The sequence below is a fragment of the Garra rufa genome, chromosome 5, assembly GCF_049309525.1.
Source record: "Garra rufa chromosome 5, GarRuf1.0, whole genome shotgun sequence".
NCBI classification, from domain to species: domain Eukaryota; kingdom Metazoa; phylum Chordata; class Actinopteri; order Cypriniformes; family Cyprinidae; genus Garra; species Garra rufa.
In genome coordinates, this window is record NC_133365.1 from 21,051,799 (window position 1) to 21,123,049 (window position 71,251).

The following is a 71,251-nucleotide window of genomic DNA, read 5'->3' on the forward strand; positions in this document are numbered from 1 at the left end:
TTTATTAATGATCGTAATGATCTCTGAGTTTGAATGTGTGATGGTGTTATTAATGTCTATGATGGTTTGTTAGGCTCAGCCAGTCAGAAGGGAACAGTAATGGGAATCCTTCGGAGTCTTGGAGCTTTAGCTCGAGCACTGGGCCCTATTGTGGCTTCTTCAGGTAAAAAAAATAAAAAATAATATATATATATATATATCCAGTCAAAAGGTTTTGAACAGTAAAATATTTAATGTTTATTAAAGAAGTCTCTTCTGCTCACCTGCATTTATTTGATCCAAAGTACAAAAAAGTAAAATTTAAAACATTTATTTTTGAATATATTTTAAAAATATGTCATTTATTCCTGTGATAAAAAGCAAAAGTGTTAGTGTCACATGGTTCTTCAGAAATCATTCGAATGATTTGTTGCTCAAGAAACATTTATTATTATTGTTATCATTTTTTTCCAGGATTCTTTGATGAAAGATGCAAAGATCAGCATTTATCTGAAATAAAAAAGCTTTTGTAATATTATACACTATACCATTCAAAAGCTTGGAGTCAGTATAATTTTGACTCCAAACAAAAGATTTCTGTTTCAGATAAATGCTGTTCTTCTGAATTTTCTAATCGTCAAAGAAACCTGAAAAACATAATAATATAATTATAATTAATTACATTTTGCTGTACTTCGAATCAAATAAATGCAGGTTTGGTGAGCAGAAGAGACTTCTTTAAAAACAAACAATCTTTTGGAAAAAACATTTGACTGGTAGTGTATATATAAATGCATATATCTAATGGGCAATTACTTACATAAACAACACTTAACAGTAAATTGCAATTGCAAAACTGCAAGAAAATCTTTTATGAATCAGTCTGTACCTTTGTTTATTGTAGTTTACAGGAATTCATAACATTATTTCACTTTTTATTTCAGTGTACTGGTTGGCTGGAGCAGAATTATGTTTTATTATTAGTTCGGCGTTTTTTATAGTCCCTCTGATTTTACTGAACCGGCTGAGGAGACAGAAAGATGAATGAGATTGGGAATTTTACAATTCACAAAGTATTACAGCCCACTCAAATTTCTTTTGAATAAAGTGTTTACAGTAAAACATAATAAACAAACCAAAAAAAAAGTTTATATTTACTTGGGTTTCTGGAAATTTGTTTACTTCACTGTTAAAAATAATAAAGGCTGTAAATAGTCACAATATTTCATGAATGTATTTTTACAACACTTAATCGACAGATATTTTTGTGTTTCTGTGTCAGCGCTACTGTTTTGTATGAATGACATTATATATTTGGGTAATATTGCTACATATGCACAGTGGTATATATATTTTGATGTGTGTTTTTATATCAAAATATGTGGATATTGATTGTATCTTTTTAATCAGATTTAAAAAAATAAAGATTATTGTCTACTAGAATATTTTATTTATTTTTCTTTCTGTATTCATTTGCATGATGATTTGCTAGAGAAAATTCCTACATTCAACTGTCAAGTCAAAATACAATGGAAAGCAATGATATTAGTATTAAATTAAAAAAAATAATGATTAGAAATTAAACTAATAGGAAAAGAATAGCAATGTATACAAACAATGATGAAAACACATTAGGAATAAATGTCAAACATGGTACATGCTCTACACTAAAAAAAACAGTGTAGAAACAATTTCATAATTACAAAGAAACAACATCTAACACATTGAATTAAATATGAAAAACTGCAGCAAAAACAGTATCACTGGAATAAATATTTTATTGTAAAACATACTCCAATAATCTTTGTTTTATTAACTGCTAAAAATATACACTACCAGTTTTCGAACAGTAAGTTTTTTTTAAAAGAAATCTCTTCCGCTCACCAAGCCTGCATTTATTTGATCCAAAATACAGCAAAAATAGTGAAATATTTTTACTATTTAAAATAACTGTTTTCTATTTGAATATATTTTAAAATGTAATTTATTCCTGTGATTTCAAAGCTTCATTACTCCAGTCACATGATCATTCAGAAATCATTCTAATATACTGATTTGTTGCTCAAAAATTATTATGTTGAAAACAGTATGCTTTTATCAGGTTTCTGATGAATAGAAAGTTCAGAAGAACAGGGTTTATCTGAAATAGAAATCTTTTGTAACATAAATGTCTTTCACTTTTGATCAATTTAAAGCATCCTTACTAAATAAACATTAATTTCTTTAGTTTATTAAAAAAAAACATGGTATAGTGAATGGTATAGTATATAATGTTACAAAAGCTTTTTATTTTAGATAAATGTGGATCTTTGGATCTTTATTAAAGAATCCTGAATTTTTTTTTTTTATGTTTTAACTATTAATAATAATAATAAATGTTTCCTGAACTCAAATCAGCATATTAGAATGATTTCTGAAGACTGGAGTAATGCTGAAAATTCTTCAGAAATAAATTAAAAAAAGAAAAAAGAAATCAGTTATTTTAAATAGTTTTTTTTTTTTTCTCACAATAATACTGCTTTTGCTGGATAAAATAAATGCAGGCTTGGTGAGCAGAAGAGACTTAAAAAAAAACATTAAAAATCTCAAAATGTTTTGACTTGTAATGTATATTTCTGGTAAAGTATATGTTTTGAACGTTTTCTTATTAACAGACAATGAAATTGCACCCAAATACAACTATATATTTCCGCAGTATCAGTGTTGAGTAATGTCTTACTAGCAGACCACCCTTCAAAATAAAAGTCCCGCACCGAGTGAGCTTGTTGTCAACTTTGAGCTTAATCTTTAATTATTTGGCCTACCAGTTTTACATCTGAACCGAGCGGAATAGGTCTTTTTAAAATGGAGCTTGTTAAAGACCGGAAGGTATGACATATTTTACTATTTTGCTTTTTTTCTATGTAACGTAAGTTTATCATCATGACTGTTTACACTAGCTCAGATGTCCACGAGCTATCTAGAAATCATATATGGTTTGTTAACCCGACATGGAACAGCTGATGAAAGCTGTCGACAGCTAAACATGCGACACACTTACCCTCTGTCATGTTATATTTGACATGTAAGTTAAGGTTGAATCTCACATGTCTAAGTTTGAATCAAAGAAGTTTGCTTGTCGTAGCTGGCTGCTAACCGATCCAATATCATATCCATTACGAAAGCAGCCCTGCAAAAACCTTATTTAGTTATGAACTATTATTTAAAATAATAAACGTCGTTGTGTTATCCAATATTAAACCGTGTTTTTAACCGTCTGGCCCTGAAAGTGACTTTAGTTGAGTGGATTATGACATAAGACTGTTTACTGAGCGGTGTTTAGTCTGTAATTTGGTTGCTGCGTCATTATTTGTCATTTACACATGGATTCAGCATCGTTTGAATAAACGCAGATTTGTGCACTCCATACAGAGATTGGTTATTTTATTTATTCAACTTCAAATGAGCTAACGCATGTTGTCTTATCACCAGTGTGTTCTTTGAACCTGTCCCTGTGCTCACAGATAATGAAGGCTGGAGTTTTGGATCCTCTGAAGTTGTTTGATTCATAGCCTTCCACAGCAAGACAAAATGGAGGACCATTTAAAAAGGTAAAAATGTGGAATCTGACTTTATTTACCAGTCAGAGCAAGCCAGCATTGAGAAATGTTTAATTTATCTATATAGATTCATGTTAGAGTTAAAGCACATTCAGTGACCCCAAAAAGTGTTGGGTTACTTTAAAATGTATGAATTTCTTTGGATTATATAAACTATCAAACAAATTGTTTTCTGCAGATGTGACAGACCTTTATTCAGAACTAACTTCACTTTCCCAGGGAGGCCCGTATATGACATGCAGGGGAAAAAAGCAAGATATAGTGGGCCCAAATTATAATTTGTTCCCTTGTTTTGGGTAAATCGTTAAAAAAGGGAATGAATTAGTACATTGTGGCCATGATTTACCCAATACATGGCCATAAATTAGTAAATTGTGATATCAAATTTATAAATTGACCACAATATGGCTCCATACTATCCTGAACCATGTTTAAAATAACTCTAAACCAATTGTTCAGGTTCACACACACAAAGGCGTCCTGTTAATGTAATCACAAGCATAGTTAATCAAATTAAAGGGATAGTTCACCCAAAAAAGACAATTGTCATAATTTACTCACCTTTATATTGTTGCAATCCAATCCAATAAGATTTTGGTTAATCATCGAGAATTTTTTTTTTAATGAACCCTGAGAGGTTTCTGTCCCTCCATTGAAAGTCCAGAAAATCTAAAAGGTCATAAAAATTTAGTAAAACGGATAAAACTGCTCAACTCTCAGTCAAATTTTTTTAAAAGTAATATTTTTAATGTAAAGAAGTCTTATCTGCTCACCAAGCATGCATTTATCTGATCCAAGTTACAGCAAAAAATATTTTTAGTATTTAAAAAAACTGTTTTCTATTTGAAATTTATTCCAGTTTTTTCAAAGCTGATTTTTTTTAGCATCATTACTCCAGTCACATGATCCTTCAGAAATCATTCTAATTTTCTGATTTGCTGCTCAAAAAACACATTAGCTTTATGATTATGTTGACAGCTGAGTAGAATGTTTTCAGGTTTCTTTGATGAATAGAAAGAAAGAAATCAGAAGAACAGCATTTATTTTTATCAATTTAAAGCAACTTTGCTAAAAAAAAATATTAATTTCAATAATTTCTTTTCCAAAAAAAATAAAAATAAAAAAGAAGTAAAATTATTCTAAGCTTTTTAATGGTGTAGTAGTGTATAATTTTACAATTTAATTTTATTTCAGATAAATGCTGATCTTTGGATCTTTCTAGTCATCAAAGAATCCTCAACTGTTTTAAACATTGATAATGATAATATTAATAAATGTTTCTTGAACATCAAATCAGCAGAATAATTTTTGAAGGATCATGTGACACTGAAGACTGGAGTAATAATGCTGAAAATTAGCTTTGATCACAGAAATAAATTACATTTTAAAATATATTCAAGTAGAACACAGTTATTCTAAATAGTAAAAATATTTCACAATATTACTGCTCATGCTGTATTTTGGATCAAATAAATGCATGCTTTTGAATGGTAGTGCAGATTCAAGTCTCATCTGCACTTTTATGTTTACCAAATTTGATTTGCTTTATGTATGTCGATCACTGTTTAGATGTGCCTTTTTGAATCTTTTGAGTTTTGGTTCTTTTAAGTCATTGAGGGAACCTAAGGTTTCATTAAAGATACACTACCAGTCAAAAGTTTGGACCCACTTCCCCATCAAAGAGAATGGGGTCCAAAGTGTGTCCAAACTTTTGACTGGTAGTGTATCTTGTGTTTCTAAGATTAACCAGAGTCTTATGTATTTGAAACAACATGAGGGTAGATAATGCTGACAGAATTTTCATTTTTGGATAAACTACATCTTTAACTATGAATATTTTCCACTAGCATTTGACAGCAAAACGTCTCAGGTTACGTATGTAACCCTAGTTCCCTGAGAATAGGGAACGAGACACTGCGTCCTCTAGAGGGCGCTTTTGGGGAACGCTGCAGCGTGCCTCGAGTCTGAAGAATGCATAGAAAAACTACATGAAATGGCCGGCGCCAGCGTATGACGTCACCGCGGCGCGTCAGTCGCTGCCGTTGCGTCACTACCGGGCGACCATAAAAGAGGCGCCCGTGCAACACAATACATCTTCAAAGTCTGAAGCTTTACCGTCCGAAGCATGGCGAGGAAGCCTAGAGGACGCAGTGTCTCGTTCCCTATTCTCAGGGAACTAGGGTTACATACGTAACCTGAGACGTTCCCTTCCGAAGGGAACTCTCACTGCGTCCTCTAGAGGGCGCTTTTGGGGAACGGTATACCAACACTGCCATGCTGAGGGGAGTGCATGCTAAGCCAGCGAGCACTAAGCAACAATTCTGAGAGGAATTGCCCCTACTAGGACGTGGTGACGGCTGTCAAAACGTTATCCCTCCCGGCCAGAGGCCTGACCTGTTACCCACTTACAGACTGGGTAGAACCCAGGGAACAGCTCAGGCTTGGAATTATAGTAATTCCTTCTGAGGGAAACGGCTAAGCTTCGATGGAAACTTAGACTTGTCAGAACCAGAAACTACCGCAACATAGGGCCTAGTTCCCTCAGGAACTGGCTCCCATAAGAGGGCAGAAACCTGTCCTGGGTCCGTTCAAAGGGCCACTAGTAGTGGCGCGCCCCAATAGTGGATGGTCAGCAGACATCAGCTAAGATATCAAAGGAGTCGAACCCAGGGAACCGGGGTTGTAAGCCGACTTCAATAGATGGGAACAAGGCAAAGCGTGTGACCCATACCAAAAAGGACTTAAAAGAGGAACTCAAACTTGGTGGGAACCTACCAACACGTGGATTTTATAAAAGTGCCCCAGGTGTGTGTGCACTTACCACACTTGTGGTTTTAACTGGAAGACGCCCAGGCATAGCGTGGGACGCTTACCGACATGATCGGATTTAAGGGGAGTGTTTTCCCAGGGGGTTTCACTATCAGCTCCATGCCGTCTAAGGAGACAGAAAGGGTATGACCCTGATGGTGAGGGGATTGCCGCACTAACCCTCCCCTGGACAGAAGCTCGCAAGCTATCTGTCAACAGAGATGAACATGGAGCTGAGACCATCCTGAAATAGTGGACGATAGTAGAGGACAAAAATCCTGACCCTGATCAACAGGGAGGATCGCTTCTCCAGAAGGGGGCACTGCTGTCTTTTAGGGAACCCTTAATGAAAAAGGGGGGAAGCGTGCACAGCCCGGTCCACGCGACCTGTATGAAGGTCTGGCAATCTCACGAAGGTGGGTTGGCGCTCATAGAAGACCCTTCCCAGAAGGGGAGCTGCACAACCGAACAGGAGCGAATGCTCTCACTGTTACCCTTCATAGAGGGGAGCATACATCCAGAATAAAGGCTGGAGAGTAGAAACCTGAAGCATGAAGGTCAAGCTCCTACCCTGGGAAACAGGGAGGAGAACTTGGCCACCAAGGAGTGGTGCTCTTATAAGTGAACCCTGGAAAGGGGGCACGCCAACATCCTTGTAGCAGATTCATAACTCTCAAGGGTCTGTCCCTGATAGATTCCTACCCTCAGGAGGGAGGAAACCTTCCGTCCTAGGAAGTTGCTCTGAAGGAAACCCTGAATTAGGGGAGGTCAGGTCCGTTCCAGCAATCCTGCGCACAGGGAGGAACGCGAGCTCTTAACCTTAACAAAACCCATTCCTCAGAAGGGGGAGCACTCAGTCCTGGGAAGTTGCTCTGAAGGAAACCCTGGATTAGGGGAGCTCAGATATGTTCCAGCAATCCTGCGCACAGGGAGGAACGTGAGCTCTTAACCTTAACAAACCCTTTCCTCAGAAAGGGGAGCACTGTTTGCCTTGAAAGTTTCTGGGAAGCTCCGGAATGAATAAGGGCAGCTTCCTAGTTCAGACACTTCGTAAACCTTTCCTCAGAAAGGGAAGTGGAACTAGGCCTGAGGGGCGAGAATTGATCCTAAAGTGACGGCTTTCTAAGGTGTTAAACACCGAAAGATGCTCAAACCCTCTGTAGGGGAGACATTCGTCAGCCTAGGTGTAGATCCTACATCAAGTGCTGCCTCAGCCCTCAGGCTTAGAATGAGGCGACTTGAAGAGAGTCACAAAGTGGCACTCAGATTACATAAAAAACCCCTTCCTCAGAAAGGGGAGCGCACACCAAATGGACCGAGAATCAAGACCCCAGCTGGAAAGCATGTCACCAGGTGGAGCTCAAATAAGAACCTTTTCCGCAGAAAAGGGAGCAACCAAACCTGCTCCGGGTTCGCAGCGAGCACTCCGGTCTGCTGCACTCCTATTCAAGTGAACGCCTGTCTCAACAGGTGTAGACACTCAGTTTCCATGGAAACCGTATTTAGGAAAGGACACGAAGCGGATCCTCGCACGCAGGCCGTCTGCAACAGAGTTAAACATACTAGTGCAATCTTAACCATAAATATCTTAAGATGCTTACCTAGGGAGAAAGGAAAATTTCCTTTTGCTCGTTTAACCACTGAAGGGGGAAGCCTGATGGTGCTGGAACAAGTGTTGTGTAGACGGACACCACCATACAACCGTTTGAAGGGAGGGGTGCTCCGTCGAGATGTTTCCACCTTTTTCTGAGGGAAAAATACAACACGCAACCTAACCCTGCAGGCAACACGCCTATCCAGCCATAAGGGGGGGCGTAACTAGGGAGTTATGCTCCTGTCTCAATAGGGCATAAGTCTACACTAGGCCTGCAGAGGACAGCATAACCATATCAAGGGCAAACCCAAGAAAAACTTAGGGAGCTTACCTTGAAGAGGACAAGGTCCTATGTGTAATGTATGCTGTAAGGGTTGGTTTACCGCACAGCCTGTGGAGTGGAGAGGGCAAAACACTGCCGTAACCTTAATCCATAGGATCAGAGGGGGGCGTCTGCCGTAGACTCGTCGTATTTCTTCTGTGGAGAGAAAAAACATACACAGGCCTGAGACAGTATGAAGTTCCTTCAAAGTAAAAAACGGATCATACTCACCCATTTAAGAGCATCCTGCTTCATAGAAAGAGGCGGGACTCCCCTCAGAGACCGCCTGATTCCAGACCGTCAGTAAATTAGGGTTCTATACAGGTAGAACCACCAAAGAACATCATAGGTCCGGGGAGTGCAGGAAGCTTAAATGGCGACAGGGGAATTAAAATGGCGACCCGACTGGACCGAGGGAAGGAGAGGTTTTATTAGGTATTACTCTGACCCCTGCGAGAATTTTGTCTCGCTTGGATGACTTCCCTTAAATCCTGTCTGCCACCTCTCGATCCGCGTCGCCTCCTAGACCTGCTCGCAGGGGGAGGAGGAGCGCGGGATGCAACACTAGCCTTCTGCACCTGCCTCTGTTCCTCAGAAGGAGGCGGCGCAGGACCCCTGTGGTGTTCGGGCTGAGACCTGGGCCTTCGAGGGATAAAGGACTTGAAGGCAGCTGAGCGCGTCTTCGCTTCTCTGAACTTTTCAACCACCGTCTCGACGGAGGCACCGAAAAGCTCAGATGGCGAAACCGGTGCGTCGAGAAGAAAGCCCTTCTCTTTCCTCCCGACATCAGCTAGGTTCAACCACAGATGTCTCTCCGTAGCCACCATAGCCCCCATGGCCCTGCCCATATGGGTAGCGGCCTGCTTGGTGGCACGGAGAGCGAGATCCGTGGTGCGACGGAGCTCAGCCACCTGGTCAGGGGAAAGACCCTGACCGTTGTCCAGGTCTTTCAGCAGATCGGCTTGGTATGCTTGGAGCACTGCCATGGTGTGCAGTGCGCCCACCGCCTGACCTGCTGCTGCATATGCTCTGCCGTTCAGCCGGGATGTTAATTGCAGGGCCGGAGAAGGCAGAGAGGGAGTCTTGAGAGAGGAGGCCCGCCCTGTGGAGAGATAGCAAGCTAGCGTCTCTTCCACAGGGGGCATCTTCTCATAGCCGTGGTCACGCAATCCCTCGATATTAGCATAGTTCGCCATGGACGAACTATGAATGCGCGCCGAGTACGGCTTTTTCCAGCCCTTCTCGATCTCAGTATGAAGATCGGGAAGGAATGGAAGACTCACCGGAGCTGGGTGGTTATGGCCTGAAAGATACCGCTCGTCGAGGCGACCCCGCGGCGTTATCTTTCTAGCCCGCTTCCACGGCAGGTCGAGCCTGGCCGTGGCGCGGTCCATAACCTCCAGCAGCTCTTCATATGCAGGACAGGAAGGTAGAGAGGATTCAGCCTCAGCGTCTTCATCCATCTCTAGCACTTCCTGTTCTTCTTGGGTGGAACCCAAAAGAGCACTTGCTCCTGGATCTGACGACGTCAGCGATAACGCATCATCATCAGCTAGGAGCCTGTCATCGTCTCCGGCTGGCGAGAGAGAGAGACCCTTCTCAAGTTCGTCAGCCAGTTCCACTTGCGAGCCCCATGAGCTCAGTTTCCTCCGTGCCTCGGCAACGGCAGGACCCGAACCGCGAGGGGCAAGTGAATGCTCATCTTTCCTCAGAAAGAGAGACAGACGAGACCGGAGCTTCTTCATAGGGAAGCGCTCACAATGTACACACAATGCCCCCTCAAGGACATCGCGTGTGTGCTCTTCGCCCAAACAGAATACGCAAAGCTCATGTGTGTCATCAGGTGTCAAATAACGAGGACACGGATGAACACACCGCTTAAACGACTTGCTAGTGCTTGCCATGATAGTAGTTTAAAGAAAGGATTCTTACCGTTTCTTCCAATGCACATCCAAACCGGGAAAGCTGAAGACAGCGAAGATGTATTGTGTTGCACGGGCGCCTCTTTTATGGTCGCCCGGTAGTGACGCAACGGCAGCGACTGACGCGCCGCGGTGACGTCATACGCTGGCGCCGGCCATTTCATGTAGTTTTTCTATGCATTCTTCAGACTCGAGGCACGCTGCAGCGTTCCCCAAAAGCGCCCTCTAGAGGACGCAGTGAGAGTTCCCTTCGGAAGGGAACTAAAGTGTTTTTCTTTGTTTTTTTAAGCACATATATCAATTGCTTTTAATTGTCCAACTGCTTTTGTTTTACTTCACATTGCATTGCAGAAAAACTAATGAAATCTGTACTAGTTTTGACTTGTTTGATTTTCAGTTTTATCTTTATTGTATCTTTACACAGAGCTCCATATAAAAACAAAACAGGCCAGTCGTCACCGGAGGACTGGTTTAAGAGAAGGCAGAGATCAGTAGACAATCACAATGACGTGGCACCAAGGACGCACGTCAACAACAGCAGCTCTCACGCCAACAAGAGTGCTGATCTCAAAAGCCGCAGTGGTCTAAATAATGGGTCAAACAAGAAAACTGGAAAGGTCTGATTCTAGTATGGCCATTAGGATGATTTAAATCTTACTGTCGCAAATTTGAAAGCCTAAAAAAGCTTTTCAATCTTTCAGATATCGAAGGACAACAGAGCTGAGCCTTCCTCTCAGGACAAAAGAATCAGCAGGAGATCAGCAGAGAGAGGTGTTTATTCCTTTTAAGAAGGCTATTAATAATATGATTATAGACATTTTTCCGGAGTGAACAAAGAGCGCCGCCGTCACGAATTTTAACGTCAGATTGGATGCTCTTCTATTCCGGTCTCCATAGGAACCCATTCAAGTAGCGTCCATCTGTTTTTAATGTAGCTAACGTCGGCAGCTTTGTGTCACTCATTAAACTTTGAGGACTGAGGCACTGAGAAATGACGGTCATTGCGACATTGCAAAGAGATGGCGCTATAGAGCCATGTGCTTTTAAAAACAGTTTAATAGGTTTAACATTAGATTATTAGCCACTTTGACTAGAAACACTGGAGACTGGAAATGCAAAGAGTCAGGCGTGACTTCCGCGTTCAGGAAAAAGGTCTTACGGGGTCATTGAATGCTTGAATCTGATTGGCCGATGAACGTGCTAATGATGAGCATTATTTTCAGGGAAACGCATGGCGAAAGTAGTTTCCTGGCAGCTCTTGACCGCATTACATGTCTATATCACTTCGCCACATGATTTCAGTTATTTATTTCAAAGGTCCTTTCAGCCCAAAATAGCCAAACCCCACAACGACACTGGCCAAACAAATTAATAAGTAAACAATAGGATAAAAACGACAGATTATTTCCATGTTTTTGCCACAATATTACGTTTTATTATGTACGGAAAGCACATACTCTCTTTCTCCCGCTCTCTCTCCCTTACAGACGCATACACATACAGTTTGCACACACGTTAGCATACGCACTAATGATGTTAGCACTGTTCTGATGATTAACAACTTAAACTACCTGACATTTCTCAAAAGCGAGGTAACAACAGCATTGTCTTGAAGAAAATGAATTTAAAGTTTAACTGTTAGGAGAGAGGATGCTGCCAATCACTTTTGAGAGACGCACAGACTTGTTGAGAGAGCTAATTCACAAGCTTAATCTCTCTCTCCCTCTCTCTTTCTGTCTGTCTGTCAGTCTGTCTAAACTTCATCATTAACTGCATTAGTTTGCTATCAATGGCTCAAGTGTCATTAATAGGTCTAAAAGGACCTACTTACAATAGCCTTTTAAGGACAAAAACCGGACGAATGTCTTGAAATATATCATCTGATCGATGTCTTGAGGTGTGGGAACCATAGTATAAGTGGAATAATTGACTTCGGTCCATTGAATTCAATGGCCTGTTGTCATTTATTTCTTACTTAAATCATAATTAGATGATTTGTTTCTGCTTTTAGTTTACAGAGGGACCAAACCTTCCCCAAACCCTGCTGATAGAGCCAAATCAGCTATTGCATCTAGTAGCACATTTGAAATGAAACTTGCTGATTTCCCTGAATTGGGTGATGTCACACCCAGCAATCCTACAGCAGTTTCCCTGCACCAGGAACCGTCGGTATGTGCTGGTGCAGTCATGCCAGCAGAGCGTCAGAGTTCACCAGCACCCATTTGTAAGGTAACCTTCATGCATGGTGATCGGGGCCAAAGAACACATTGTTCTGTTATAGCACAAGCTGTTTACTAACATGTGCTGGCTTTACGGCCTCAATGAAACTTGGTGATGTTTGGTTTTTACTCTTATTAGAATGTACCAAAACGAAGAACCAAGTCGGCACAGCAAGTCCCGTCCAGTGGAAAGTGTGACATGACATCAGCTATCACAACAGGTGAAGATGTGTAAACATGATTGAGAAATCAGGTGCTTTAGTTACTTTGTTCAAAACAAGATGTTGATTGTGTGATGTTGAAAATTATTTAAGAAAGAATGCACATCAGGTGTGTTTTGCTTAGTTTTTATTCAATTTGTGAAGGTGCTGTAAATTGAATTGTTATACATTCTGTTGTATTTGTACAATTTTCTTGTATTTTGTGAAAGTGGAATGCATTTTGTATTGTAAATGGCCATGTATTTTCATACTAAAATCTTAAAGACAGTTTCCCACTCATAGTTATGACATTGTGGTGTAATTCATGTGTGTTAAGCTCATAAATAAGATCTTTATGACCTGACAAAGAATGCACCATTTTTTGCACAATTTCCATGTTGTTTTAAGGAAAACACATGTAATTATTCTTATTGAATGTTTAGTTTCACTGGGAAATACCTTATATTACAGAAGTGAAATCTGTTTAAATTAGATTTTAAGTTAAGAATCAATTCTAAAAGAATTAAATGTATCAAATTGTTTAAACCCCAATTTGATTTAGATCAGGACAGTGGAGTTTCCAATCCCACTGGATCTTCTTCTCAGTCCTGGGCAAACATTGCTTCTCAGCCTCCTAGAGTCATCCATAAAAGCCCCAAAGCCAACACATTGTCTCAGGTAAACTGCTGTGGTGTTGGTCAGCATTTTTTAATGTGTACTAAACAAAATGGATAAAATTTGCATCCTATTACTTTGTCTAGGAGGATTTAACTACACAGCCGCGAGAACAGAAAACGGAAAAGAAGAGGAGGAAGAAAAAGAAGAAATCCAAAACAGTATCTGAGAACGCAGAGGAGTCACCAGAGGAATATCTGATACTGCCGGAGCCTCCAAAGTTTGAGGTACAATCCGTCAAATCTGTGTTATTTGATATTTTCTGAAATTAGACTTTAAGAGTTTCTCGTTTAAGTTACTTGGAAATAAATTGCTGTATAAATCAGTTATGGTAGACTAAAATGATTTCAAACCATTTTTGTTTATTGAAATAAATCTGAAATAAAATGTGACCCTGGACCACAAAACCAGTCTTAAGTCGCTGGGGTATATTTGTAGCAATAGCCAAAAATACATTGTATGGGTCAAAATGATTGATTTTTCTTTTATGCCAAAAATCATTAGGAAATTAAGTAAAGATCATGTTCCATGAAGATTTTTTGTAAAATTCCTACTAAAAATATATCAAAATGTAATTGTTGATTAGTAATATGCATTGTTAAGAACTTAATTTGGACAACTTTAAAGGTGATTTTCTCAGTATTTAGATTTTTTTGCACCCTCAGATTCCAGATTTTCAAATGGATGTATCTCGGCCAAATATTGTCCTATCATAACAAACCATACATCAATAGAAAGCTTGAGCTTTCATATGATGTATATATCTCAGTTTGGTGAAATTTAACCTTATGACTGGTTTTGTGGTTCAGGGTCACAAATATTAGATGGAAACACTTAAATGAAGTACTGAGATTACTAAAACGAAAATATAAAGTAGTTGTGTAGATGCAGTGTGTTGCAAAGTATTCAAACGTTTTATGTTGCAGTCTTATGTTAAACTGCTTTAAATAACTTTTCCACATCAATCTACACTCCATACACCATAATAACAAAGTAAAAGCATGTTTATAACAACTTTGCAAATTTATTAGAAAGAAAATAAGTATTCATACCCTTTTCTGGGACACTTGAAATTTTGCTCAGGAGCACTCATATTGCTTGCTGTGTGTTACTACACTTGAAGCAGAGTTAAAATTCTCTGGACTGATGAACCTAAATTCCAAGAATCACATATGGAGGAAACCAGGCACTGCTCATCTCCTGCAGAGTACCATTCCAAAAGTAAAGTATAGAGGTAGCAGCCTCATGTTGTGGGGCTGTTTTTCAGCGGCAGGGACTGAGGGACTCCTCAGAGTAGAAGAAAAGCTCAGTGCACCAAAATATTGAGAGCATTCAGAACCTCAGGCTGGGAAGAAGGTTCACCTTTCAACAGGACAATGGCCCTAAGCACACAGCAAGAGTGGCTTATAGACAACTCTGTGAATCTGTAAATGTCCTTGAGTGTCCCAGCCAGAACCTGGGCTTGAACCCAATCAAACATTTCTGGGGAAACTAAAAATGTGCAGAGGTGAGGGGAAGTATGGCAGATTATTGCCAAATCCTGATGTGCAAAGCTTGTTGCATTATTCTAAAAAAGACTTGAGACTGTAAAGGTGCTTCAACTAAGTGCCCTGTTAAGGGTATGAATACTTATGCAGTGTACTAATTTCATTTTTTTTTTTTTTTAATAAATTTGCAAAGTTGTCACAAATCAGTTTTTGCTTTGTCATTATGTTGTATGGAGTGTTTATTAATGTGGGGAATAAAGTTATTCAAAACAGTTTAACATATGGCTGCAACCTAACAAAATGTGAAAAAAAATGAAGGGATTTGAATACTTTCGCAAGACACTGTATATAAAAGAGTAGAACTAATGAAAATGAAACTACAGTTAAAATAAAAACTGAAAATACTATAGTATATAAATAACATTAAAATAACACTGGCATAAATACATTTTAGAGGCTTATTCACTGTTTAGCACTTTTTTAAAACCTAATGTTGATTTTTTTTTTCTGTGTGTTTTGTAGGATGAAGAGGAGTTTCCAGACCTGTCACTTGCATTTGTGAGTTCATTCTTTTGACCTGAGCACCTCCTCATGCGAGCAGTTTATATAAAATGTTGGTTATGTTTGCACCTGTTAATTTTATCATCTGTAATTATATTGATTCAGGAACTGAAAGGACATTCAGCAGCACAAAAAGAGGGATTGTCCCTACACAAATCCACTACACCCTCCAGTGATACTAAGAAAACACAGGTTAGTATGCGTTTCCAGTGCGATGTTTGAACCCCATCAAATCTAAAAGGGTGTACAGTTGATGTGTAAATCCGAATGTAAAATGAATAACTAAACATTTAGTCTAAAAGACGGTCTAACATTGTAATTACTTCTTATCCAATCTTATCTCAGCAGGCTAGTCAAAAGAAGTCAAAAGTTCCTGTACAGCTTGACCTTGGAAACATGCTGGCCATACTTGAGCAAAAGCAGCAGTCTCAAAAATCCAAACAAGACCAGCGACCACTAACACTTTCAGGTATTTGACTGAATAATTTAAGTGGATGCTATCATGCATTTAAAGACACTATGATGTTCCTTAATATGTGTAATATAACAATTAATATTACTGGTGTGTTAGTTGGAGGAGCTCTGCCTGTGGTCCACAAAGAACCTTCAGTTCAGAAGAAGTCATGGCAGCAAGAGAAGACACCGCACAACCCACTGGACTCCACCTGTCCGTTAGTAAAGAAGGGAAAACAGCGAGAAATTCCCAAGGCGAAAAAACCAACACCTCTCAAAAGAGTGAGTCCAGTGTTTAACTAACTGGAGTGTCATTTATACTATTTGTTGCAAAAATTATACTTTTTTTTTTTTTTTTTTTTCCTTGTGAATTTTGAATCTGTTTTTGACCAGCATTCTTAAACATGTTTTGCTATTTGATCAATTAAGGTCATTCTTCGGGAGAGAGAGGAAAGGAAGCAGAACCGCCTACTGGAGGAGAGAGACCCTGCTCGAGTGGCCACCGAAGCTGGTGAAAAGGAATCTAGTAATAGTGAGAATCCTTCTGAACCAAGCCTCACTGACCTTGACCAACTTCTTCACGCAGGTATGAAACATAAGACTGTGCTATAATCACATGTGATCATTGCACACAATTACTGAGGTTGCTTAGAATAGAAAATGTTTTAGTGTTGTCTAGCTTGGTAGCATCAGTGTTTTTGTAATATGTACAATGAAATTATAATCTGTATCAGACATAGATGAGCAGCCTGGACTCGTTGAAAATGAGGAGTCAGAGAGTGGCCAGCCTGGTTCACCATCTCATCACAAGTTGGATGACAGCGTGTCAGAAAATGCAACACTAAAATCCTGGAATGCCAATTCCAATCCCAATCTTCCCAAAATCCACAGCAGGAAGTTCAGAGAGTAAGACAGTCGTTTGTTTTTGTATCACAAAGATATGCAATTTGTTTTGAAAAAGGTTGAAGATGTGACTAAATAAATGCGTTATTTGCAAGTAATGATAGAAAATAAAATACATTTGCATAGTAAATATAATAATAATAATAATAATAATAATAATAATGACAGTAATATTTTTAAATAATAATGATAATATTGGCATTAATTAACTGATAACATTTATGTTTGCTAATTCTACAGCTACTGCAGCCAACTATTATTATTATTATTATTATTATGGTTTTGTTTTGTTTTTGGCTTTTTCTTTTGTTTTGTTTCTCAAAGATACACAAATTGTTCCTAAAAAGGCCAAAATGATTTTCCAAAATGATAGAAAATACATTTGCGTTATAAAAATAGTAGTAGTAATAATAATAATAATAATAATAATAATTTGAATAATAAAAAAACTAAATAATAATAATAATAATAATGCCATTGTATAAAAATAACATTTTGTTTTTGTTTTGTTTCTTTGTTTCCGACAGGCTGCTATTATTATTATTATTATTATTATTATTATTATTATTATTATTATTATTATGGTTTAGTTTAGTTTTTTTTTTTTTTCTTCTTTTTTGGTGTCTCAAACATATGCAAATTGTTCCCAAAAAGGCCAAAATAATTTTCCAAAATTATAGAAAATAAATTTGCATAATAATAATGAAAAAGATTATAATAATACTTTTGATTAATCATAACAACAGCAAAACAATAATAATAATATTAATATTAATAATAATAATATTGCCATTAATGCTAATTCTACAGCTACTATATAATTATTTTTTATTATGGTAACACTTTACAGTAAGTTTTTTTTTTAGTGTTAATTAGTGCATTAAAATTAATAATAAGCAATACATTTGTTACAGTATTTATTCATCTTTGTTAACGTCAATTAATAAAACTGTTCATTGTTAGTTCATGAACATGAATTAATATTAACAGATATAACTTTGGATTTTAATAATCCATTAGTAGTTAACTAATGTTAACAAATGGAACCTTATTGTGAAGTGTTACGATTATTATTATTATTATTATTATTGTTGTTGTTGTTATTATCATTATTTTTATTATTGTTATTAATTTATTGAATTTTATTTGTTTTTTTGTTTTTGTTTTTGTTTATTCTACAGCTACTGCAACCAAGTGCTTAGAAAAGATGTAGATGAATGTGTGAGCAGCTTACTGAAGGAGCTGGTGAGGTTTCAGGATCGTCTTTATCAGAAAGACCCCATGAAGGCCAGGATGAAGCGGCGGCTGGTCATGGGCCTACGAGAGGTGCTGAAACACCTCAAACTCAGGAAGGTCAAGTGTGTTATCATCTCGCCCAACTGTGAACGGATTCAGTCCAAAGGTAAAATGAATTCATAGCGTAGAACTTACATTTTGATTCACATGTAACTGCTGTAATTGTTACCGATTGAACACCTGTTGTGCTTATGTAGGCGGTCTAGATGAGGCTCTTCACACTATCATCGACACATGTCGGGATCAAGGTGTCCCATTTGTGTTTGCCTTGTCAAGAAAGTCGCTGGGCCGCTGTGTTAATAAAGCTGTCCCCGTCAGCTTAGTGGGCATCTTTAACTACGATGGCGCACAGGTAAATACCAGTAGTTTCTGGTTATCCTTCTTATTTTTCAATGCGGAAGTAAGCTGTCTGGCTGTTTTAGACTTCCGGTTCATAAGCCGCCATAGGGAAATTATGAGAAGAATAACGAGTGCAGTATACAGTAACTGTTTGCACTAAAATCCATTGTGTTCATAATTAAGATAATACATTCAAATATTATGGAAAGACACACCAGTTTGGAATAGCAAGCAGTAAAACGAGCTGTTTTGTACAGCTAAAAACAGCTGGAAGCGAATGAGACCGGGAGCCAGATACGTTTAATTTACAAATGGGCACACCCACTCTTACAGGAAAAATAAGGTGAATAGTTGTGGTAGGTATCTAATTCAGTGCACTTTGCTGATTTCTGTATATTTTGTGGCCACAGGACCACTATCACAAAATGATTGAGTTATCGGCTGAGGCCAGGAAGGCCTATGAGGTGATGATTGCAAATCTGGAGGCCACATCACAGGAAGAGCAGGAGGAGCAGGAGGAGCAGGAGGAGCAACAGGAGCAACAGGAGCAACAGGAGGTGGAGCCGTCAGAAGAACCTTCTGGAACTGTAGAGCCAGAGTACAGTACGTCCTAAATAAAGACCAAAAATAGCATGAATTTATTGCTTTTGCATGCAATACTGCAATTTCATTATGCTTTTAGTTAACTATTCTGTTAAACGACTCCATTAACTGTTAAATATGTAAATGAGTAACTTAGCTCCTTTGTTTATAGGTAGGTTGCCCATGTAAGTATAGACTTGAGAATTTTTTTGCGAAGTTATATCTCTATATGGTGGCTGGTTGATGTGTTACATGAGATATAAGAAAAAAATGAAGAAAAAAGAAGATTAGATTAGTCAATCAGAAAGTGACAGTAAAGACTTTTACAGTGTTACATAATATTTCTATTTTAAAATTCTGTTACTTTAAACAGAATTTTGTTGTTGTTTATCAGTAAAGCCTGAAAAAATTGATCAAAATATTAAGCAGCACAACTGTTTTTAACATTGTCAATAATAAGAAATGTTTGTTGAGCATCAAATCAAAATATTAGAATGATTCCTGAAGAATTTTGTGACACTAAAGACTGGAATAATGATGCTAAAAACTAATAAATTACATTATATCTAAATCAAAAAAATATTTAAAACTATAACAATATTTCACAATATTACTGTCTTTATTTTCTTAATTATAAAATAAATGTCAATCACAAAATAGCTAAACACTGAATAATCGTATCGTTTTCTGGTGAAATAGGCTCATTCTCCAACTCCCGTCGCGTTCAAAAATGACCAACGAGTTTCAATATTTGTTGTATTTAAAACTTGACTCTTCTGTAGTTATATCGTGTACTAAGACCGGTGGAAATGCAAAGCTGCGAGTTTCTAGGCTGATAAGATTAGGAACTACACTCCCATTCCGGCGTAATAGTGTAGTGTAGTTCCTAATCTTATCAGCCTAGAAAATTGATGCTTTGCATTTCCACCGGTCTTAGTACACGATATAACTACAGAAGAGTCAAGTTTTAAACAGGACAAATATCGAAACTCGTTGGTCATTTTTGAACGTGATGCTATTGGTCTAATAGGATTCAATGATCTATGCTAAGCTATGCTAAAAGTGATATCGCCAGAACAGGAGAACGGCTGAATGGATTTCAAAACGGTAAAACTCAACTTATTAACTCGGGGGGGAGCTGGAGAATGAGCCTATTTCCAAAAAAAGTGGAGTGTTCCTTTAAGCCTAGTCCAAGATTAAATGTCTGAGCTGTTTCAACTGAAAGAAACTTGGACTGACCGATATTAAAATATATCAGTGCCTTTGTTTTGTCTACGGATGCACACCAGTATAGTTTCTTTTCTAAGGCACGGTTATAAAAATTACTTAAATGTCCTAATTGAACTATGGCCTAATCCTGGTTTAGGCTAAGCCCCATATACAAAACCGGGCCTTAGACTCCTATCTGATTTTCTATATTTAAAAAAAAAAAAAAGTCTTTTTTTTTTTTATTCGGGCTAGTTAAATTATTTTCGGGCTACCAAAATCTGAAGAGTACCTGCCCGAAGGGCTACCAGAGATTTTGAAATTTTGCGAGCCCTGATAAGTGTAAATTGATATCTATACATCATCTGAAAGTGAAATATATAAGCTTATTTAGGTAATATAAACAGCTATTTGAAAATATGGAATTTGAGGGTGCAAAAAAATCGAAATATTGAGAAAATTGCCTTCAAACTTTTCCAAATTAAGTTCTTAGCAATGCATATCAAAAATTAAGTTTTTATATATTTAGGGTAGGAGATTTACAAAATATCTTCAAGAAACATCATCTTTACTTAATATCCTAAAGCTTTTTGGCATAAAAGAAAAATCAATCATTTTGACCCACACAATGTATTTTTGGCTATTGCTACAAATAAACCTGTGCAACTTAAGACTGGTTTTGTACTCCAGGGTCACATATTTATAGAGAGTGAAATGAACCAATTCAAATAGTAAACAAATATTCTCAGATTATGTAACCCATATGAAACATGCATGTACAGGCGCATCACTACTGCCGGAGATGGCAAGTCAGTGTCACCAACTTCATCTCTTAAAACGAAAACAAAGAAAGCACTAGTTTGTCAACAAATTATTAAAACGTTAATGCGGTCTCCTTGCTGTTTACCTGCTAGTGCATTGTGGCAAGCTTTTTTGCATGTACTTGAGTGCTTATTAGGCTATGTAGGCAATTAAGGGCTCATTATTATGATTTATATGGTTTAGTAATAAACATGCGACAAACAGTCGACTAATGCTTAGGGTTAAAATGAACAACTTCTAGTCAACCAGAAAAATCTTTAGTTGAGGGCAGCCCTAGAAGTGACTCTCAGAGCAGTTCTAGAGATTATGTTCGTGTTCATGTACTTGTATAGCATAGGGCCCCAGTATTTTCTACTCCGTTTGGATTCACCCATGTATTCTGTTTGTTTTCTCAGTTAAAATCTGGAAGAAAATGCTTGAGAAAGATTACAACCACCCCTTCCTGAATTTCGAGGACCAGTTTTCAACCATTTCCATTGGTTCAGAGCAGCTGCTGGATGACGATGAAGGAAGTTGATGGAAGTACACCGACCTATGAGACGAAATGTCTGTTTTTGTTTGTTTGCAGTGCTGAGGTCATGCTCCTGTGACACGGAAACAGATTTCTAGAGTGTTTCCAACCCCTGCGTGAGCCTTTAGCACCTTGTGAAAAATGTCAGAAATAGCTTGAAGTACCAAATGTGCCTGTCTAGAGGATTTTATTCAAAAATACAAACGTATATTCCTGTAACCTGGAATGGTGTATTAAATCAAGAGGCAATACAGCTGAAAAAAAAAAATTAAGAATAGCCCTTGACTGAAATATTTTCTTAGAGATATCACACACTTAGTTTGATGTTTCCACAGTCTAAATGGTAAATATTTTTGCAAGTAGCTAATATCCCTCTATTTCTATTCAAATGAGTGTAATGGTTTGATATAATGATGAACAATCTGAACCACTTAATTTATGTACGTTTACATTTGTAAATCAAATGTATTTTCCTTCTCCAGTTGGATGCACAATTTTACTGATCATGACCACTGTGTTTGCAGCCCACGCGTCGTCATTATCGGCAGGGTGCCGTTAATTCTGAAGGCTCGTAAAGCGAATGATTGTTACGACCGTGAACTGTTTGTGGGAATACCTCTCCTTCCTGGAACTTATTAAACAATGCTTACCTAAATCATAGATCTCACTTTTAATTTATAACTCTCCTCTGGCTGTTCCTCAACACTAGCTAAACCATTAAGACTGAGTGCTTGAGAGGAGAGGTGGTTCTCCTTAAAATTCTCTGTTAGTTTAGCTCTATGCCTTTATGCTGTCCACTGCAGTTAATAGGGAATGTGTGTGTTATGCACTTGTGTAGTACTCAGTGATTCATGGCATAAACATGTAGCATAGAGCTAACAATTCACAGCTTTACTTGGCAGTAACAAATCATCTTTTCCTGCTTCTGTGAATTTTCAGAATGTTGACTTTGGGACCAAAAACAACTTTGTGATTGTGAAGGTTTTAGAGTTTTCTCAAGTATTTGCAATAAATTCATTGCAATAAATGATCTTGTGTCCAAAATGTCCGTCCTTGGAATACCATTATGAATGAATAAGTAGAAACCAGAAATGAATCTCTAGTGCTTAAGCGAATGGTTCACCATAGTGAAAACTGTCATCATTTACTGACCCTCGAGATGTTCTTTCTTGACAAAACAAGATATTTTGGAGAAGGTTGGTGAGCAACTGGTCCCCATTGACTTGTATTATTATTGTGTTCCATACTATGGAAGTCGATGGGGACCAGGGATTGTTTGGTTACCAACATTCTGCAAATTCTCTTTGACACAAGAAAGAAGACACAAAACTGTGTCAAAACAGTCTTAAGTAGCACTGGTATATTTGTAGCAATAGCCAAAAACACTCTGAATAGGTCAAAATTATTATTTTTTGTTTTATGCCAAAAAATCATTAGGATATTAAGTAAAGATCAGGTTTCATTAGGATATTTTGTAAATTCTCTGCCATAAGTATATCCAAACTTAATTTTCCTCAGATTTTCAAATAGTTGTATCTCAGCCAAATATTGTCCTATCCTAACAAACCGTACATAAATGGAAATCAGTTTAAAAAAAAAAATCCTTATGACTGGTTTTGTGGTCCAGGGTCAAATTTCGTTTTAAGAGGCAGCGGCAGAATATTTGGTGCTGCTGTGTCCGTTGCTTTCAAAACTCAAAGAGGTGCATAGCAGTATATTTTAATTTTTCGCTTGACTTGGACTTAGCAACAACACAAGCTTGTTTCTGCAAAGACATTTATGTTTTCTACAAAAATATCTGACGTGTTTACATTTTACATGGCATGAGAATGTGAAAAACTACGGCTAAAGTAAACTTGCTGCCTTCATGTGATATGGGAAAGATGATGCTTTCCACTTGTGAAGTGGAAATTACCAGTGTGTCGTGTTCAGGTGCTTTTGTTGTCGTAGTGTAGAGAAACATGGCGGACTCGCAATTTGTCCACACATGTTACTTTGGTAAAACAGACCAAATAAAATAACATGAGAAAATTGCCTCCTTCAGAACACTGTACCGCACAGCACCCTACTGGAGGCGAGCCACGACAAGCTAGCATCTTCTCTTAACGGTATTTTTAAAGACAACACTACGTTTAAATAGCGACGTTATTAAAATCCTTTATGCCCCAGCATTATGGGGGCTACAAACTAACCAACTAAACAGCAGAGAACTTTTAACATCATGCAATGCTTATCATTCAGTATAGTTTCGTTGCTGTCCGCCATGTTGAAAGGTCAAAGTTTATCCCATCTCGGCAACTCGGGTATCATAAAAAATTTCGAGCTTTCCAGTGGAAATTACAACGTGAGTGGGTGTTCATGTGCACTTTAGATGTCGGATTTTGGTATTTACCATAATTACGATAGCACATGAAGGCAGCAATAATCCCAGAGAGGGGCGGGGCGAGAAGAGCTCGGTGGCATTTAAAGGGGCCATGTCTTAAAATGAGCTGAAATTTTGCAGAGCTGATTTTGACAAGGTAAAAGGGTGTTTTATTACACTACTATTGAGAATTTTTAACCGAAGCATATTAGAGACTTCATTAAGACCCTAAAGAATCATATGAACTTGAAAATGAACTGGAAAATGGGCATCTGATGACCCCTTTAAAGCAATTCACTCAAAAATGAAACTTCTGACCTCAGTTTCTCACTCTCATGCCATATAACCATTTTGAAAAAAGATTTTCATTGTTTCTCTGTTTAAAATCATTTCATTCAAACATTTCATTTGGGTGATTTAATTTAGACTTTTTTCATTTATAAACATTGATCAACATACAAACAGAGCGCACAAATACAGAAAACCACTTGATTCATATCGATTACTTTTATGATGTCTTTGTGAACTTCTTGATCCATCAAAGTTTTGGTGAAGTAGACTTCAATGGACAGAAGTTTCATTAGATATATGTTCAATTGTGACCCTGGACCATAAAACCAGTCATTTGTAGCGATAGCCAACAAAACATTGTATGGGAAAATTATCGATTTTTCTTTTATGCCAAAAATCATTCGAATATTAAGTAAAGATCACGTTCCATGAAGATGATTTATACATTTTCTATCATAAATACATTAAAACTTAATTTTTGATTAATAATATGCATTGCCAAGAAGTTCATTTGGACAACTTTAAAGGCGATTTTCTCAATATTTTGATTTTTTTGCACCCTCAGACTCCAGATTTTCTAATAGTTGTATCTCTGCCTTTATCCTATCCTAACAAACCATACATTAATAGAAAGCTTAATTATTTATCACTACATCTCAATTACAAATTTGACCCTTATGACTGGTTTTGTGGTCCAGGGTCACATTTGTGCTTTATTGAACAGTTTTAAAATGACATGAGGGTGAGTAAATGATGACAGAATATTCTTTTTTAGGTAAACTATCCCTTTAAATTTCATTATCACGTAAACATCGCATCTAACCTCACCACAAAAATTTGAGAATGTGAAAAGAATGTTAACTGATGTGAAATTAAACCACAGCTTCTTGGCTGCTTTCAGGTTTTATCTATCTAAGATTTTTTTCAATAATATTCAACTTTTGGTTATATAACTCTTTATTTTAGCTTAAGACAACTTCATAAAAACTTGCAGAACTGGTGTTTATTGAAATGTTATAATCAAAATTAAAAATCATTCCCAGCCTTTCAGAGATTTTCTTTGGACATTGTCCAGCAGTGGATAGAAAACTGAATTACACTTGTCACTTTCAGTGAAAGAATGTGAGGAACTCCAACTAGAAACACCAATGTGCCCCGGTGCTAACAGTTGTTACATAACTTCATTTTACATTTCTTAGAGTATTAAACATCTTAAGCATCACATTGTTACATCACAAACTAAATACATAGAATGTACCACAACAGGTGATATAAAAACAAATGGCTTGCATTCTAATGTAGTCTACACAGAAGAGCTGCACAATAGTTCTAGCATTTTCTTTCATGCTGAACCGAATGTTTGTCCTTGTATATCGTTAAGTCAATATTTGACTTAAAGTAACTCTTTACTGCCGCACTGCAGACCATAAATGTTCCATGATGAGACCAGCTGACCCGTCTGTGTCTGCCGGTGAAAAAAAAAACATCAAAGGCCTGCCAGGCCTGTTTTGGGCTCACTGCCCATGTGTTTGGTTAAGCTTTGACAGTAGTTAGGCTTTGACAATCCTTTTATGCAGATCTAATATATTATTTGACATTAGTCAAAGTTATTGTCTTAAAGAGCGCCCAAGTCCAGAAGGATGTATCCGGTGATACTGTCTGTTTATGCAAAAACAAGCAAATATTGATAGCTATTTCAACATTAAATCAGTGTTATGAATCAAGATTAAATCATGTATAAATAAAATTAGTAGATGTAGTTCAATAAATACACAGTATCATTAGTTGTTTTGACCAAAGAAATCTCACACTTTTTATATTCATTGTATCATTGTGAATAAATAGCCTATACAAAAGAAGTTTTCTGTATTTTTAACTAGGACAATTCTTAACAACAATTAACTTTAAATGATTAAGAGCAGCAAGCATTGAAAAAAGTGCCAGGTCTCTAGAGAAGGTGGTGGAAACTCGAGTGGGAAGTTTTGTGTAGCTTAGATCAGCTATGAGGTAGTAGGTTAAAGAAACATTTCAAAAGGTTTAACAATTAATATAATGATCTTTAGCGGGGTATTTTTTAACAGCTGTTGGTCGATGTGTAATGTTTGGAATTATGCTACCTTTAAATAAATTTTCGACCCATTCAGCTTCCAGTTGTTTAGCCTGAATTTCCCACAGAAACTGTTCTGTATTTGTGCAGATTGACAGGTACAGTATAGCAGGGGTGCGTTTCTCGAAAGCATTGTTACCCAACTATGGTTGCAAGTTCCACTGCTACCAACATAGTTCAACTTGCATTTACGACACCATAGTTCCAACGAACAATTAAAAATAGCATCGCTAAGCTGTGTGGTTGGAACTACAACTCTTGACTTGTAGTTACAACCATAGTTTGTAACGGTTTGGTCAGTTACCCAGATGCGCAGCCATATTGATGGTACTCCGATGTTAACAACAGCATGGATTGTTCTGCTAATTTATACTGTCTAAACCACAAAAAACGTATGAAAGCTCCTAAATCATATAGAGAAGGACTTCAGAAGCAGGAAAGGGTGCAATATTTTAACATACTAAAGTTAATAGGTGATAAAGATACATACAATATATATTAATTAAGATATTAGCCTAATATTTCACCTACCTGATGGGAAATGCTAAGAACAAACATGAATGTTATCAAGATTATTGCCCTGGAAGTTCAGTTTGGCCAACCAAAAACGTCTTTCGTTCCTCAGAGAGTTTTTTGCACTCTTTTCCTTGATTTGTTATGAAGGAAACTTTTGGCAGTCTATAGTATTTCAAATGTTTTTCCTGGTCTGACAAATTAGTACAGCCCAAAATCATTCAAATCATCAGCAGCAATAATCAGAAAGATATGGCATTTTCGTTCGGATCAGTGGCATCATTTACGTTCAGTGCCGCAAAAAATGGCTGATTGACGACGTGTCATGAAAACACTCTAAAAAACAAAATGGCAGACATAAATATTATAGTCCTCAGATGCCATGTTTGTTCTTTTTATCAATAATCTGACGTAGGGCTGCGCGATTAATCGCACGATGTTGTGAGGCGCGTTTAGTCAATGAAGCCGGTACTTTGATTAGTAGTAAATCTCCATCACGTGCGTTCAGCTGGAGCGGCAATTAATGCACAGAGGCGTAAATCACTGACAAGCTACGCCAAATTGTGCTCAAAATCGAAAATGTCTATAGGCTTCAAAATCGCTCTTCAGAAACCTACGGATGACGTCACGGACACTACGTCCATATTTTTTCAGTCTAGGTATTGCCTCAGTAACGACAGTTCTAGATTGTTGAGCCAATGTGGTTCAAATAATAAATCAGCAGTTTTGGGAATCAGTTGAATAGTGTGACGAGTCGCCTGCCTCCCCCCTAATTATCATCACCACCCCGTCCCTTATTCGCCGCCCTTCTCCAGGCTCCCGATGGGAGTGGGTGTGTATGGGAGAGGAGGGGCGCGAAAACATCCCGGGCTGGCGGAGTGTGATGAGGAGCACGTGAATTGAATGAAGCCTCATCACCGCCGCTGTTTAAATGCCGAGCGCGCCTCTCCTCAGGAGACCGGTCTCTCCCCCCGTGCATGCACGCTGGTGTCCTCGTGGGTCCAGAAAGGGATGAAGAGGGAACCAGCGCCGCCAGGAAGACGAGCTGCCGGACCCGCGGTCCGGACGATGACCGCACAGACGTTACGGCCGACGGGCCAGGATGCCTGGTCGTTTTATCCCTCGACAGTGCCGCGTAGGCAGAGGAGGACGTCGCAGTCAGAGAAGCCGCCGCCCCTTTCACCCCAGGACTTCAGCGGGGAATGCGTGCGGCCGCCGGACTCCGCCCCTTGCCTGGACCCTTCCTTAATGAACACTAGTGATGGGTCGTTCTTGAACGATTCGTTCATTTTGAACGATTCGTTCATTTTGAACGAATCTTTAATGTGACTCGGGAAGAACGAGTCGTCTCGGGGAGTGATTCATTCAGTCGCGCATGCGCAATTGCGCAACTATGAACGAACGACTCAAACCCGAAGACTCGAGAAATGAACTAATCAATTCTGTTTCCGGCTCAGGCAGCATAGGTAAAGCGTATGGGGCTGTCACGTGATGAACGAACGACTCAAACCCGAAGACTCGAGAGATGAACTAATCAATTCTGTTTCCGGCTCAGGCAGCATAGGTAAAGCGTATGGGGCTGTCACGTGATGAACGAACGACTCAAACCCGAAGACTCGAGAAATGAACTAATCAATTCTGTTTCCGGCTCAGGCAGCATAGGTAAAGCGTATGGGGCTGTCACGTGATGAACGAACGACTCAAACCCGAAGACTCGAGAAATGAACTAATCAATTCTGTTTCCGGCTCAGGCAGCATAGGTAAAGCGTATGGGGCTGTCACGTGATGAACGAACGACTCAAACCCGAAGACTCGAGAGATGAACTAATCAATTCTGTTTCCGGCTCAGGCAGCATAGGTAAAGCGTATGGGGCTGTCACGTGATGAACGAACGACTCAAACCCGAAGACTCGAGAAATGAACTAATCAATTCTGTTTCCGGCTCAGGCAGCATAGGTAAAGCGTATGGGGCTGTCACGTGATGAACGAACGACTCAAACCCGAAGACTCGAGAGATGAACTAATCAATTCTGTTTCCGGCTCAGGCAGAGCCGTAAAGCGTATGGGGCTGTCACGTGATGAACGAACGACTCAAACCTGTACAGATAGAGGTGAGGGAGCTAATCATAGACTGAAGACCCAGGTAAACAATGAATTAAACTTTTCTTTTTCTAATAGTATTATAGTTTTGTCTTGTTTGTAGTGTAATCAACGTTTGTACAAGCAGTACATGTGTTATGGAAGTAACACGTAGCTTTTTAATATTATTTTGGTAAAATGAACGAAATGACTCGAAAAAAGATTCGTTCATTTTGTTGAACAAGACTCAAAGATCCGAGTCGGTAAAATGATCCGAACTTCCCATCACTAATGAACACTGCCCCTCCTTCACGGAAACCCCCAGCACTCCAAGACACCAGATCCCCTTTTTATTTTGGACAATTTTTAACCCTTTTGGACACCTGTTTTATTTTATTATGTTTAATAAAAGCCACTCCAAGGCCTGACGCCACACCCACTGTGTCTGTCGTTTGTTCCTCCCGCCACAATTCGCCTTATTCACCTGGCGGCCATTTTGAAACTCGAACGCCGTTGAGGGGTACACAAACCCGGAAGTTTGACTGACGCATACAATCTTCAGAGATTCAGCTGCAATGGAAACTCCAGTGTGGACCACCAATCTTTCCTGTCTGCCCAAATTAACGATACAAAATGTGGAGCATTATTTAACACTTAACATGTATTTAATCGACAGTTAATAGGACCCCATCACGCATATTTGCGAGGGCTAGGTGTTTTCCCTCGGTGCAGAAAAATGAGGCACCGTACAACATACAGGTGTCATAGTGCTAAGTGGACAAACTGCTCAGTTCGCAGAGCAGTGCCACAGTTAAACCAGCTTGCTAAATGTTTATTATGAGTTTATATCAACAATGCACCTTTCCTTATCTAATAACAAAGCGCTTTACAAGATAAAAACAATTATTAAATATATTAAAATCTTCACACACCCAAGTATTATATGATTATAATAATAATAATAATAATACATTTTATTTTTAAAGCGCCTTTCAGGACACCCAAGGTCGCTAATAATCATACTCTCCATGTCGTTACAAGCGACCAGAAACTGAGGTAAATTAGCGTCCATTCATACCTTCAATGTCGTGGATAAAACCTTCGATCCAGTTACTGTATCCCTTAATACTGCCCGGGGGATGTTGCAGTCGGTACTGGCCCACTGCTCCACATTTTGTATCGTTAATTCGGGCAGACAGGAAAGATTGGTGGTCCACACTGGAGTTTCCATTGCAGCTGAATCTCTGAAGATCGTATGCGTCAGTCAAACTTCCGGGTTTGTGTACCCCTCAACGGCGTTCGAGTTTCAAAATGGCCGCCAGGTGAATAAGGCAAATAGCTAGTTAATTTCTCCAACGATGCTAACAAAGGATAGTTCACCCAAAAATGTAAGGTCTGTCATTAATTATTCACCCTCATGTCATTCCAAACCTGCTCATCTTCTGAAATCAAATTAAGATTTGATGAAATCCGACAGCTTTCTGGTCTGATTTATCTTCTGTATATTATGGTTCAAATAACAAAGGCTGGCCATCGAAGACATCGTAAGAGAAGAAATTGTTGAATAAAGTCATTATTTTTGTTGTGCACACAAAGTATTCTCATAGCTTCTTAACATTACGATTGAACTACTGATCTCACATGGACCTTTCTGGGCCTTGAATGTGTTAGTCGCGTTGCTGTCTATGCAGGCTCAGAAAACCCTCGGATTTCATCAAAAATACCTTAACACGTGTTCTGAAGATGAACGAAGGTCTTTCAGGTTTGGAACGACATGAGGGTGAGAAATTAATGACCGAATTTTCATTTTTGGTTGAACTGACCCTTTAAACGGCAAGTTATGTCACTGTACGGGAACGCACCCCCAGATTGCTGAAAGAACCCTTCTAACATCTCTATTAACAAAGTGCTTGACAGTTTGAGCAGGACACTACGAGACAAAATCCCAAAGTGACTATAAGTCACAAAATAGATCCACTTGAAAATGTTGTCAGAGTTTCCAAGTATACCAAAGGTTCGAAAACACCTCCCGATTCCTCAGCTTCAGATGTTTTGTCACATTTGACCTCTTTGTGTCCCTGTACTGGAATGCTGTCTTGTAGTACAAGGATATTATCACTGATAATGTCACTGACCATACTGTAGTCCTCCCCCACCAGGGGTTTCTGGTCTTGTTTCTCTTCATCAACCTCAACATACCCTGTAAGTCCAGCAGGGTTGATGTTGATGTTCTCACATTTGCTATCGCAGCTCATCTGAGTGTTTTGGTCCTGAGCTTTTACTCTTGAGCCATTGCAATAAAGGTGAAGTAGTTGTTGAGGCTCTCCAAGCTGGTTGGAGATGGTCCCAGCGTGGACGTGGACGTCACTCAGTGTTGTGTTTAAATCCTGACTGCTGTTCAGTGTGATCTGGATGCTGTTTTGAGAGACCTTCTGTGCATTATCTGTGAGAGTGTTTTTTTTCTTTTGGTTCTCAAGATGAGCTTTGTCATTAAAATCCATTTCCTCCTCATATTCAGAGACCACAAGATACTCCACTTGACGGTCTGGGCTCTGGGCTATTTGGGGATATCCTGGAGTAATCAGAGCACTGAAGATCTCCTCAGACTTCCCACTCTGTGAAAGGAAAAGGAAAATGACCTTTGAATACTGGAACTGCAGTTTTGGGGGTCAGTTTATTGTCTGTTGGAAATGTTTTTAAAAATTCCCTCCTGTTTTTTGTGACCATGATAGAACATTTCAGCACAGATTGTTTTGTGAAGCAATGGAATACAAAATGCAAAGAGGCTGTTATTGAGAAACTGGTCAGTTAAAAATTATACTGGATTTAACAGCAAACTCACGGCTGTTTACATTGAAGTCAAAACATCAATAAAATGGGTCATTTACAGAGATAGTCCAACCAAAAATATTTAATTTACTCACCCTCACGTTGTTCCAAACCTGTATGACTTATTTTCTTCTGTGGAACACAAAAATGATATTTTAAAGAATGTTGATAATAACCAAACAGTTTTGGTCCCCTTTCACTTCATTACATTTTTGACCATACAATGAAAGCAAATGGGAACCAAACATTTGGTTACCAACATTCTCCAAAACATCTTCTTTTATGCTCCACAGAAGATACAAACAGGTTTAGAAAGACATGAGGGTGAGAAAATAATGTAAACCCTTTCATTTTCTGGTAAATTATTCATTTCATTTTAAAGGATTGTTTTTGTCAGATTTATCCTGTAAAGTAAAACTAAACTGCAATACTAAAAAAACTGCACCTCACTGAAAATTTAATAACCAGTCAGAAGTTTATTTTTTTAAGAAGTCTCTTCTGCTCACCAAACCTGCATTTATTCGATCTGAAGTACAGCAAAAACAGTGCAATTTTGAAATATTTTACTATTTAAAATAACTGTTTTCTATTTAAATATTATAAAATGTAATTCTGTGATTTCAATGCTGAATTTTAGCATCATTGCTCCTTTCACACGATCCTTCAGAAATCACTGTAATATTTTGATTTGCTGTTCAAAAAACATTTATTATTATGCTGAAAACAGTTGAGTTTAATTTTTTCAGGTTTCTTTGATGAAACAGCATTTATCTGAAATAGAAATCTTTTGTAACATTATAAATGTCTTTATCTTCACTTATGGTCAATTTAAAGCATCCTTGTCACATAAATGTATACGTTTCTATAATTTCTTTACAGAAAAATGACTCCAGGCTTTTGAATAGTATAGTGTATGTTCTAAGCTTTTTATTTGAGATAAATGCTGATCTTTGGATCTTTCTATTCATCAAAGAAGAAAAATGTACTCAACTGTTACTGATAAAAATAAAAAATGTTTAAAAACAGCTAATTTCTGAAGGAGTAATGATGCTGAAAATGTAGCTTTGATCACAAGAATAAATTAAATTGTAAAATTATTTAAAGTTATTTTAAATAATAAAAATATTTCACAATAATACTGCTGTATTTTAGAATATAATGCAGGCTTGGTGAGCAGAAGAGACTTCTTTAAAAAACAAAAATCTAACTGTTCAAAAACTTTTTACTGATGGTATATATTGTAAAATATGGTTGCTTTAACAAACTAGAAACCCATGAATTATGTCTACTTTACCTTGAGGAGCTGAGTGTCTAAGCCACTGATCTTTGGTTCTGGAACAGGTGGCAGAAAAAAATGCTTCACCCTTGAAAAAAATAAGGAAATACATTATTAATGTCATGGTGAAGGAAATCCTAGGAAAACTGTTATCTGTAAACCCCTTTGTCATTGTGATGAAGTGGGATATCATGCTTACGGTTTCATCTTGACTTTCAAGACTCCAGCAGTCAGCAGAAAACAGATGGCGGTTATCGTGACGGCAGTGATCATAACCGCATTCTGTGTTTCAGATATATCTACAATGCGAGAAACAAAGACTTGTTTACATTTTTCGCTTTCAATTTCCATCATCTTTTAATTCTGTACTGTATGAGTTCAAATGCATCTAAAGGCTTGAGGCTATGTAAGGCTAAAATGCTGAGTAACGCAGCACAATGCCTGGAGGTGTGAAAGATAGAGTTGCCGATGCTGGTATCATCTTACTGTCTGGAATCTGGATGAATGCAGAGAGGCTCCATTCACTCCAGAGGCCTTGGTCTAGTTTACAGCGCACTTGCACAGCATATTTCGCTCCTGGCTGTGGACTGTAGATGCTAAACTCCAATTGTTTTCCAGCATTGTATGACTAAAAACACAACATTCAAACTATGTTTCAGTCATATGTTCCATATTACATGGTCTCAAAATGTTTAAAAGCAAAAAGTAGTCAACTCCCAATACAGAAATACTCTTTTTGATAATAAATTAATAATTTTCTAAAAAAAATAAAAATAAGAAATTTACATTATATTAATACAGTATATGGAATATTTTTTATAATATTATAATTAATATTTATAATTTTTTAAATAATGTATGAACCTTTATAGTTTATACAGTCAAACCAAAATTTATTCAGACACCTTCAACATTTCTCACATTATCACAGTTTATTCACTATAGTTAGGAAAATGGTACTAAAATATGACACAAACTCAGAGAGTGTCAGAACAAATTCATCTTGATAATTACAAATGAATTACAGTCAAACCAAAATTTATTCAGACAACTTAAAAATTTCTGACATTATCACAGTTTGATAATGTGAGAAAAGGATAATAAAATATAGATCAAGAGTCAAAAAATCAAGAGTTAAACAAATTCATCTTGATAATGTCAGATAACTTTGATATAAAGGTTTGTAACAAAACATGTAACAAGGTGAAGGTCAAAGTGTCAAATCAAATTTTTGCTCCCAAATCTTTATCATTTTTAGTCCACTGTATAAAGAATGTTTGGGTATAATATGTCACAGTTTGCTTTATTTTGCTATCAACACTTACATAAATTGACTATAGTGTCCCACTAGTAAATAAAATATCAAAACTTATATATGGTGTCTGAATATTTTTGGTTTGACTGTATATAGACCCCCAGTTTTGATTTTAAAAAGAAAAAGTGAAAAACATAAGAACATTTTTTTTTTAATTCCTTGATGACCTTGAATTCACAGTCGGTAACTTCCATAATGCACTTAAAGTGCTCTATTTTCATGCACTAATTTTGCAAAATACAAAAAAAAAAAATATTTAGTGCTTCTTAAAATAATCTCAAAAACAACAAGTGTACTGTGTTTTGGGACACCATGAATATGAACTAAAATGTGCTTTTAACATACTTTCTCTGTGAAAAAAAAATGCATTTAGTTAGCACTTGTAGTACACTTGAACTCACTAGTGTATGAAAGATGCGTTCAAGTATACTAGAAGTGCTAACTAAATAAATTTTTTAAATACAGAGATAGTATGCAAAGAGAACACTTTAAGTACATTAAAGTACATTTCAACAGGGATTATCTGAATCTCACCTCCCAACTGCTGTCCTCCTCTTCTCCATTCTCAATTTTTAAGCGAACTTCATATTTGATTGTTACCCAGCCTGAACGTGTGTCTGCATCACGTGGAGGTCGCCACCGCACCAGGAAATAGGGACTGTTCGTGGTGTGCATGAAAGTCACGTTCACATTCTCTGGAGGGTGAGGCTGCACTGTGTGGAAGAAGATGAATAATCTTAAATGACATTCAGCTGCACAGACATGATGTTACAGTAGAATCAGTGTGCAACTGAACAGTGACAGCAATATATGTACTAAAACGAGAAATAAACAAAATGCAGTCTACGTGGATAACGACTATTCTTCATATGCTTCTTATACACAACCATTTAAAGGTTCAAGGTCAATACAACAGCAGCAAATCAGCATATTAGAATGGTTTTTGAAGGATCATGTGACACTGAAGACTGGAGTAATGATGCTGAAAATTCAGTTTTGCCATCACAGGAATAAATTACATTTTAAAATATATTAAAACAGAAAAGTGACATCAGATCCAAAATGCACTTTTACATGGTGTTTGCATATAAATGTGTCTGACTTCATGTCCTAACTACACGCGACGTGACACCATGACACGCGATAAAAGGTATCTTTTCCATGTTAATCTGATTTTTTGTCCTATCTAGCCGCCATGGCGACAAGCAAAATTTCTATTTTAGAAATGGTTTAGAAACAGCACTCATGCAGCCCCAGACCATGATGCTACCACCACCATGGTTGACTGTAGGCTAGGGCTGGGCGATAAATCGAAAGCGATTCTAAGGCGCGTTTAGTGAATGAAGCCGGTACTTTGATTAGTAGTAAATCTCCATCACGTGCGTTCAGCTGGAGTGTTCAGAGGCGTAAATCACTGACAAGCTACGCCTAATCGCGCTCAAAATCGAATCGAATGCGATTTTTAGCGCGATTTGGCGTAGCTTGTCAGTGATTTACGCCTCTGAACACTCCAGCTGAACGCACGTGATGGAGATTTACTACTAAGCCAGGTTCTGCATCTGACACACAGAACGAGTGCTCAACTTCGCTGATTGACCCTTGCAAGGCCTGTTCCGAATGGAACCCATCTTGAAAAACCTCTGTATGATCTTGATAACTGTAGTGTAACTCGGTGTATTAGTGTAACCTCTAATAGCCTTGGCCATCTTTGTGGAGAGCAACAATTCTTCTTAAATCCTCAGAGAGTTCTTTGCTATGAGGTGCCATATTAAACATCCAGTGGTCAGTATGAGAGAATTGTACTTAAAGCACCACATTTTACCTGCTCTAATACATTTACATTACATTTACATTTATTCATTTAGCAGATGCTTTTATCCAAAGCGACTTACAATTGGGGAATTGGGTAATACAAGATACATGATGAATAGGACATTAAGGGTGTACTCACTTCTGTTGCCAGCTATTTTTGACAATAATGGCTGTATGTTGAGTAATTTTCAGAGAACAGTAAATCTATACTGCTATACAAGCTGCACACTGACTTCTCTAAAATATATCCAAGTTTCATTTCTATAGTATTGTCTCTTGAGAAGATATACTAAAATGGTTGCTGAAATGTGAGGGGTGTACTCACTTTTGTGAGATACTGTATATATCTATGACAGTGATAACCTCAGGTGCTTATTGTGTGCTTTATTCAATGTTAAAGGTGTCTAATTAGAGTTTGAATATCATATTGCGTGACCTTTATAGCCATACTGAAAGCAACAACAGATGGCTTATCTCAGATCTTGAAAATACATTAAAGTAAACATGTATGTTAAAACTGTGAAGTAACAAGCATATTCCATAACAGAGTCTGGTGTGGATAGCCAAATTGCTTGTTGCTGGAATCTTGTCGTGTTGCGTGTATTTAGGACACAATGTTAGCAATGTGTGGACACAAACACCCTTAAATGATAAAAATCCATTCAGTCCTATTTTTAAAACTCAACAAACCTAAACAGTCTCAAATATCAAGCCGTTTAGATTTTCTGAGCAATATGATGTCATACTGATCAAGCCCCGCCCACGACTGCTGACAAACTGTCATGTAGTAGCATATTTCCACTCTCAGCTAGTTGTATGCTGTCCGCCATTTTCTCTGCACTCGAGCAGCTGTGGCGACAACAATGTCTCGTAAACAGTTGGATGTAAAAGTGAACATAAGAGTCTTCATTTTCTCCTGACATGAGAGGCACTGAGGACACAGATTAGTTTTTTTTAATGGCAACGCGCCACAGAAAACACATAAAATGGAAGAGAGGGGCAGGGTAAGCAGAGCTCATTATCATTTAAAAACGGGTCGCTGTGAACAGATGTGAATTGTTTTACTGCATTTTTGATCAAATAAATGCATCCTTGATGAACAAAAGAGATGTCTTTTAAAAAGATCTTAATGACCCCAGCCTTTGAACAGTAGTGTTTCAAAAAACCTAACGCATCAACTATACACCATATGCCAGCACATTCAATCATCTGCAGTGGGATGATATTCAATACACGACTTGAGTTTTGTGGTTTGCCAGACACAAACCCATTCATCCTCATTCTGTTCAGTTAGTCAGCCAGAGGTGCTTCTGTTTAGTGCCATTTAGTATTTTTCCATTCCACTCGGATGCTCTAAAAGTCATCATCGTTTAACTCACCGTTACAGATGGAAGATCCCCATGCGCATATATTTCTAGCCATAACTGAACTGGTTTAAAGGAAATTGTAACTAAACTATATAACTGTATATCTGTCTTGTGTTCTCATATGACGACTGAATTGCAAGTTAAAAAGTTTCACTGTAAGGAGGATTGTGCTGATTGTGCTGCGTGTGCCCTTATGTTGCTGTAGGAAGTCTTTATATACGCTATATTTAGCATGCAGCTCACTGGCACTGTAGCTGTTGTCAAAACAACCTTCAAATTGGCCCCTGTAGTAAAACATGATTAACCATTCATGCATGGTCAGTATAAACTCGGGGCAAGTACATAAAAACAAAAGCATTTCTGGATGCATTTCTGGAATATTTTGTAAACACATTAAATGAACTCACCAATATCCATAACATCGATTTCTACAGATTCTGAATAGGCTTTTCCCACTGCATTGGAGGCCACCACTGTGATGTTGTATATGATCCAAATAGATGTGTGTCGCTTATCAAAATAACAGGAATTGTTCCCAGCTTTATGATAGTCTGGACATTCGAAGACTTCCAAAGAGCTGAAAAGGTTTATAGATAGTTTAAAGGTTTAAAATGAATGATTTGTCCCCCCCCCCCCCCCCAAAAAAACCTGTAATATTGTGATATATTATTTCAATGTAAAATAGCTGTTTTCTTTGTGACTATATTTTAAAATGTAATTTATTCCTGTAATGCAAAGATGCATTTTCAGCATCATTACCCCAGTCTTCTGTGGCACAAATCATTCTTATATGTGGATTTATTATCAATGTTGAAATCAGTTGTGCTGGTTAATATTTAGTTGAAAACTGTGATACTTTTTTTCAGGATTTTTTAACAAATAAAAAGTTAAAAAGAAAAGCATTTATTTAAAATGGAAATCTAACAATATAAACTACCTGTCACGCCAGGCCAGCAGAGGGAGCCCTTACCCCCACTGACTGTTGCTGCTCCCTCTGCTGCCTCTATGGTTACTTCCTGTTTATCAGACATAAAAGCCAGCTCATCACACACACACATCGCGAAGTATTGTTTTGCTCCAGCGGACTCTACCAAGCGTTTTCCTTTGCTCTCAGGTTTCCTAGTCTCCTTGTTGTTCCCTAGCCATAGTTCTGTTTTTGTTTTCCCAGTCTTAGTCTTAGTTTTCTAGTTTCTTGTTTTCATTTCATTGTTTCATTTGGACTGCTCACCTGGATTTTGACCCACGCTTGTTCTTTGGATTACGCTATTGGATTATCTTTGCTGTTGATGTTTGCTGGTGATCGACCCTGTCTGTTCTGACCTCGTCTAAATAAAGCCTTGCATTTGGATCCCCACTCTCAGTCATCCCGTTTGTAACAGAATACTTCGCCACACCCGGATCCAGCGGCTTTACTCACCACCAGCATCACAACATGGACCCAGTCGACCAACTTCTGCTCCTCAGACAAGGAGATCTCCCCATCAAGGAATATGTTCAACGTTTCAGTGAGTTGTTGCATAAAGTATCATTTTTTGATGAGGTATACTTTAAGGACTTATTCCGTATGGGGCTGAATGAACCAACAAGATCAATGTTGCCTGGGGGGAAATCCTTATGCTCACTGAAGGATTATATGAACTATGCACTGTCGTTATGCGGCTCTCCATGTACTGTGGGTATTCTAGTTGAGCCCCAGCACAAGATGTCTGCTAGCTTCAAGCCACAGCACAAGATGTCTGCTAGCTTCGAGCCACAGCACAAGATGTCTGCTAGCTTCGAGCCACAGCACAGGACGTCTGCTAGCTTCGAGCCACAGCACAAGATGTCTACTAGCCCAGAGCCAAAGCACAAGATGTCTGCTAGTTCAAAGCCTGTTCATAAGATGTCTGCCTTTCAGGAGCCCCTTCACAAGATGGCTACCTTCCCTAAACCTGTTCACAAAATGGCCGCCTTTCCCGAATCAGCTTTCGGAATGACCATCCTTCCTGAGTCCGCATTCAAGATGGTCACCCGATTGGACCCAGCTCACAAGAAATCTACCACGTCTGACTTCTCTCACAAGATGGCTGCCACCCCAAGGCCCGATCACAAGATGGCCGCCATCCCCAAGCCTGTTCACAAGATGGCTGCCACCCCCAAGCCAGTTCACAAGATGGCCGCCGTCCCAAAGCCTGCTTCCAAGATGGCTGTCCTTCCCGAGTCAGCTCATAAGATGGCCGCCTTTCCTGAGACTGCACCCAAGATGGCCGCCCTTCCTGATCCTGTTCGCAAAATGGCCGCTCTTCCAGACCCTGCTCACAAGATGGCCGCCGTTCCAAAGCACGTTCATAAGATGGCTTCCGTTCCTGAGTTCCCGGTCAGAATGGCCACCACGCCAGAGCCTGCTGCAAAGATGGCCGCCACGCCAGAGCCTGCTGCTAAGATGGTCGCCACGCCAGAGCCTGCTGCTAAGATGGCCGCCACGCCTGAGCCTGCTGCAAAGATGGCCGCCACGCCAGAGCCTGCTGCAAAGATGGCCGCCACGCCAGAGCCTGCTGCAAAGAGGGCCGCCACGCCAGAGCCTGCACCCAAGATGACCGCCACGCCCGTGCTGGCACACAAAATGGCCGCCATACCTGAGGCTGTTATTAACAGGGTGGCTACAGCGTCAGACTCTCACCCTTCCAGGACGTATCAGAGACTAATGTCTAGCTTGGAGGACCCACCACTGCTGTCAGCTCGTTCGGCTGGTCCCTTACTGTCAGCCGAGCCAACGTCTGCTCACCCCACATCAGCCAAGCCAGCGTCTGCTAGCGCCACATCAGCCAAGCCAGCGTCTGCTAGCGCCACGTCAACCAAGCCAGCGTCTGCTCACGCCACGTCAACCAAGCCATCGCCTGTGAACGTCATATCTGCTTCTCTCGAACCTGCACCAGCTGCCGTTCCTACCAAGTCAAGTCAAGTTACAGCTGCTGTCCCTGCCGAGTCAAGTCACGTCACAGTCACTGTCCCTGCCAGGACAAGTCAAGATACAGCTGCTGTTCCTGTCAGGCCAAGTCAAGCAGCTGTTCCCTCCGAGCCAAGCCAAGCCACAGCTGTCCCTCTCACGCCAAATCAAGTCACTGCTGCTCTTGTCATGACGAGTCAGGTCATAGCTACTTCTTCACTGCCAAGTCACATCTCCCCTGAGCATCCAGAGCCTTCACTCCCAAGCCATGCAGAGCCAACGCTCCCAAGCCATGCAGAGCCAACGCTCCCAAGCCATGCAGAGCCAACGCTCCCAAGCCATGCAGAGCCAACGCTCCCAAGCCATGCAGAGCCAACGCTCCCAAGCCATGCAGAGCCAACGCTGCCAAGCCATGCAGAACCAACGCTCCCAAGTCACACAGAGCCAACGCTCCCAAGCCCCACGCCCAATGACCCGGAGGGCATTCCTCTGCCAACTGTGTTACCTGTTATGGCTATCGCCATTTTGAGTGTGTGGGCTGCACACTGCGCCCCAGTTGCCTCTTCGGCCCATGAGTCTGCCCACAAGTTTGTTCTGGAGACCTCATCTACAGGCATGTCCGCTGCGCCTATACCTCTTTCGGAGGTGGCGTACATAGCGGAACTTCACGCTCTGCCCGCTCCGCCAAGGCTTCACGCCCTGCCCGCTCCGCCAAGGCTTCACGCTCTGCCCGCTCCGCCAAGGCTTCACGCTCTGCCCGCTCCGCCAAGGCTTCACGCTCTGCCCGCTCCGCCAAGGCTTCACGCTCTGCCCGCTCCGCCAAGGCTTCACGCTCTGCCCGCTCCGCCAAGGCTTCACGCTCTGCCCGCTCCGCCAAGGCTTCACGCTCTGCCCGCTCCGCCAAGGCTTCACGCTCTGCCCGCTCAGCCAAGGCTTCACGCTCTGCCCGCATCGCCTGTGCTCCCTGCTCTGCCAGCACCGCCAGTGCTCCCTGCTCTGCCAGCACCGCCAGGGTTCCCTGCTATATCTGCTCCGCCAGGACTCCTTGCTCTACCTGCTCCGCCAAGGTTCCTTGCTCTGCCTGTTCCGCCAAGACTCCTTGCTCTGTCTGCTCCGCCAAGGTCCCTTGCTCTGTCTGCCCCGCCAAGACTCCCTGCTCTGCCTGCACCGCCTAGGTTCCCTGTCATCTCTGTCTTGGCGTCTGGGGCCGTTCCAGAAGTCTCTGTCTGCCCAGGAACTGCCACGAAAGTCGTTCCTGAAGTTCTCGTCTGCCTGGTCACGGCTATGGAGGCCACGTTCTCCCATGAACTCTCTACTTCTCTCCTTGCTCTGTCTGCCTCCTCTATCTCTGTTCTCCCCAGGTCCCAGTCCATAATGCGGCCTCCTGTTCCGCCCTGGAGGGCTTCTACGCCTCCTGTTCCGCCCTGGAGGGCCCCTGCGCCTCCTGTTCTGCCCTGGAGGGCTCCTGCGCCTCCTGTTCCGCCCTGGAGGGCTCCTGCGCCTCCTGATTCGCCCTGGAGGGCTCCTGCGCCTCCTGCTCCGCCCTGGAGGGCTCCTGCGCCTCCTGTTCTGCCCTGGAGGGCTCCTGCGCCTCCTGTTCCGCCCTGGAGGGCTCCTGCGCCTCCTGATTCGCCCTGGAGGGCTCCTGCGCCTCCTGCTCCGCCCTGGAGGGCTCCTGCGCCTTCTGCTCCGCCCTGGAGGGTTCCTGCGCCTCCTGCTCCGCCCTGGAGGGCTCCTGCGCCTCCTGCTCTGCCCTGGAGGGCCGCTCCGCCTCCTGCTCCGCCCTGGAGGGTTCCTAAACCCCTTGCTCCGCCTTCGGCTCCGCCCTGGAGGGCTTCTACGCTTCCTGCTCTGCCCCGGAGGGTCGCTAAGCCTCCTGCTCCGCCCTGGAGGGCTCCTAAGACTCTTGCCCCACCTCAAAGGACTGCTCTGCCTCCAGCCCTGCCCTGGAGGGCTCCTGAATCTCCTGCCCTGCTCTGGAGGGCCTTTGCCCAACCTGTTCTGCCTCAGTCTCCTGGCCCCCCCACCGCTCCCCTGGACTGTTTCCTCCTGTTGTTTTTTGGAGCGTCTGGAAGCCGCTCCTTGGGGGGGGGCTATGTCACGCCAGGCCAGCAGAGGGAGCCCTTACCCCCACTGACTGTTGCTGCTCCCTCTGCTGCCTCTATGGTTACTTCCTGTTTATCAGACATAAAAGCCAGCTCATCACACACACACATCGCGAAGTATTGTTTTGCTCCAGCGGACTCTACCAAGCGTTTTCCTTTGCTCTCAGGTTTCCTAGTCTCCTTGTTGTTCCCTAGCCATAGTTCTGTTTTTGTTTTCCCAGTCTTAGTCTTAGTTTTCTAGTTTCTTGTTTTCATTTCATTGTTTCATTTGGACTGCTCACCTGGATTTTGACCCACGCTTGTTCTTTGGATTACGCTATTGGATTATCTTTGCTGTTGATGTTTGCTGGTGATCGACCCTGTCTGTTCTGACCTCGTCTAAATAAAGCCTTGCATTTGGATCCCCACTCTCAGTCATCCCGTTTGTAACACTACCATTTAAAAGTTTATGGTCAATCAATTTGTATTCTTTCTTTTTTGAAAGAAATAATACTTTTATTCAACAAGGATGTGCAAAAAAGTCAAAGCATTTATAATAAGTGTGTGGTATACAAATTAGAAAAAATATTTAGAAAATAATTAGGGCTGTCAAACGATTAAGTATAGATTAAAAAAATATATTTATATGTATGAATAGTTATACTTGTATTTAATTTAGATTATATATAGAATTATAAATATTTTATATATAAATCTAAAATATTTTTCTTTAATAAACATGCATGTGTGTGTATTTATATATACATAACATATACACACAGTACACACACATATAGTATGTAATCATAAACTTTTATATTGGATGCGATTAATTGTGATTAATCGTTTGACAGCCCTAAAAATATTACAAAATAAAGATCAGAACTACCAATCAAAAGTTTTTTTCTAGCTTTTGAAAGAAATTAATAATTTTATTAAGCAAAGATGCATTCAATTAATTAATTAATTAAAGGTGACAGTAAAGATTTTCGTTTCAAACTAATGTTCTTTTGTTATTTCCATTTCCATTCCAAAAAAGTACTGCGATTTCCATAAAAACTAGTAAGAAGCACAAACTGTTTTCAACATTGATAATAAATCAGTAAGTCAATATAATCAACAAATCACCAAATCAGCATATTAGAATGAAGGTTCATAACATTAAAGACTGGAGTAATGATGCTAAAAATTCAGCATTTATCTCCGGAATAAATTACATCTAAAAAAACGTTTAATATATAAAATAATAAATATCTAAATTGTACTAATATTACAGAATATTACAGTTTTTACTGTATTTTGATCAAATAAATGCAGTGTTGGTGAGCATTAGAGACTTCTTTCAAAAATCGATAGATTATTTCAGTGGGATATACAGAAATAGGAAAATAGGAAGAAGAAATAATGGAAATATACTTAAACAGTGCTGAATAGTGATGTAGGCTGTACTCACCTCTCTTTTCTATAGTACAGGTGGTAGCTGGTGGGCAAACCACCTGTAGATCCAGGCTCCCACCAGCAAGTAAAAGTCTCTTTCTCAGGCGACCGACAATTTGTTAGTCTTGGACTCCCCGGAGGAGAATGACCTGAAAGATATTGTGATTAGGAAGTATAAGAATATTAGAACTAGACAAAAGTCGTATTTCAAACACTGATTATATAATACTTCCTTAAATTCAATATGGTATTGAAAAATCTAAAATGCATTATTAAAATCACAAGTTGTGTTTGTTAACATTAGTCCGTGGACTGTGAACAACTGTATTTTTTTAACTAAAATTAACAAGGAGTAATAAATAGTGTAATACATGTATTGTTCATTGTTTGTTCATGTTAGTTCACACATCAACTATTGTTAACAAATGATACCTTATTGTAAAGTGTTACCAAAATCACTCACAAAAAGTTAACAACAAAAAAACTGGTGTACACAGTGGCAACTGTCTGGATCGATTCTCTAAATTTGTAAAGCCGTGTCTCTTTCACTTACACATGCTGTGTGAGATCCCAGAGAGGAGCCACATCAGAGTCAGCGCCTGCTCTGCATCTGTCCACATTTTTCCTGAGAAACAAACGTCCACAAAGTCAATAAGGTGTCAAACACGTTAAATACCACCTGTGGAGCTTGTTTCTACTTTCAACATCAATCTAGACATGCAAAACAACCACTTAGCATGTGTAAACACCTTCACTCATCACAACAGCTGAAAGGTCATCATCATGTGTACAAAATTGCATGCAATTTTGCATTAACTCTGTGCCAAAGTAAGAAAAAGATGATTCTTATCTGATTTCATGAATACTTTCTTTTCGTGATCAGTGAAGTAAATACACAGTGAATTATTTTTGGTCCAAAAATTTTGGTAAATCTCTCAGTATACTATATTATCACCAAATCTTGGATTTAACCTTTTCATCAACTTGTTTTCTTTCAGTTAGCACAGGTTTGGTACTTATTTTTGGAACTGACTGACCGTAGGGCTCATTGATCTCAGCTTATACATCTCATTTGTGGGTAATTTTGGAAGGGTTGTAAAAAATACAAAACCTGTGATAATATATATAATATTCACCATTAAAAGAGATGGCAAAAATTCTGTCTTAGCCATGTAAAATAATAATGAAATATGTCATTGTGATTTGATTATGAAGGCAGGACAATCAGACTGAAAATGTTTTTAAACAAACAATTAAGTTCTCTATTCAAACTTATGACAAAAAAGCACAAGCACATCATGATTCTAGAAGAACTGTCTAACACAGAACTAAACAAAGGTTATTTCTGACAGATTGGTAAATACAAGGTTATGAACACAAGGCATCAACAAAAGAGTCGAGCACGCCAAACGCAGGTGTGGAGAGGTGACTTAATGGAAAGTTACTGCCTTGGAAATGGATGAGTTCCAATCAGAGATTCAGACAGAAAGGGCAATCAATGTGCTTTACATTTTTGGATCATTTTAGAAACACTTTGCTACAGTTTTGAATTGCTTCTGCATTCTACATTTTATATTTACTTGTTTCGGTTTCCGTGAATCAGCCATCAGCCTTATTTGTAAACTTGTAAGTTATTAAAATGTCACGGACGAGATTTACCCGAATGCGACAAGCTATTGTCTGTGTACAGTCCTTTATTTTCCCACTTATTGAAGAGGAAGTTGGTTAAAGTCCAGGTTTACATGACCTCAAAAAATCTGACATTGACTTTCTTATTAATTTATTATTTCAGTGCCACACTACTTATAATAAATATTTTCATCTCAGTAGCAGCAATTTTGACTACCAAACGACTACCAAATATTAATATATATGAAAAATGACCAGGAATGGTCTTGTAAATCTCTCACTATACTATATTATCACCAAATATTAATATTTTTATCAACTTGTTTTGTTTCAGTTAGCACAGGTTTTGTATTTATTTGGAAATTTTGAATATTTATCAGTCATTTGGAAATGACTGACCGTCAAAACCTGAAATACAAAACCTGTGCTAATATATATAATATTCACCATTAAAAGAGACAGCAGCTGAGACCAGGTGTCATCTGGGATAATACAAAATGTGTAAATATAATGTTAGCCATCACTACAAAAGCAGATTGTTAAAAATCTGTTCTTCTGATACTCAAAATATTACAAGGCACAGCAAACTAGACAGTAATTACTGCGTCTACACAAACTCCTGTCTCCTTTGGTCAGTCCTCCAGGGGCCAATTTTGCCACAGCATTTTCATTGATAACAATGTGATAGCCATTAACAAACACATATTGCTTTGGTAAGCCAGGCAGGCAGGTCAAAAAGTCAAACCATGATCCCAGGTCAACCCAGCAGACTGATCTATACTTCTGCTTAACCTTTTCTAAACAGTCATTATTTAAAAAAAATAATAATACATGTGCATAGAACATAAGATGCAACTTTAAAGAATTAGAAATACAGTGCTAATCTAAACGCATACAGTTTACCGCTATTTAATAATATACATAGCATATACATAACATACATATCCTAGTTTGTGGTGTTATTCCTCAAATAAAACAACTTCTTAAACTATGACATTTGCATAGTTATGTATAATAAATCTAAAGCAAGTTTTCACCGCATTAAAAAACATTTTAATGTTCTATCGTAGCTTTTGACGGAGACTCACCTGTGTCCGTCACCCAGTCCGTGCCCGAAATTATGCACACATCTTCACCTGTGATTTTCCAGTATTCCACATACGTGCTGCATTTTGGACAGAACAGTCTTCCTGAAGCGATGTCTCCGAAAAAATCGCGCACTATGAGAGCGGGAAAGGCTAAATGCAAAGTCACCCTGTTGACATCGCAGTCCTTCTGAGTCTCCAGTTGCACACAAACAACCCTACAGCTGCTGGGAGTCTTGAGGAGTGGCATAAAGGCAATGACGTTACATCTCACACATTACCTGCCAATGACACGCTGTGCGTAAGAGCAGCTGTAAACCCGATGAGTAAAGTTCAACATAAAACGTTGATGTTCGTCTATTAAAGTTTTATTTGGACGTTTAAAAACAGACTGTAATGTCTGAAGAAGGACAGACTGACGTTTCTGAACATTTAGTTTTAAAGTTACATTACAGAATACAGCTAAAGCAGTCAGAGAAAAGACTGAAAGACAGAATAATAGATTATTAAGAGCATTAGTATGTGGTAGTTCTGTTGTTACCAATTGTTGTTCTGTCTGGTAGGACTATTGGTTTTCAACCAGGGGGCTGGGGCCCACTAGAGGGCCTCAGCAAACTCCCAAGGGGACTCCAAAATGATCTAAAACAAGACAAAACAGCTTAAAAACTATAATTAAGTTATTTCTTATTATAAATCACCCCCTAACAGATTTTTTTATTTTTTTGCTTTTAAGAACCAACATTTCCACTTTCTTGAAAACCATGGATATATGAGGTCATGTAAATGAACAAAACTCCATAGACATTTTAGAATGAATAGAATCAGGTATACAGTTGAAGTCAAAAGTTTACGAACACCTTGCAGAATCTGCAAAATGTTTATTTTATCAATCTAAGAGGGATCATACAAAACGCATGTTATTTTTTTATTTAGTACTGACCCGAATAAGATTTCACATAAATGATGTTTACATAGTCCACAAGAGAAAATAATAGTTGAATTTATAAAAATTACCCTGTTGAAAATTTTACATTGATTCTTAATACTGTATTGTTACCTAAATAATCCTTTTTTTTTTTTTTTTTTTTTTTTTTAGTGATAGTTGTTCATGAGTCCCTTGTTTATTCTGTACATTAAAACTGCCCACTGTTCCTCAGAAAAATCCTTCAGGTCTCACAAATTCTTTGTTTTTTCATCATTTTTGTGTATTTGAACCCTTTCCAACAATGACTGTATGATTTTGAGATCCATTTTTTTAACACTGAGGACAAATGAGGGATTCATTTTTCAATTTTTACATAAAGTATAAACACCGAACCTTGATGAAACTGATGCTACAGAAGGAAAAACCATGCATTAAGAGCCAGGGGGTGAAAATATTTTGAAGATCAATGTAAATTTAACTTATTTTGTCTTCAGGAGAACATGTATGTATCTTCTGTAGCTTCTGAAGGGCAGTACTAAAAAAAAAAAAAAAAAATGATGTTTAGGCAAAATAAGATAAATGTACACATCCTAATTCTGTTCACATGTTTACACCCTGGCTCTCAATGCATTTTTTTTTCCTTCTGGAGCATCAGTGAGAGTTTGAACCTTCTGTAATAGTTGCATATGAGTCCCTCAGTTGTCGTCAGTGTGAAATGGATCTCAAAATCATACACTCGTTGTTACAAAGGGTTCAAATATACAAAATGCTGAAAATCCAAAGAATCTGAGGGATTCTGAAGGACTTTTCTGAAGAACAGCGGGCAGTTTAACTGTTCAGGACAAACAAAGGGACTTATCACTAAACAAAAAATACACAGCTGTGGATCATTCAGGTAACAACACAGTATTAAGAATCAAGTGTATGTAAACTTTTGATCAGGGTCATTTTTATAAATTAAACCTATTTTCTCTTGTGGACTATAAATGTCTTTTATGTGAAATATCTTATTCAGGTCTGTACTAAATAAAAAATAACATGAATTTTGTATAATCCCTCTTATTTTGTTAAAATAACTAACGTTTTGCAGATTCTAAGGTGTATGTAAACTTTTGACTTCAATTGTGTTTTTTTTTTTGAAAAAATATTTTTTAAATCCTTATCCAGTAAATCAAGGAAAACTGAAAAAGCATTTTCATATTGTTGTGACAGTTGGGTACCTTGGAATAAAAAAAAAGAGTTGAGAGTCGCTGTACTAGGGTGTTCATAACGGTTGCAAAGGGGTTTGTGTTGACGAAAGCACGAGGACAAGAGTACTTAAACTTCACAATAGTAAAAGTACTAAATATCACTGTTGATGATCTGGGCATTAATAAAAAAAAATAATTTTCATGTTAAGTAGTAATGGAAATTGCATTGCTTTTCTTAACCTCAATCAGTTTTTCGTAAGTGTATATAGCGAGTCTTTGATTTGACTACAAGAACATACTTCCGTTTAAGAACTAGTAGAGCTGCTCAGGAGAGTCGAGATGAACACCTTCCTCTTTGTTTGACATCAGGAAGTGATGCGTACACACACACACACGTATGTTTTGAAAGTTGGATTTCCCCACATCAGTCAGTCAGTGTAGCGAAGAATTAATGTGTCGTTTAATAATGGGATACATGTCAACATCTGATCCGTCTGCGGTATGTGGCCTCGATGTTTACACTATTATGTTATTACCTTTTTGTTCGTGGTGAGTTCTAAACTGTTTTAACTCTACTTGTGTGTTTACATTTCGAAATTCGAAAGATAAGTACAGTACCTGCATTCGAAAATAAAAAGTGGGAATGAATGGCATTGCCTACTTGGTTTATAGACACTCAGTTTCAGTTGTTGACAAAAATTGTAAAAGTGAAACTAGCGAGTGTCTTATAGTTTACCAAAACTGATAATGCTTCCTTCGTTACTTAACTTCTTGTCGTTCCAAACCCATTTGAATTTCTTTCTTCCATGGAGCATAAAAAAAATGAGGAAGAATGTCATTTTCAGTCTTCCATTGCAAATTTTCCCTACAGTGGAAGTAAATGAATGACTTGTGCTGTCCAGGTAAAACATACAGTCGTTCAGGTTTGGAACAACGTGAAGGTGAGTAAATCATGACAGAATTTAGTTTCTAAGTGAATTTTCTATTAAAGGAGCTATTTTAACTTAAATGATCCATAACCTAATGTAGTTATGTTTTTTTTCTTTTAGGCTAAATATAAGTTAGTCACCATTATGGTTTTCAGATAAAGATTTTTACATCGTGGCATCAATAGAATTTTTAAAAATGCCATTTTTAATTATTATTTTTATAGTGTGTCACGCGTGACGCTGATTGAAATATAATGTCAGTTTATCATTTTGCAGGTGTTTTGCTGAACACTGCAATCTAAGTTCAGCAGGTCAACCAATCGCAGTTGTGTGTCAGCCGTTTCCTCAATCATGACGGATTTGAATGACAACTCCTTGAACATAAAATTCTTGAAAGAATCTGTGTTGAAGAGGCTCTGTGAGTCTCTTGACAAGGCCAACAATAAGGGATGGCGAAAACTGGGGGAGATTGTGAAAAGTGATAAGCGATTCAAAGTGAGGTAACGTCTTTCCCTCTATTAATTTTTCCTTTTAATGTAATATATACTAATAAACTCACAGTTTTTTTCTTAACGTCTCTTTCCACTTCCAGTCTCGATGATATGGACATGTGTTCTCTGAAGGCTTTGGAGGCAGATGGAAGTCCTTCCCGCAGTCTGCTCAAACTCATTGGAGACCAAGGATGCATGGTGAGCGAACTGGCGGAGTTTCTACAAATCATGGGTCATACGGATGCCCTGCAGTGTCTGAAACCTCAAGGTACAACAGCCTCAGTGTAAACATGCAATGCTGCATCAGATTATCTAACACTGATTGTTTTGTACATGCTTTGCTGCGCTCAGATATTTAATCACAAATGTGAAAGCGAAATTCAAACATGACCTTGACACACAGAAGTAATATTTCTCTTAGGCCCATACAAAATCTGCACGTTTTTGTTTACCAAAGAAAATCTGAAATCTGTGGAATGGGTTTGAACATGCTAAAATGTGAATTAAAATATTAATTTGAAAAATTTCACAGGAAAAATGTTCTGTTATAATGATGTATGAACCAAGCGGCTTTCTGCTAGTCAAATGACGTGCATTCAAATTCTGCTGAAATTTCTGGAATAGATTCAGTGCAGATATAGTCGTAAGTGATTTATTTGCATTCATAAGCCAGTTTCGGTTGCTGTTTTCTGAATCTCACAGGAATTCAAATCCTCGTCCAGCCGCAGTCAGTGTCTGTCATTGCTGGACACAATCTTCGACTCAGTTGTTATGCTGTTGGTGCTTCACATGTGCAGTTCCAGTGGTTTAAGAAAACAGAAGAGGTGTGTAGACATATAATATTGCGAGTAAGTTATCATAATTAACTGTTAGTCATTCACAAGAATCTCAAAACTAATGCAACCCTTCAGGTACATAACAGCTCCTCCCCAGACCTGGTGTTCAGTCCAGTCCGACTCAAAGATGCAGGGTTTTACATCTGTCGGGTGAACTGTGGAAATGCGTATGAGTTCAGTCAATGGGCCCAAGTAGATGTTCTCGATGTTCCACCAAGATATGGTAAGTAATTACTGATCAGCAGAAACAAAAGTAAGAAATTTGGTTTAATTGGGATGATTGACGCAATATCTCATTGATATCAAAACTGATGCTTTTTGTTCAGGATTAGTGTCTCCGGCTTCAGATGGCAGGCCGAGAGTGCTGATCCAGCCTCAACCTCAGAGGCTGCTGGTGGGAGATCTACTCTATCTGGAGTGTGGAGCTATTGGAAGACCCCTACCACAATATCAATGGTACAGAAATGGAGTGCCGATCAAAAAAGCCACTAAGAGGAAATACACTGTAAGAGAACCTACATTTGACATTCTGCATTTCTGGATACCTTCACTATTGTTTACTCTGAACTCCTGTTTAGATTATATTTAGTTTCTAGGACAACTTGGATGCAGTAGATTAAAAAATGGCTTACACTGAAAAAGAAAGATTTCAGAAATGCTTTCAATTTTCACAAATAATTACAAATAAAAGAGAAGTAACACATTGAATTAAACATGAAATTTTGAAGTAGAAAGACTAAAATTTTATTTTTTTGTAAAATGTACTCTAATATCTATAAAAATCTACTTTTTACAATGTAGTGAGATTAATTTAATGATGTTTTGGTTAAAATTAGGTCAAGAATTTGTTGCCAGAGCACCAGGGAAGATATCGCTGCGAGATCTTCTGCAACAATGAACGAACATGGAGCAATGAAGTGGATGTTGTTGTTATAGGTATGCATTAAGTGTTTTTTTTCTTTGCTTAGATGTTTTCTGATCAAATCAGTTTTGTGAACAGTAATGACTTATAAGATGACTCCACTTTCAGAATAAAAATTTCCTGATGATTTACTCACCCCCATGTCATCCAAGATATTCATGTCTTTCTTTCTTCGGTCACACAGAGATTAGGTTTTTAATGGAAAACATTCCAGGATTTTTCTCCATATAGTGGACTTCAATGGTTCTTTTCAATGGACAATTTTGAAGTTGGAGGAGAAAATGAGATGGGAGTTTTTCGACATAGTCTAACAGAGTACCCATGCCAAAAAAATATATATGACCGATCATTTCACAAGATGAGACCCTTATTCCTTGGGTGGGATCATGTAGAGCCCGTTGAAGCTGTTCTCAAACTGCATTTTTACCTTTCAATCTGTTGAGCACCATTGAAGTCCACTATATCGAGAAAAATCCTGTAATCCTCAAAAAACGTAATTTCTTTGCGACTGAAGAAAGAAAGATATAAACATCTTGGATGACATGGAGTAAATTATCAGGAAATTTTTATTTTGGAAGTGGAGTAATCCTGTAAAGGGATAGTTCACCCAAAAATGAAAATTCTGTCATTATTTACTCCCCTCAAGTTAGTTGCTGGTCCCCATTGACTTCCATAGTTTTTTTTTTCCATACTATGGAAGTTATTGAATACCTTCTGGAAGCCTGTCTCTGCCAATTAAAAAAATAAAATAATAATAAAAAGGTATTTGCAACTTTTTATCTCACAATTCTGACATCTGAGTTTACATCTCGCAATTTCAGACTTTTATTTCTCAGAATTGCGTGATACAAGCTGACTTTTTTCTCATAATTGTGAGTTTATATCTCACAATTCTGACTTTATAACACGCAAATAAGTCAGAATTGTAAGATTCAAACTCACAATTCTAAGAGCATCAGTCTTTTTTTCCCCTTAAAACTGGGGAACTAGGAAAAACTTTATAACTTGCAGTTGTGAGTTTAAATCTGACTGTTTAGGAAAAAAGTCAGAATTGTGAGTTTTTATCCTGCAATTCTGACTTTATTTCTCACAATTGTGAGTTTATATCATGCAATTCTGAGTAAAAAACAACAAAATTGCGAGTTTATATCTTGAAATTTTGACTTTAGAACTTGCATTTGCAAGTTTATGTCACACAATTCTAAAAAGGCAGTTTAGTGAGATAAGTCACAATAACCTTTTTTCTTTTTTATTCAGTGGCAGAAACAGGCTTCCATAGATAACAGCAAATGTTTGTTTACCAACATTCTTCAAAATATCTTCTTTTGCATTTAACAGAAGAAAGAAACTTATACAGGTTTGGAACGACTTGAGGGATAGTTTTATTTTTTATTTTATTTAACCTTTATTTATCCAGGTAAACTGATAGTAAATGATGACAGAATTTTCATTTTTGGGTGAACTATCCCTTTAAGGGTTGAATACACTACATGACTCCTAAAATAGCAACAGATTTTAAAACACTATGCATCTTACACTTGCAGACTTTTTAAATGGTTACAGAGAAAAGCTGGTCATCATACACTAATTGACTATTGTTCCCACACTATCAAACATTCAAGTTGTTTAGAACAAAAACTTTTGCAGAAAGTGCTTCATTGCTAGAAGATGCTTGACAAATGAAAACAAAATGTGTTCTGAAGTCAGCTCAAAATATCAAAAATGTTTGATATCCTCCGACTGTATGAAATCATAATTGTATGGCTGTGACTTTTGTAAACTAGTGTTGACTTCATTCAGACTGATTATCGGCGCCGATATTAAGCATTTTTATGGTTATCGGTCATTTTCAAAACCGATTTGCTGATAAAATAATTTGACAGCATTTAAAGAATTTAACAGCATTGTCAGAGCCATTGTTATTCTTAATTTTGACATTCATTTTCAAATAATTTTTAGACCAATATATATATTGGTTCAAAATATATCGGTTATCGTTCTACTTTATCTGTAATAATCGGTATCGGTATCTGCATTGGCCCTGAAAAACAACCCCTTCTTTAGTGTTTACTCTAATATAACATACGTAAATGCAGGACAATTTAGTTTAGGTGCCTAGAAAAGGTTTGCAATATCAAATATTTCCTATCCAGTTCTAGTGCAGAGACGGTGACTTTTCTGTGGGACCTCTAAAAACATAATGCTGATTTATACTAGCATCTAAAGAAGTATGAGATTCATGTCTGTTAAAGTTAGAATTCTTTTTAACTGTATTTACTTATTTTGTGGTCCAACCCTGTATTCTTCCTCAAGAAAATCCTAGCCACTCTCAAATGAAAGAGCCAAGAATATCTCAACAAATTTCAGGAGCAATGGAGTGCTCTGAAGGTATTACAAAAAATGTAGTGGCACCCTTCTAACATCTACGGATCTTCTGGCATCAACCCCTTTGTGGAATCTGAATCTACTTCATGTCATACTAAATCACCATACTGTCATACCAATTAATGCATGCTTTAAAAACTAACAAACATTCTAGGTTCAAAACAAGTTAAGCTCCATCCCCAGTATATAAGATGTATCCGATTATCACAAATAATATGAATGTGTTATTGTAAAAATGTGTGATAATTGACAGCATGCATCAGCTAAGCTTGTTTTGAACCTAAACATTTTCACCTACTCTCTTGACTGCTCTACTGATTGAGGTGGTGGAAGACACTTAGATCTTATGCCTTCAGTAATGCAGCTCTGCATGATTGTTGCAAAATAAGAGCATTCCCATTCCAGTTGTAATGGATGCAGTTTGAAAACATAATGAAATGTTTTTGTTGAATGGCGTTAAGGGTTAATTGTGGCAGGATGGGGTTTGCTATCATGCCTCAAATATAGGTTTTAGGTCTTGAAAAATGGTTTCCTCTTGTGATCTGTAAGCTTTCTTTCTTCTTCAGTACTGTCATCTATATGTTCATTCAAATAAGCATCTAAATACTTAATATATTTCTCTTTTATAGATGATTTTTTGACTATTAATAGGGGTAAGTTGTGTTCCCATCTCATTTAGTTTTGAATATTTCTTTTATTTGAGTCAGTGAATGATTATGACTTTTTTTTTCTATCAGATTACAGTCTTGAGAAACCTTATGGTGAGTAGACCAAATTATTTTTTATGAAATAATTGACTTACAGTACATTTTTTTTCTTCACAGTGAATGTTTTTCTTCTTTCAGCTACAGACAAAGTGGCTCTTCTGATTGGTAACCTCACATATCGAAACCACCCACAGCTAAAAGCACCCATGGTTGATGTGTACGACCTCACCAATCTCCTGCGGCAGCTGAACTTCAAAGTGGTGTCTTTGCTGGATCTCACAGAGTCAGAGATGAGGAACGCCGTGGAGGAGTTCTTGTCGCTGCTTCATAAGGGAGTATATGGTACTGTAGTCTCTTATAAACATTGTAATTGCCTTAAAAGAATAAACAAAAAAGTATAACAAATGTTTGAGGCATCTTGCAATATGTAAAACAACACCTAGCTACAAATCTAAAAATAAAAGGGGTTTTCACAGTGATGTCATAGAAGAACTATTTTTAGTTCACCAAAGAATCTTTCAGTGAACAGTGTTTAAAATAAACTTATTTTTATTGAAATTTAAGAACTTTTTTCCTCTATAAAGACCCTTTTGTGTGATAGAAGTTTCCGTGGCGGTTCTTCATGTAACCATAGATGCCACCAAAGAACTTTTATTTTTAGGAGTGTATTTGGTTGAATACTGACTTTTTGATTAGGAAAGCATCAGTTGTTTTCTCACCATTTACTTACCCTTGTGTCATTCCAAACCTGTTTAACTTGGTGTCTTCTATGGAGCACATAAGGAGATCACCCTTCTCATTTCCATATAACAGAAGTATACATTGACCGGGGCTGCCTGTCTGCACCTGAAAAGGTCAAAAAGCATTGTTAAAGTACAAATAATACATAAAAATACATTGTGGAGCAAAGAGGACACCAACAGACAAGACAGCAGGTTACCTTTGGTATGAAACAAAGTCTCGGTTTTCAAATGTTGACATTGTAAGAAATTCCAACAATAAATATAATTTATGTAGCGACACAGTTCAAAAGGCACTTGAACCGATCATCTCTCACTCTTTACTAGGTAAATCACAAAATAAACATGAATGAACATCATACAGTACTTTATTTAGATCACGAAAAGACGTCAATATCCAACAAAGTTAATCTACTCTTCTGTCTGTTTTGTTTGTTGGACAAAATGGCAGATTCTGCTTTATGATTGGTCAGATCGCCTGTCAATCAATCTTCCTGGGAAGGTTTTACATTTTTAGAACCAAGCTTCTTTTCCAACTATGGAAGCCCATGTCTGCCACTGAATATAAAACAAAAAAAAGGTTATTGTGACTTTTATCAGACTTTTTGTAGAATTGCGTGATACAAACTCGCAACTGTTAATTATGAAGTCGAGAGTTGCGAGGTACTATGAACTCACAATTCTGACTTTTTTCTCAGAATTGCAAAGACGAACAATTGTGAGAAGTAAAGTTAAAATTACGAGATAAAAACTCACAATTCTGACTTTTTTTTCTGTCAAATGCGAGTTTATATCTCACAATTCACTCTTTTCATGCAATTCACTTTTTTCACACAATTCTTTTTTTCTTAGAATTGCGAGATATAAACTCGCAATTGTGAATTATAAAGTCCAGTTTTGAAGGGTAAAAAAACTTTTTCCCTCAAAATTATGGCTTTATAACTCGCATTTGTGTGTTATAAAGTCAGAATTGCAAGATATAAACTCACATTTCTGAGAAAAAAGTCACAATTGTGAGATATAAACTTGCAATTCTGAGAAAAAAGTCAGAAATGTGAGTTTATATCTCATAGTTCTGACTTAATTTCTCAGAATTGCACATTTATTTCTCCCAATTCTGACTTTCTAACTCACAATTGCGAGTTCATATCACACTTCCTAGAACAAAAGTCAGAATTGCAAGATGTAAACTCACAATTGCGAGAAAAAAGTCAGAATTGTGAGATATAAATTCGCAATTATCTTTTTTCATTTTATATTTTTTTCAATGGCGGAAACGGGTTTCCATATCCCAGCACTGTGTGTATGCTACGTAAAAAATTGTTCAGCTTTTCGCATTGGTCTGAGCAAAAATGGTAGATGAGCTACATGAAAATGCTTAATATTTATTTAAATACTTAATATTTATTTTCAATTATTTGTTTACACCTATACATTTTCATAACTGGACTAAAACATGCCAGCAGAGAAAAGATCTTGATATTAGTTGCAATTTTCTGTTCTTTTGCACTTTAATCTGTTTGAAATATTTGTTTACTTATACATTTTTATTGTGCAATGTTTTGTTGCATTTTAATGTTCAAGTTTTTTAAGTAGTTAAACTTGTTTTTAATAGAATAAGATTGAAGTTTATCTTTTCAGCCTGTTTTTGTAATTTAATACAATAACGTATACTGTCATAAATATTTCAGTTCTCACGTAAATGTGATACCGTCACATGCCCATTATGTACACATGCTTATATTGAGATCTTCTGGCAAGGGAAAGCTTTTTAAGCAAATAGCAACTTAATTTTTTATTAATGCCAAGGTTGAAAGTGTGATTCACCATCCACTTATAAATAACAGACTGGACAATCTTTAAAATATCTTTTTATATTATTTAATGTTCACCATAAGAAAGTCATACAGGTTTGGGATAACATGAGAGTGAGTAAATAATGACAGAATTTTTTGATTGAAATGACTCTTTATTGATTTCTCCTCCCTCTAGGTTTGTTGTATTATGCTGGACATGGTTATGAGAACTTTGGAAACAGTTTCATGGTACCTGTTGATGCCCCAAATCCATACCGCTCAGGCAACTGTCTCTGCGTTCAGAGCATTCTGAAACTAATGCAGGAGAAGGAGACTGGACTCAATGTCTTCCTTCTGGACATGTGCAGGAAACGGTATGGATTTTGTGGATTTAAAATGCAGGATAATAAATCATATTTACATTGGTAATTCATACATTCTCTCTAATATCTAATAAACTCTAATATATTGTTTTAGAAATGTACATGACGATGCCATGCCAAACGCCATGCTCAAAGTTACAGCCAATATTGTGTTTGGATATGCCACGTGAGTTATTGAGTCTTTCTTTTTCATCCAGTAATAACATGCTGAAGTACACATTGTTCTCTGTCTGACGTGTTATGTTGTGATATAATACTTTTGTGAAGTTGCCAAGATGCCGAGGCTTTTGAATTGAGTTCAAGTGGATTCACCAATGGAGTCTTTATCAAATTCCTGAAGGAGCGCCTCCTAGAGGATGAGAAGATAACTGTTCTGCTAGACAGAGTGGCTGAAGGTGAGTGGACCTTGAGCATGCTGAAGTTAAATGAAGCATTACAGCTTTTATTAGTTAAATGCAGGCCCATTAAGCTCAAACAAATGATTAACTGATTTGAAAAGTGTGCTACTACTTTCAGTACTTACTTATTTTGCACTTTGACTACTACTTCTACCACCACTGATGATAATAATTTCAATAAATATTAAAAAAAAATATATATATATATATATGTGTACTGTATGACCATTTGCATGTTTCTGTTACATTTCATCTACCTGTTCTTGGTTCTGTGTCTTTGACAATTAAACCACTGTTCTGATTGTTTGTAGATATGGGTCAGTTTGACCCCACAAAGGGTAAGCAGGCTCTAGAGATCCGCAGCAGTCTGTCAGAGAGACGTTCCCTTACCGATCCCATCCGCCCCGGGGACTACTCAGATGCAGCCGAGGCACACAACCTGCTCTGGTCTAAAGCACATGGTATTATCAACTACTTCGAAACACTGTGCTCTTATAAATAACCATATTAAGGAGGTTCACATTTTTGTCAAAATGAAATGTATACAGTGATAATCTTAGTTTAATTAAAAAAAGGCATATGAGTTCTGTTAAAGGAAAACACCGGTTTTTAAGACTTCTATGGCTTAATATAATGTAAATGATGTCTCTTACTGAAATACACTCCTAAATACACAATGCCGTAGAAGAACCAATTTTGGTTCCACAAAGAACCATTCAGTCAAAGGTTCTTTAAAGAACCATCTCTTTCTTACCTTTTTATAATCTGAAGAACCTTCTTTCGCCACAAAGAACAGAAACAGAAAGGTTCTTCAGATGTTATAGGTTCTTTGTGAAACCATTTAGACAAAAATGTTCTTCTATGGCATCATGAGTGTATGTAGTAGAAAACCCATAAAAGATTTACGTCATTTAAAAAATCCCCATTGTTTTATACATATTTTGGACAATGGGGGGTGCCCTTATTACAATGATGTCCGATGGTTGCACTCGGTGAGCTACTGGTGCTACACGTTTCTATTTTTACTGCAGCACAACTCAGAAAATAAAATATTGATATAATCCCACATCGTGCGGATTTGGTTGTTATTTTCAGTCAAAGGGCAACAAGAGAACCAAGTCTTCACTGCTTTCCTAGCAATACAAAGAGGAGAAAAGAATGGGAAGATGCCTGTGGATGAATAAAACTTCCTAAAGACCTGCGTCTTTGTTCTCTCCACTTTAGCCCTGATGCCTTTGAGGCTTTTAGTAGACTACAGCTACTAAAAAGAGCTTACAAATGGCAGAGACAAGAAACGCTAGATGCCATCTTGGCAGGATGTAAACATGCCAACGCTTGTCATGACGCCGCAGCCACTGAAGGAGTTTCTCAGTGTGGATTTTTACTCGATATCCAGGGGTGTTTAGACTCCTTGTGGGGAAAAATCAATGGTACGGCATTTGGTTTAAACCTACACTTATATCCATCATCACCAGTAAGCTCTTTCAGTAGCTGTGGTCTACTAAAATCCTCAAAGGGACCAGGGCTAAAGTGGAGAGAACAAAGACGTGGGTCTTCAGGAAGTTTTACTTGTCCACAAGCATCTTTCCATTCTTTTCTCCTCTTCTTATCACTAAGAAAGCAGTGAAGTCTGGCATCAGTTCTCCTGTTTCCCTTTAACTGAAAATTACAACCAAAAGCCACACAATGTGGCATTACATCAGTATTTAATTTTTTGTTGTTTAGGAAAAATAGCAACATGTAATGCCAGCAGCTCACAAAGTGCAACCACTTCCCATCATTGAAATAATGGTGCACCCCATAGTCCGAAATATGTATAAAACGATGTGGATTTTTAAAATAACATAAGTCTTTTATGGGTTTTCTACTACATATTTCAGTAAGAGATATCATTTACATTATATTTAGCTATGTCTTATTACTCGGGGTTCCTATCATTTGATGACTCGTATCATCTCATCTGACGATATTAACAGATGATAGTTTTCAATGACTGAAATACTGTAGTACTGAAAATCAATCTTTCTCAATCTTTTTGACAACTTTTTGCATTTGTGTTTGAACCCAGAACTGCCGGAGAGTAAAATTCTGGACTTTGATTGTGAAGTTCAGATAAAAATGGACTTTGCTGCTGAGTTTTCCAACGTGTTGGTCATCTACACCAGCATTGTGAAAAAGCCAGAGGAGATGCTGTCGTGTCAGGCACACATAACTAACCTCCCTTTGGTTAGTGCTCTTTGTTTTTATTTTGGAGAAAGAACTGCAAATATTCATATTCATTACCATTGAAAAATTCCATTTATTCTGCAAGGACACGTTAAATTGATCAACATTTATAAAAAAGAAATATGTTACACACAATTTATATTTAAAAATGCTATCCCATTGAACTCACTATTCATTACAGAATGTATCATATTTTCTACAAAAATATAAAGCAGCACAACTGTTTTCAACATTGATAATAATAAGAAATGTTTTTTGAGCAGCAAATCAGCATATTAGAATGATTTCTGAAGGAACATGTGACACTAGAGAGTGACATTTCAGCTCTGAGCAGAAGAGTAGTTATTGTAAATTGCAATAACATTTCTTAGTTGTACTGTTTTTACTGTATATTGTGAACAAATAAAAGCAGCCATGGTGACTATAAGAGACTTCTTTCAAACATCAAACAGTAGTGTACACCACCAGCCAAAAGTTTTTGAACAGTAAGATTTTTTTTTTAGATAAGCTCTCTTCTGCCCACCAAGCCTATATTTATTTGATCCAAAATCCAGCAAAAACAGTAAAATTTTGAAATATTATTACTATTTAAACTGTTTTCTATTTTAATATATTTTAAAATGTCATTTATTCCTGTGATCAAAGCTGAATTTTCAGCATCATTACTCCAGTCTTCAGTGTCACATGGTTTTTCATAAATCATTCTAATATGCTGATTGTTCAAGAAACATTGTTCAAGAAACATTTTTTTTATTATTATTATTATCAACATTTAAAACAGTTAAGTACATTTTTTCAGGATTCTTTGATGAGTAGAAAGATGCAAAGATCAGCATTTATCTGAAATAAAAAGCTTTTGTAACATTATACATTATATCATTGTCTTTTGGGAATTATAGAAATTATTATTTTTATTTAGAAAGGATGCTTTAAATTAACCAAAAGTAATGCTAAAGATTTCTATTTCAGATAAATGTTGTTCCTCTGAACTTTATATTGATCAAAGAAACCTGAATAAATTCGTCTTAGGTGTTTTCAACATAATAATATTAAATGTTTTTTGAGCAGCAAATCAGAATTTTATAATGATTTCTGAAGGATCATGTGGATCACTGGAGTAATGATGGTAAAAAATCAGCTTTAAAATCACAGGAATAAATTACATTTTAAAACATATTCAAACAGAAAACAGTTATTTTAAAAATAATTTGGATTAAATAAATGCGGGCTTGGTGAGCAGAAAAGACTTCTTTAAAAAACATTAAAAATCTTACTGTTCAAAAACTTTTGGCTGGTAGTGTATATCTGATAAAATACTAATCTGTCTAATTGTTTAGTCATACAGTATAAACTAATCATTTTTTTTTTAATTGGACCAATATTCCATAATGCCTTGAAACATGAAATATATTTCTTACCATATATTTGCAATAAATCATGTTTTTCATTTACCTGACTTTGAAGGACCTGGATGTGGACCCTAAGCTAATGAATAAGGAAACTCTGGAGGAAACAGGAAGCTTCTTACTTTCAGGCAGTCTTCCTCAGCACTGCCTCTACACCAGACTTAGCTCACTGCAGAAACTCAAGGTACAGCTCAAGATTTATTCAACACATTAGAATCTTAAAAGACTAATCTAGATCTGATTTACAATACATATTTAATTCAAAACTGGCAACACTGGCACATATTTTTCCTTCTCATGCGTTTCTTCCTGATTTACAGGAGGAACTAGCTTTCACTGTCTGCCTACAAGTACAGTTCAACTCCCTAGATGACCTGGTCCAGTGGAACATGGATGTTAACATCGGCAAGCCCCTCACCGCCAAACTAGACCTCAACCGACCCACCAGGAAGAACAGCTGTCAGCTGACGTGTCACATACCGCACAGCCCCTCGACCAGCCCCAGTCACAGCCCCGCATGTGACCGCCGCTTCCACAGCCAGGGCCCCTGCTTACCCCAGCAGTACGGCAGCCCCTACCTCAACGTCTGTGAGCCTCTTCACGGAGCTGTAGGGGGTTGTGGGGACTTTAGATTGTGCGGTGACCATGCATATCAATATGAGAACATGCCATGCTCACCCTTCCTGAACCCACCAAGCATTCCCATTGAAACCACAGATGACATTGACGACATGCAGAATGAGTTCATGAATAGTTTGCAACTATATAACCATCCCTGAGTGAGTACATAGTGTTAAACAGTTAAAGAGATACTGCACCCAAAAATGAAAATTCTCATTTACATTGAAAATATTTTTCGAAATGTTTTAATCCCTAAAAAACTTAAACAATTTCAATTATCCAGCTGTTTTGATTTTCTGAGCAGTATGACTTCTCAAGCTGACAAGCTCAGGCTCCGCCCACGACCACTGACAGACTGTCTTAGTATATTTCTGCCCTCAGCCAGTTGTACGCTGTCCACCATTTTCCCCTCTTGAGCAGCTGTAGCGACAATAATGCAGATGCTTTGTAGTTGTAAGCTGTCTCCTGACATCAGAGCCACTGAGGATGCAGTGGATTAGTTTGGTTTTTGATGGTAACACATCACTGAATACACAAGAAACAGAAAAGAGAGGCGGGGTGAGCAGTAGCTCATTATCATTTAAAGAGACATGCACCGAAACAGATCGCTGTGAACAGAGCTGCTTCTGACAAGGTAAAAAGGGTGTTGTTACGACCATTTAGGGAATTTTAACCAAATTATGTTGCAGACCCTAAAGAATCATACCAATTTGTGGAAATTGGGCATCTGATGTATAGTAGTATTTTTTCTCTCACACACATGTATTGTTGCACCTGCAGAGAACATTGATTCATCAACTTGGGGCACATGGATTTGGTTTTTTAAGCGTCCACTTGGTCAAAAAGTCTAAAAAGTTGTCAAAAAAGTCATATACATCTGGGATGGCATTAGAATGAATAAATGATGTGAAAATGATAATTCTAGGTGGAGTATCACTTTAGGACTGTACAATTAGTGTACATATAGTCAAATGTTTTTGGACAATAACAATGTTATAATGTTAAAGTCTCTTCTGCTTACCAAGCCTGCATTTATTTGATCCTACAGCAAAAATAGTAAACTTTTGAAATGTATTTACTATTTAAAATAACTGATTTATTTGAATATATTTTAAAATATAATTTATTCCTGTGATTTCGAAGCTGAATTGTTAGCATCATTACTCCAGTCACATGATCCTTCAGAAATCATTTTAATATTCTGATTTGCTGCTCAAAAAACATTTATTAATATAATTATGTTAAAAACAGCTGAGTAGGTTTTTTCAGGTTTCTTTGATGAATAGAACGTTCAGACGAACAGCATTTATCTGAAACAGAAAACTTTTGTAACATTACAAATGTCTTTATCATCACTTTTGATCAATTTAAAGCATCCTTGTTAAATAAAAGTATTAAGTTCTATCATTTCTATAATATATATATATATATAATGCGCCACCTGGCTTGAGAAACCCGTTCTCAAAGACTTACTTTTAGTCATTATTTGGGTAGCACACATATTCTGAATGCCTTCGGCAGAATTCAAATTAGCCATTTTAATATAGATTAATTCCAAGATTACAGTGAGATTAATCTAGATTAAAAAATTAATCTATGCCCACCACTAATATATATATATATATATATATATATATATATATGGTTGGGAATCGAAAATCGATTCCGATTCTGGAATCGGATACTTCAGATAAAGAATCGGATACTTGTTATAAAATTAAAAATTCGATTCCTATTATCGATTCCTGGGGGCAATTTTTCATCTAGTGATCTGCCAGGACCTTATGTGGTAATGTAAACATCAGATGGATCGCGCAAAGTGCTCAAAAGTGTGGCTACGCTTTGTAAAAACCGAAGACAAAGCTACCGCTGCACGCAAACTTCATCTGCAAGGGACGGATGTTTTTTTAGTCCCGCGCCCGCCCGCTCCAAAAGGAATATATGTTATTTCGTCCCGCAAAAGCCCACATAAAAGTAACTTATACCCCCGCGGGAAGACAGGTATCTACTTCATCTCTTGGCTGCATGAAACAAACACTCCCATTAATGTAAAGGCAAAGATGACCAGAGTAATAGTAACGAACTCGCGCGTGCCTAATGTATTCATTCTTGTATATCAGAGTCGTACATTAGGCACGCATAAGTCCGCTGTTGATTCACAAACTATTCATGATTTCGGGGCTCTGATCTATAGTATTTTTGCGTGAAATTTCAAAATATTTGCATAGTTTTCAAAATGAATGTCCTGTGAGTTTTTTATAATGAATGCTTACCCATAGAGGTGGATCTTGTAAGGGTCAGTGGTGTTTATGCACACATGAGCACCAGCATAAACAGATTTAGAATGTATTTGCTGTATTTTTCATTTATATGTTTATTTTATAATAAATACAAACAGTAGATATTCAGTCACTTAAGAAAGACTCTGAAGTTGTAAAGGATGTCTAAATTAAATAATTTAGATGTTAAATACATGTTAAAAAGTTTTTCAATTCAAAAGTATAGCTTTGATTTAAAGTTTGTTTGAATATTTTTTTATAACATGCAGGAGAAAAATAAAAAGGCAAAACAAATGTTTTGGTTAATAAAAAGGTTAAAAAAATAAACACCTTTAGAGGAAATGTCAGGCATAGGGTGGCCTTGCAAAATTTACCCGAGAAGGAGTGGGCCCCTGGTATAAAAAGGTTGAGAACCCCTGTAATAAAATAATATGTTGCAAGCAAGCACTGAAAATAAACATGTGTGATATATTAATGTTTGACTTTTATCGTTTTTTTTTTTTACTAAACTGGAATCGAAACTGGGAATCGAAAAGAATCGGAATCGATAAAATTCAAACGATACCCAACCCTATATATATATATATATATATATATATATATATGAGGCTGACAATGTATCTTTGATCAAAGGAAAAAATTACATTTTAAAATATATTTAAACAGAAAGCAGTTATTTTAAATAGGGAAAATATTTCACAATATTACTGCTTTTGCTGTATTTTGGATCAAATAAATATAGGCTTGGTGAGCAGAAGAGAATTCCCTAAAAAGCATTAATTCCTACTTTTCAAAAACTACTTTAAATTAGTTAAAGGTCAAGGGTGTAATTTTTTCCATTTTAAAATGTTAAAATACTGTCTGTAGATTAATGTCCAGTCTATAATCAGCTATAAGTAATTCTTTCATGAATTGATTGCATAGTATCATCTCAAGTGATTATGCCTAATTTCTAAGAATGTTTAGTCTTTACCCTTCATGTGACTAACTTATTGTGGCACCTTCAACATATTTTAGCATAAAGAAAATACTGTTACACTGTGACTGTATTTAGTCTGTATTTAGTTTAGTTTAAATTATCCTTCGTGTTAAGAATCCTGTAACCTCATTTTATCTCAAAACATCTTTTTCATAAGGATTTAAACAGATATTTAGAAAAATAACCTTTATTTTTAAATAAAAAGTGCATGCATCAAATGTCATGATTATCTTTTAGCATGTAGATATTGGTCATAACTCTGACTTTGTAATTTAGGATTACCGAATGAGAAGGTCAAGCAAAATTTGATTGGAAAAATAAAAAATAAAAACAAATAATTGATTATAATTGACAAACTCGGAATAAATTCACAGTTAATTTCTGAAAAGTGTGATCAGTATTAGGAAATGGAAACTATTAATAGTTTCACTGCATAAGCAAATGCGTATCATCAAGATTAGACAACTAGATAGCTTTAACTTCCTGTACACATTACATGACAGTGCACTTCTCCTCAGCCTTGGATTTCATCTCTACAAATGTGGCCTGAGCCTTTTCTTTGAGCTGGTCCATATCCATGTTCTGAAGGTTCTGCATTTGACCCATGATGGACTCTTTTTCCTCCTCCTGTGGCGCCTCTCCATCCACCATCTTGATCAGTTCTTCTGGCACGTCAATGTCGTCTCCGGCCTGCTGAATCATAATCTCATCCTGTTCGCTCTGGAAAAAACAAACAGCATGTCAATCAAGGCTAACAGTTGAATCTAATAGCACTTATATGCTCATATATGTGCTGCAGACATGCCTCAAGCATGACTTTTATAAATAAAACTGAGCAAGAGGTGATATTACGCATTTATATTTCAAAAAATGGTCACATTGTTTCTCAAGATACAGATTTAATACGTAGTTATTTTTAAATGGAAGTTTTCTTGACAATGCTGTTTTCTTCTAAAAATGATTAAATGTTATTTAGAACCATGAAAAAAGCTTATTTTTATTTTGTACTGATACTGACCATACCTGAGACACTTATTTATATTTACATACTATTTAGCAAGCCAGTTTTCTTTGAAATAAAGGAAGTAAATATATTGATTATAACAATATCTGAACATTTTTTTATGATTTGAGTTAATTTGAAGAATTATTAATTATATGTATTTAATATATGTATTTTGAATAGTTTCTGTAAAAGATATAAAGAATTTCATATAGTAAGAGAAATGCAATTTTATGAAGGCCTTGCAGTGTAGAATAAAACAAGGAAAGGATACCATTTGTGCAAGACTATTTATTTATTTGTTTGTATGTTTTTACAGTTGCTTCTGTAATAATAATAATAATGCCGTTCATGCCAGACTATTAATTTATTGTTTATTACATACAGTTGCCTCTGAAATAATAATAATAATAATAATAATTACTATTATTATTATTATTATTATTATACCATTTGTGCCAGACTATTTATTAGTACAGCTTCCTCTGTTATTTTTATTATTATTCTATTATTTACCATTACCATTATACCTAATGTTTATTAATAAGTACAGTGGGATCTGTTGTTGATATCATTTATTTATTTGATCTGTATTAATATGTACAGTTGACTCTGTAGTAATAATAATAATTATGATTATTATACCATTTATGTCAGACACTTTATTTTTTGTTTATTAATACATACAGTTGCCTCTGTAATGTTATTATTATTATTATTATTATTATTATACCATTATTATTATTGTGCCATTATTTACCATTACATTTATTTATCTATCTATTTAATGTTTATTAATGAGTACTGTTGCCTCTGTAATAATAATCAAAAAATATGAATAATATTTATTATTATTATACCATTTGTGCCAGTATTTATATATGTATTTATTAGTACATTTACCTGTTATTATTTTTATGCCATTGTTTACCATTACTTTCATTTATTTATTTATTTATTTATTTATTTTTATTAATAAGTACAGTTGCCTCTGTATTAAAGAATAATAATTATTATTATTTTTATTATACCAATTGTGCCAGACTATTTATTTATGTATTTATTAGTTCATTTGCCTCTGTTATTATTATTATGCCATTGTTTACCATTACAATTATTTACTTATGTATTTATTGTTTGTTAATAAGTACAGTTGCCTCTGTATTAAATAATAATAATAATAATATTAATATGTTAATAATTAATAATTATTAATAATTAATAATAATATGTTATTGTTATACCTTTTGTGCCAGACTATTTATGTTTATTTAATAGTACAGTTTATTTATTTATTTATTAGTACAACCTTTGTTATTATTATATTATTATGCCATTATTTACATTACATTTATTTACTTATTTATTGTTTATTAATTGTTGCCTCTGTAATAATAATAATTATTTTTAGTGTTATTTATTAATATATACAGTTGCCTCTGTAATTTTAATAATAATCATAATAATCATATTAATAATAATAATAATTATTATTATTATTGTTATACCATTTCTGCCAGGCTATTTATTTAGTATTAAGTATTATTATTATGCCATTATTTTGATTATATTTATTTATTTATTTATTTAATGTGTGTTGGTTAGTACAGTTGCCTCTGTATTAATAATAATAATAATAATAATAATAATTATTATTATTATTATTATTATTATTATTATTATTAATTACAGTTGCCTGTTATTGTTATTATCATTATGCCATTATTTACTACAATTTTTATTTAATGTTTATTAATAAGTACAGTTGCCTCTGTAATAATAATAATAATTATTATCATTATGTTTATGTTTATGAATACATACAGGCTGCCTCTAATAATAATAATAATAATAATAATAATAATTATTATTATTATTATACCATTTGTGCCAGACTTTTTATTTATTAGTGCAGTTGCCTCTGTTATTGTTTTTATTATTATTATGCAATTATTTACAATTGCATTTATTTATTTTTATTAATAAGTACAGTTGCCTCTGTAATAATAATAATAATTATTATTATTTATTAGTATTATTATTATGTTTATGAATATATACAGTTGCCTCTCCTCTAATAATAATAATAATAATAATAATTATTATTATTATTATTATTATTATTATTATACCATTTGTGCCAGACTATTTATTTATTAGTGCACTGCCTCTGTTATTGTTTTTATTACTATTATGCCATTATTTACAATTACAATTATTTATTTATTGTTTATTAATAAGTAAACTTGACTCTGTAATAATAATAATTATTATTATAAATTAACTCATTTATTTCAGAAAGAAATTGGGATGTAACACTCCAAATTCCAAATATGTTTAAGTTTATATATACAATAGTTTATATATATATAATAACCCTAAGGGTGACCCTTAATCAATGTTATTTTAATTGCTTCACCGTGATTATAGATTTTATATCAGTGGTTCACAACCAGGGACCGGGGTCACTAGGGGACCTTAGCAAACTTCAGAGGGGGCCACAGAATTACTCACATTTAATTTAAACTTTGATATAGGTTTTAAAGAAGCTACAAAAAAAATCAAGATATTTCTTAGTTTTCTCTATGGAGTTAAACTTCTCTCTTCGTGCTCTAAGCTTCCTTATTGATAAATCTCATCACTCTGTTGAATATGAAACAGCTACTGAATCCCACTGTCCAGCAGTGCTTTTAACTTTAGGGATTAATCACGGCGGGCGGTTAAGCCCTGAACATCCAGAGTCACTATTTTAGTTTACTATTTTATGCCTTAATCTCCTGCCGCAATCTGCACTGTAACCTTCACACACACTTGATAGTTTAACCATCTCTGCAAACCGATGCTATTCGTGTAATGCTTAAGCACAGTCAGTCAGGGACAGGAATAACTCAATTCATCATTCATTTATCTGCTCCTGGGACTCTCACCTTTGGAATTCGATATTTGTCTCTTAAACATGTCCTCAAACAAGCCCTTTCTGCCTTTTTTGTGGCAAATTCGGCATCTCTCTCCATCCTTTATTCCCAAAGAAGCAGGCATTGCACAGGACATGAGAAAAACACAAAGAATGGGAATAAAAAAAAACAGGAATGAAAAACCCAGCAGTAGTCATGACTTGTAACAACGGTATATAACTACATATATTTACAATAGGGGAAATATAGTGGATGCAATTTCTTTTACTATTGTGAGTATATACTTCACACTAAATAATTATTAAAAATGTGTTTGGAAGGATATTGGCTGATATATTTCAGGTTGTTTCATGTGTGTAATAAAAACCTACTGGATATATATAATGTCCTAGATTGACTCATGTTTTTAAAATAGATTTAGACTTACTTTTCCTCCACCATCTGCTTCTGATATTCTTCATATTCTTCTCTGGACATTCCATCATGAGACATTTTGCTAGTTGTTCTTGTTTCTTCACTTGGATGAACTCAATACATGTGAATTGCTGATCTGTCCAAAAGAAAGATACACTACTCCTTTCTCTCTTTTTTTGGGAATCAAGCTTAGTTCTAGCTTCACGATTGGTCTGTCAGAGTAAATCCAATGAGAGGCTTTTCTGTGCGACAGCCCTGCAGTTGCATCACCAAGAACATCCTGACAATGACCCTGCATTGCCAAAAAAAGAGTAACCATTTTCTGCCAAATTCCATCAGCTCGTCTGAGCCCTTTCTTTCCATTGCCAAAATAAAAGACTAATTAATCTTTTGTCCGTTATTTGCAACTTTGTCAAGCTTTGTAGTGTAGGATAAAAGCGTCTCTCGCAGAAAATTTTATTATTTGTGCCATATGCCATTAAGAAGTTTGGGTTCAATATGTACACTCAAAAAAGTCAACTAGCCACTTGTTTGATTTGCAAAATACAAATATGTCTGATTAATACGATTATAACGAGTTTACTTCTGTTAAATGATTGATTCTTGTTAGTTGTAACTAAATTAAGAAAAAATCAAATGAATTAGATCAGCACTTGTTGCTGCCCGAGTCGCTTCATATCAACAACTCTCTCTGTTGAGTCACTGCGCATGCTCAGCACTGCGACGGAATCACGTGGGTACGGACGGCCAGTGTTGCCAGACGTACGATAATTATCGTATTTGTACCATAATTTTGACCTCTGTACGATGTACGATCAATAATACCACACTGTACGATAATTTCAGAATTTTGTGACACCATGGTCGTTGTAATTATAGAGCTTCTATTCTCAAAGATCTAGCTGTGTGGATCCTACGTCTACCTTTATGATTGTGAGGAGACGTGAACATGGCGTTACGCATGTCTTTCATCCAATCTTACGTCTTCTCAACCAATCATCGTGGAGAATGGCGCTCTCTCACGAGCACAAGTTAACGTTCCTGTCGCACTTAGGTCAGTTGTTTCAAAACTGAGGTTGTTAATTTAACAATAAAGTATACAAAATGAGTGCTGAA

The 71,251-nt window shown here is 37.1% G+C and overlaps 5 protein-coding genes across 9 annotated transcripts in view; 3 read left to right on the plus strand and 2 right to left on the minus strand.

The window, feature by feature from the left end:
* mfsd10 (major facilitator superfamily domain containing 10) overlaps positions 1-1,422 on the plus strand; it is a 4,391-nt gene extending 2,969 nt beyond the window's left edge. Inside the window, exons 8-9 of the mRNA XM_073841253.1 lie at positions 74-163; positions 924-1,422. Coding sequence (XP_073697354.1) covers positions 74-163; positions 924-1,027 — 194 coding nt within the window. The 3' untranslated portion in view covers positions 1,028-1,422. The remainder of the gene's footprint in view (positions 1-73; positions 164-923) is intronic.
* Positions 1,423-2,710: 1,288 nt separating this feature from the next.
* Positions 2,711-22,508, plus strand: secisbp2 (SECIS binding protein 2). 3 transcript variants are annotated; one of them, XM_073840334.1, is made up of 18 exons: positions 2,711-2,847; positions 3,483-3,569; positions 10,649-10,841; positions 10,926-10,995; positions 12,236-12,453; positions 12,583-12,664; positions 13,206-13,321; positions 13,405-13,545; positions 15,328-15,363; positions 15,472-15,558; positions 15,712-15,835; positions 15,938-16,101; positions 16,249-16,405; positions 16,554-16,725; positions 17,904-18,124; positions 18,216-18,370; positions 18,768-18,960; positions 21,363-22,508. In XM_073840334.1, exons 2-18 carry the CDS (start codon positions 3,550-3,552, stop codon positions 21,482-21,484), a joined length of 2,271 nt encoding a protein of 756 aa, XP_073696435.1. In that variant the 5' UTR covers positions 2,711-2,847; positions 3,483-3,549; the 3' UTR covers positions 21,485-22,508. The 3 variants fall into 3 exon arrangements, with proteins under 3 accessions (XP_073696435.1, XP_073696437.1, XP_073696436.1); XM_073840336.1 differs by having other exon boundaries at positions 15,715-15,835; XM_073840335.1 differs by lacking the exon at positions 2,711-2,847 and adding an exon at positions 2,920-3,043.
* A 6,078-nt stretch (positions 22,509-28,586) lies between these two features.
* On the minus strand, positions 28,587-46,784 carry prlrb (prolactin receptor b). The gene is made up of 9 exons (XM_073841331.1): positions 46,594-46,784; positions 44,430-44,501; positions 43,893-44,025; positions 37,837-38,006; positions 34,785-34,963; positions 33,422-33,563; positions 33,135-33,234; positions 32,954-33,023; positions 28,587-31,445 (listed from the first exon to the last, which is right to left on the minus strand). The coding sequence occupies exons 2-9, from the start codon at positions 44,494-44,496 to the stop codon at positions 30,792-30,794; spliced, it is 1,515 nt and encodes a 504-aa protein (XP_073697432.1). The 5' UTR covers positions 44,497-44,501; positions 46,594-46,784; the 3' UTR covers positions 28,587-30,791.
* A 2,271-nt stretch (positions 46,785-49,055) lies between these two features.
* On the plus strand, positions 49,056-63,464 carry malt1 (MALT paracaspase 1). 3 transcript variants are annotated; one of them, XM_073841259.1, is made up of 18 exons: positions 49,056-49,204; positions 49,911-50,134; positions 50,227-50,393; positions 50,828-50,949; positions 51,037-51,184; positions 51,288-51,466; positions 51,798-51,897; positions 54,197-54,271; positions 54,898-54,921; positions 55,006-55,029; positions 55,114-55,317; positions 57,708-57,885; positions 57,989-58,060; positions 58,162-58,289; positions 58,604-58,753; positions 60,361-60,518; positions 61,983-62,108; positions 62,245-63,464. In XM_073841259.1, the coding sequence occupies exons 2-18, from the start codon at positions 49,986-49,988 to the stop codon at positions 62,701-62,703; spliced, it is 2,463 nt and encodes an 820-aa protein (XP_073697360.1). In that variant the 5' UTR covers positions 49,056-49,204; positions 49,911-49,985; the 3' UTR covers positions 62,704-63,464. The 3 variants fall into 3 exon arrangements, with proteins under 3 accessions (XP_073697360.1, XP_073697362.1, XP_073697361.1); XM_073841260.1 differs by lacking the exon at positions 49,056-49,204 and adding an exon at positions 49,215-49,646; XM_073841261.1 differs by lacking the exon at positions 54,197-54,271.
* A 2,510-nt stretch (positions 63,465-65,974) lies between these two features.
* Positions 65,975-70,306, minus strand: cplx4b (complexin 4b). The gene is made up of 3 exons (XM_073841229.1): positions 70,149-70,306; positions 69,734-69,821; positions 65,975-66,523 (listed from the first exon to the last, which is right to left on the minus strand). Exons 1-3 carry the CDS (start codon positions 70,211-70,213, stop codon positions 66,296-66,298), a joined length of 381 nt encoding a protein of 126 aa, XP_073697330.1. The 5' UTR covers positions 70,214-70,306; the 3' UTR covers positions 65,975-66,295.
* Positions 70,307-71,251: the final 945 nt, after the last annotated feature.

Excerpts from the sequence above, each read along its gene's own strand:
- secisbp2 (XM_073840334.1), top strand. The coding sequence starts at position 3,550 with ATGGAGGACCATTTAAAAAG. Across the intron at positions 12,665-13,205 it reads GACATCAGCTATCACAACAG|ATCAGGACAGTGGAGTTTCC; the intron begins GTGAAGATGTGT and ends AATTTGATTTAG. Across the intron at positions 15,364-15,471 it reads CAGACCTGTCACTTGCATTT|GAACTGAAAGGACATTCAGC; the intron begins GTGAGTTCATTC and ends ATATTGATTCAG.
- cplx4b (XM_073841229.1), bottom strand. The coding sequence starts at position 70,213 with ATGTCTCATGATGGAATGTCCAGAGAAGAATATGAAGAATATCAGAAG. Across the intron at positions 69,822-70,148 it reads AAGCAGATGGTGGAGGAAAA|GATGGAGAGAGATGCCGAAT; the intron begins GTAAGTCTAAAT and ends TTGGGAATAAAG. Across the intron at positions 66,524-69,733 it reads ACAAATATCGAATTCCAAAG|AGCGAACAGGATGAGATTAT; the intron begins GTGAGAGTCCCA and ends TGTTTTTTCCAG.
- malt1 (XM_073841259.1), top strand. The coding sequence starts at position 49,986 with ATGACGGATTTGAATGACAACTCCTTGAACATAAAATTCTTGAAAGAA. Across the intron at positions 51,185-51,287 it reads CGATGTTCCACCAAGATATG|GATTAGTGTCTCCGGCTTCA; the intron begins GTAAGTAATTAC and ends CTTTTTGTTCAG. Across the intron at positions 55,318-57,707 it reads GCTTCATAAGGGAGTATATG|GTTTGTTGTATTATGCTGGA; the intron begins GTACTGTAGTCT and ends TCCTCCCTCTAG.
- prlrb (XM_073841331.1), bottom strand. The coding sequence starts at position 44,496 with ATGTGGACAGATGCAGAGCAGGCGCTGACTCTGATGTGGCTCCTCTCT. Across the intron at positions 44,026-44,429 it reads TGGGATCTCACACAGCATGT|GTCATTCTCCTCCGGGGAGT; the intron begins GTAAGTGAAAGA and ends AATATCTTTCAG. Across the intron at positions 33,024-33,134 it reads TTGAAAGTCAAGATGAAACC|GGTGAAGCATTTTTTTCTGC; the intron begins GTAAGCATGATA and ends ATTTTTTTCAAG.